The sequence below is a fragment of the Crocodylus siamensis genome, chromosome 2 (genome assembly GCF_052110815.1).
Source record: "Crocodylus siamensis isolate JL-2025a chromosome 2, ASM5211081v1, whole genome shotgun sequence".
Classification (NCBI taxonomy): Eukaryota; Metazoa; Chordata; order Crocodylia; family Crocodylidae; genus Crocodylus; species Crocodylus siamensis.
The window spans coordinates 286,781,721-286,853,809 of record NC_143396.1 but is presented as its reverse complement, the minus strand read 5'-3'; the positions used below and the strand labels follow the sequence as shown (position 1 = coordinate 286,853,809).

The following is a 72,089-nucleotide window of genomic DNA, read 5'->3' as shown; positions in this document are numbered from 1 at the left end:
CCAGCCCAGTATGTAACCTGTCCCTCCCGACAGCTATACTCCTCCTGACAACTCCCTTCTTCCACAGATCCTACGTGCTGTGATCCACCACATGGATGATTTCAGCGGGACCCTCGCTCAGCAGGCTTTGCTTGCAGAACAGTTACGGTGGCCTTCTCTGGTCCTGCCAGCCCTGGTATGAGTTGAAGGCCTCATTCTGGACCCCTTGCCGAAAGCCGATGCCCAGTCGACTCAGTTATAAATGGTATCTGGTCTGTCAGGCTGGGGAGTCAAAAGGGGCTGGATGCGATGCCGATCACATCACTCCCTTCTGCACTGGTGACTGTAGACGCCGGCACGCTCTAACCGTGCTAGTCGTGGGTGGGCATTTGGCTTGATCTTTCTTTTGGGGCTTCCTTAGGACTTCCTTTCTTTGCCATGTTACCCTTCATGTCAAGGCAAATGGCGGGGCTGGACACTTGTCCCCATTAAAGTCAGTGAGTTTACCCAGGGCCAGACGGGTTTGCCTACAGGGATTTGCTGGAAGTAGCACGACTCTTTGTGTCTTTATTTGGTCTTGTGCAAAAATGAACAGATGATGATTTGCAACAATAATATACTATCAGTGCCATTAGCATTGAATTAGCTCTCAGCTCTGCCCTCAGAAACTTTACATGGAGACTGGTGGATTTATAACCCTACCATAAACATTTGCCCTGGGCTTAAATCTGCCGTGTAAAGCCTCTGCTGAAAAATAATTGGACAAAAGCAGACATGAAGTAAGATTGGATTTTACAACCGAATATCTGCACCAGGGACAGAGCACGGTGGGCAAACGACACAGAATGCATGTCCCCGGCAAAGACCACCAAGCACGTAAGAGAAACAATGAGACTGGGCAGAGAAGTCAGCTAGGGTAACCAGCAATTTCTCTCTTTTGAAATGTCAGTAATCTCCTTTTGGTGGAGGAAGGACTGAAATGTAAATGGATATAGTCCATGCGAAATCTAGTTGGTTAAACACAGTCATGGGTAACACTAGCCTGGCAGTTCCTTGCCTTTTTTCTTTTCTTTTTTTGTAGCTTTACATCCTAATTTGTAGTCTTAAAATGATTTTGTCTCCTCTTCAGCTGTTGCTGAACAATCAAAGTAAACACACTGGAACATGTCGGGGAACCACAATTTCTCTCATCCGTCTCAGCTGCACGAACCGTGGGCATTACTTCTAAAACAGTAAGTCAAAATTTGGGCAGAGGTGTCTGGTGTTTGATTTGGGGTTTTTTTTTAAGGAGATGGGGTCCATAAAGTGCCTGCTGAATGGAGATGGTGATTTGGTCGGGCCACTGCTTTGCGGTTCATGAATCCTGTCTGATGCTGGGGCTCTCTGTATGCAGCTGTGTCCGGTCAGACACCCTTTTGAATGTGGAGCTCTTTCCCTCCTCTGCTGTCTTTTTATCCTCGCATCGGCCTGTAATTCCAGTGGCAAAGAGCTACTTGTGCTTTATCTTTTCAGTGAAGAGCAATTGTGTCCAGAAGCCCTGTCCAATGCTGATCTGTGTGCCCGTGGCACACCTAGCACATGCCCTTGACGATGTAAACTGCAGAGCACCCACCTGCCTGGAGTCCTGGAGAAGGATGTATTTAAATGGAGGGGGTATATCTCGGGGGTCAGCAATAGTTTTGGGAGCATAGTGGAGCTCAGCCGCTGGGCTCCATGTCTGTGAAGACGGAGCAGGAAATGTGCCATGGAAATCAAAGGAAAAAACAGCACAGAAGTTTGCTGAGACCCAGGGAAGCAGAGAGGTCTAAGGTTGGCGAGCTGGATAAGTTTACCACAATCGTACACACGAAACATGAACTCTCTTGCATCAATCAAGTCATCACCTGATCAGCACCTGAGCAAGGAAAGGGTTGTTCTTGCTCTCCAATTGAGTAACACAACGCAACTGGACAGGTGCTTTCTAAGCAGGGTGGATAGGCACTTTGCCCTGAAGCATCTGGTATTGTCCGTTGCTGAAGATCAGATGCTGAACCATCAGCGAAGCAGGCAATATGCTGCACAAGAACTGCAGCTAAGGAATTTCATCCCCAACACCAGTCAAGCCAGCAGCTGCCCCGCAGGGCCTGGACTACACCTAACTGTCTCAAAAGGGGTGTTGGATGGTTTAAGGCGAGGATGCACTCTCAGGGCCTCCCCGACAACGCTGGCTGCAGCGGTGGTGTTCAAGCTCAGACAGCCGACCACATCATCTATGAATGAATGCCCTTATGGCCCTCCTTCGGGCGCTCAAGGGCTTACTAGCATCGGCCGTTCTACCTGTTGCTGGCTTTCTGGTCCTCGTGCTTCTAACAAATGAGCGTGGCAACACTCGCTCCATTCAGATACTGAACCGGCCTGAAAAAATGGTTTGATCTTTTCAGGCACATCCTAAATTACAATGCAGCCAATTTGCAAAGAAAATGTGCAGACCTTATTTTCTGGGATGTGTCATCTACTGAAGGGCATCATCCTTGCAAGCTTTAGATCAGCTGTCAGTGATGTTTTCTGCCAGCAGGACAGAGTGATCCAGCTCAGGTCCAAGCTGGGCCAGCACTACCACCCAGTCACTGGCATTGCTGCTTTTCTGTAGCACCACCCAGCCCTGGCGAGGCATGGACAAAGCTCCCAGCTGCACAGCCACCCACCTGTGGCTCAGCATGGGCAAATACCCCTACCACCAAATGCTGCCAAAGCTCCCTGGCTCCATGGGCTGGATCCGTGGCTCCATGGACTGAGTCCAGCCCTCAGGCTGTAGGTTGCTGCCCCCTGCATTAGATGAAGAAGACAACAAAAAGGCTTTGCTGAAGTTCATGATGATCATCAGTTAAAACCAGAACCCTTTTTTGACTACTGGCTGAAAGCCCACTCAGCGATCTCTTAAGATAAGCGTGCCCTGGGACAGTACATTTAGCACGCTGATCCAGAAGGTCAGGGCCATGTACGCCCATATAACCTGAAATGTGCCATTTAAAAATGGTAGGAGACTCACCTGTGAGACAACACAGGCAGAGCTTGTTCATCTTGGTGAGCATGCTTTGGTGGCATGTCCAAACACTGGAGGGCTTCAGCCCACTCCTGGCCTCCTGAGCTGGAAGTTCACCCATGAGGCTGCTCTCGACTCTCCCCCAGCACCCATGCTCAGACCCGCCAGTACCAAAGACTCCCCAGGAGCTGGAAAGGGATGAGCCCAGAACAGCCTCAAGTTTCTGGAGCCCATCAGTGGATCTGGACGGTTTGGGCATGCTCGGGTCATTCTGTGCCCAGTCGTGCCACCACCCTGGCATAGACAAGCCCCATAAAGAGCTGGACTCCTGTTGAGTTCCTCTCCCACCAGCTCCCTCTGGGTCTGGGGAGGGGGGTTGCTTTCCACACAGAGACATGACATCACTTGTTTTGTTTTGTCTTTTTATATCTTCCATATGTAGGAACTCTAATTCACAAACGGAGCCAGTCACGTTACTTTAGACACAAATCGGCACTTGGGCTCGTCAACCCGCCACATGAAACGTGCCACTTGCACAACTCTGGGATTTCGTAATGGGTGAGAAGTTTGGCTCTCCCCTGTTGGGGCAAAAGAAAACGGGGTCTTGTGCCCTCCCAAAACCTGCAGCTGTCGGCACAGATCTACGGACACCTGGAAGGGGCCAGAGCCATCTGCGCCGAGGCACCGTGCACTCACTGAGGCTGCCGTTAGTGGCTGAAATCCGGAAGCGCTGTCAGTTCACTCTGGGATTTATTATTACTCAAAGCCTTTTAGGAAGCAATTCCCTGTCTGGGCTCTGCTGGAAGGGAGGCACTTCTCTTCGAGGGCATTTCCAATCGCAGCTCCAGCAATGTTATGTGGCAGGTCCCAGAATGCATGTTTCTTGCAGGGACAAGGCTTTATAAACTGTTAAGAAATATGGCACATGATTTAAGAGCCCACATCTTGTCTTCCTCCAAATAGCCCTCGTACCATGGATGCTGGAAACTGGCCTGCCCCTGAAACGATAGCCCCATTGAATGCAAATCCACCAGTTTTTTGCTTGCTTGTTTTTAAATGCCTTCCCCCCCTCCCTCCCCAAGCGGACACCCTCAGCTCTTTTACTTGTTCCTCGCCTGCTTCCTCCTGGAGTTGCGGAAGAGAACAGGGCAGGAAGAAACACAATTCTGCACTTAGTGGTTAGGGATGTTTCAAGCTTACTCACTACCTCTCCCTAGAAAAAGATGTTGCAGAAGTCCTAAAACTGGTTGCTTTCTCTCTTGCTCGCTCTCTCTGGCATGTATATGGCTCCTGTTACTGTGCTGTCAGAGCATCTTGCCATTTTTAATCTGTTTTGTCTGGCAAGATGCCTCGGAGGAAGGGAAGTGCCATTTTACCAGTGGGGAACTTAGTTACTTTCAGAAAAGCTGAGGGTATGTCTGCAAAGACCAAGCCACCCACTCCCACTCAGCACATGCCAAGCCCAGAAATGGAGGTGACTTCTCACTGCCACTCACAGACTCTCCCTGGCCCTCGGCGCAGCACCACTGCCTCCCCACTGGTGTTAGCTCGGGAAGAGCGGGAGTGGATGCATAGGTCTTATGTTTTCCTGTTCACAAGCCTGTGTTTCTCAGCCGTGTCTTCCAGGAGTGCTGTGGACACGGTGTAGACCAGTGATTCAGCGCCCTGGGGTGCCTTGAGATCCTTTCAAGGGTGTCGTGGGGTGCCACACTGTGTTAGCCATGCTAGGTGTGCAAACATGATTCACAAGATAAAACCAGGGATTTCAAATAGGAATCCAGAGTGTCAAAAACCATTCTGACCTGTTGTGGACTTTCTGAGCTCATCGCAAAAGAAAACTTGCTCTTTTCTGCAGCATCAAAAAAGAGCGAAAAGTAAGAGTGAGCATTTGCTGAGGGGTGCCTTGAGTCCAATGAAAGGTGCCTTGTGTCTAAACAAGTTGAGACCCACAGATGGATACAGACCCAAACTGACCTGACCGTGATCTGCAGCAGAGCAGGTACTTGAGCCCCAGTGTCCCAACTGATAAGCTAGTGTCCTCACCACTGGCCCATCTGTTGGGAAATGCCAGCTTTTCCCAACGTGTTGCAGATTGTAAGAGGTTTTTGCTGATACCTCTTAACTTTACCTGATAAAACGGGACTGTACAATAAGGGGCCTCCTTTTTTCATAGGTTCATAGATGTTAGAGTTGGAAGGGACTTCAGCAGGTCATCGAGTCCGATCCTCTGCCCCGGGCAGGAAAGAGCGCTGGGGTCAGGCAACGCCAGCCAGGTGCTTGTCCGGTCTCCTCTTGAAGACTCCCAAGGTAGGGGAGAGCACCTTTGTGAAGTCTGTTTTTTTCTTGCTGGAAAAAAAAGGCCCAGTTTAAAGAATACAGATGTAAGGAATGTTTTTTGGATTTTTTTCTTTTTTTTCTTTACCCAAAAAAGGCTCAGTTTAAAGAATACAGATGTAAGGAATGTTTTTTGGGTTTTTTTCTTTTTTTTTCATCCAGTCAGATGGAATCAATCTCTGTGTCTTTAGAAAACCATTCACTTCAGACTTCAAAGACTCCCCTGACTAGCTGACATGCTGAAGAGAGGCTGTTCTTCGGTGCTAGATTACTTTTCCAAATGCCGGTCAGGAGAGAGATCTTGCAGGTTTCCTTCTGTTGAGAAAAATTTTTTAAAAATATCATCCTTTCATATCTGAGCAGGAAGGCACCCTCTCATGGTCAAGAGATCACCCAGTTGGGAGCCACAGTCTATGTCTAGGTTCAAAAGGAACTTTTAGGAATTAAATCAAAGCCACAAAAGTCTTAGACTGGCATTTTCATAGGACTCAGAAATAATATCAGTTATTTCATAGATTTCATAGACATCAGGACTGAAAGGAACCTCAGAGATCATCGCGCCCAGCCCCCTGCCCAAAGGGCAGGAAGTCAGCTGGGGTCATAGGACCCCAGCAAGATAAGCATCCAATTTGCTCTTGAAGGTGTTCAGTGTAGGTGCTTGAACCACCTCCGCTGGCAGACTGTTCCAGACCTCGGGGGCTCGGACAGTAAAGAAATTCTTCCTTATGTCCAGCCTGAAACGGTCTTGCAGGAGTTTGTGACCATTCAACCTCGTCATCCCTTGGGGCGCTCTGGTGAACAGACGTTCCCCCAGATCCTGGTGGTCACCCCGATAAACTTATAGGTGGCCACCAGATCACCCCTGAGCCTGCGCTTTTCCAGGCTGAAGAGTCCCATGGCTCTCAGCCTGTCATCGTAAGATCTGTTTTCCTAACCTCTGATAATGCGCGTGGCTCTCCTCTGGACTCTCTCAAGCTTCTCCACATCCTTTTTGAATTGTGGAGCCCAAAACTGGACGCAGTCCTCCAGCTGCGGCCTCACCAAGGCCGAGTACAAGGGGAGAATGACGTCCCAGGATTTGCTCGAGAAGCATCTATGGATGCACGCCAGCGTTTTGGTCGCTTTACTAGCCGCAGCATCGCATTGCAGGCTCATGTTCATCTTGTGGTCAATGATGACCCCCAAGTCTCTTTCTTCTGTAGTGCTAGCCAGCGTAGCACTGCCGAGCCTATAAGGATGCTGCAGGTTTTTCCCCCCCAAGGTGGAGAACCTTGCATTTTTCGGTGTTAAACACCATCAGGTTCTCGTCTGCCCATTTGCTGAGCTTGTCCAGGTCAGCCTGGATCACCCGCCTATCTTCTGGCGTGGATGCTTTGCCCCAGAGTTTGGTGTCATCAGCTAACCAGTCTTGGGCTGTGGGCTGAGGAGGGAGAGGAGGATCCACGCAGTGAACCAAAGACTGCGGAGCTGGTGTCATCGGGAAGGCTTTGGCTTCCATGACCACAGCCCGCTCTTTGGTGAGAGAGGCAGCGAGCTGCTGGGAAGAGATGGCCTCCACCTCTCCCCCCTGGGGAGGAGGCTCTTCTCAGCCAGGCTGGCTGACCTGCTCCACCAGGCCTTAAACTAAGCCCGCTGGGGGATGGGGGGACTACTGCCACTGCTGGCCCGCTGAGCGACCCTTGCAAAGCCAGCAGACCAAGGCACTTAAGGGAGCCCACCCCTGCCCCAGCCCTGGCACAATCTGCGGGCAAGGCAAGAGCCCCCAAGGGGACACTTGCCTGCCTGTACACTAATGCCAGGAGCCTGGGCAACAAGCAGGAGAAGCTCATCAGTGCAAAGAATTATGACATCATTGGGATAACGGAGACCTGGTGGGACTCCACCCATGACTGGAGCATGGGTATAGAGGGCTATCCCCTGTACAGGAGGGATCGTGTTGACAAAAGGGGAGGGGGTGTAGCTCTCTATGTGAAGGAAACCTACATGTCCCTGCAAGCTGATGTTGGCAACCAGCATGGACAGCTAGAGACCCTCTGGGTAAAAATTCGTGGGGAATACGGCACAGGGGATACAACGGTGGGAGTCTACTACAGACCTCCCACTCAAAGTCCTGAGCTTGACCAGGAGTTCGCTCGGGAACTGACTGAGGCCACTTGCTCCAGGACCTAGGTCGAACGGTCACAAACTCCTGCAAGACTGTTTCAGGCTGGACATAAGGAAGAATTTCTTTACTGTCCGAGCCTCCAAGGTCTGGAACAGTCTGCCAGCAGAGGTGGTTCAAGCACCTACATTGAACACCTTCAAGAGTAAATTGGATGCTTATCTTGCTGGGATCCTATGACCCCAGCTGACTTCCTGTGGGCAGGGGGCTGGACTCGATGATCTCCCGAGGTCCCTTCCAGCCCTGATGTCTATGAAATCTCTGAACTTGGCCAGTCTGCTCCTGACTCCAATGTCCACATCATTAATGAAGATGTTGAACAATATGGGTCCAAGGACAGACCTTGCGGGACCCCACTGGTCACAGGACACCATGATGAGTGACTTCCATCAATTATTACCCTCTGGGTCCAACCATGGAGCCAATTTCCCAGCCAGCGGATCATGGTGGACCCAAGGCCACAATTGGCCAGTTTTGCCAAGAGGTGATCATGGGATACCAGACTGAAGGCTTTTTTGAAGTCAAGATATATGACATCAATCTCTTCTCCCTTGTCCAGGTGATAGGTCGTAGAAGGAAATGAGATTGGTCAAGCAAGACCTACCCGCAACAAACCCGTGCTGGCTATCCCTTAGGATGTTGGCGTCGGCCAGTCCATTAAGGATGGCCTCTTTAATAAATTTTTCTAAGATCTTCCCTGGGATAGAAGTCAGGCTGATGGGCCTATAGTTAGCCAGATCCACTTTCCTCCCTTTCTTGAAGATCGGCACCACATTGGCCTTCTTCCAGTCTTGGGGCACTGCACCAGAGCGCCAGGAGTTTTCAAAGATCCAAAGGACTCTTAGCAATGAGAAGCTTCAAATAAATGAGCTTTCATCACTTCTGTCTTTGTGGTTGCCAATCTAGTGAGATGTGGGGTTGTGACAGGGTATCTTGCTGCAGCCTTTCTGTTGGTGGCTCCGCCTTCCTGTCCTGGGCTAACCACCTGCTTACTGTCCTGCCACACCTTGATCTTAATTGATTGAGTGATGTAATTAGTGGGAGGCAGCCCACTTTGTAAGCCCAGTGTCAGGGGGCACTATCTGTGGTTCCTTTTCCCCCCCTACACTGCAGCCCAAGCCTCGCAGATGGTCCTTGACATGGTTTGCCCTATGCCTTGGCCCTCTTCTTTACTTCTGGGGCTCCTCACTGCCCCCTCTCACTCCAGGGCTGGGGCCAATGCACCCCAAACGATGTTGCACCTTCTTCAGCACCAGGAAACCCCACGCTACCGTGGCGTCCCTATGAGGCCTCCTCCACCCCTAATAGCCTCACCCGGTCCTCCGGTAAAAACAGTAAACACAAAACACAAAGCCCCTGGGCTATAACGCAAACTAAACCATCTAGTCAAAACCATGTTCTATCCCTACCGGGAAAATACTCCAACCCATATTCGCAACCAGGGGACGCTCCTGCAGTCTGTCTTCTCCTTTCTCTCTGCACTAGCCGAGCTCCCCCCTCCTCGGCCGCCAGAGGGGAACTGCTCTCCTAGCCTTATGCTTGGGCTTAAGAAGGGACCAAGCCCTGCCCCTTCCTGTCAGCTGATTCCCTTGGTTCTCCTAGCAACCAGCACCTGTGCTGCCCTGGCGACTGGCAGTTCACAGCCTCCCCCTTCTCACCACTAGGGGTCTCTCCTGAGCCATTTCTGCTTTTAGGCACAGAGCACCCAAGTGCTCTGTCACAGGGGTATATTGACACTTGTATTTAGTTAACCTTCGGGGCCCTTCAGCAGCTTTAGCCACCTGACCTGTTTTTTCCCATCTATATCTTGTCTTGTGGCCCTGGCACATTGTGCTTCCTGTTCTTCAAGTGGAGTCTTTCTGGGAATGAGTCTGCAGAGTACTTGTGTGCTCAGCTCTAACTGTAGGCAGTAAAAAAAGGAAGTGGAGGCAGAAGGGCTGGAAAGTAGGGACAGAGAATGGTGGGACTGCTGCTGGAGGATTTCCCAGTCTTGTAGTCTGCAGACGTGGTGGGAGTTTGCATGACGAGCACCGTCATGGATGGGTACAAACTGCTCAGGAAGGACAGGCAGGGGAGAAGAGGAGGAGGAGGAGTTGCACTTTACGTAAAAGAGGTATACAATTGCCCAGAGCTCCAGTATGAAACTGGAGACAGGCCTGTTGAGAGTCTCTGGATTAGGGTCAGAGGGGAGAGCAACAAGGTTGATGTGGCAGCGGGTGTCTGCTATAGACCACCAGAGGTAGATGGTGGATAAGGCTTTCTTCAAACAGCTAATGGAAGTTTCCTGATCAAAAGCCCTGGTTCTCGTGGGGGACTTCAATCACCCTGACATCTGCTGAGAGGGCAACGTAGCCATGCACAGGCAATCCGGGAAGTTTTTGGGGAGTGTTGGGGACAATTCCCTGGTGCAAGTGCTGGAGCAGCCAACTAGTTAGCCTCTAAGGTGCCACCCTGCCCTACCTTCTGCTTGTTTTCAGACTCACATGGTGAAACACCTCCATTTTGTATATTTTCTTTTTCCAATGACCAAAAATGAAGTTAGATTATTTGTTCATTATATTATGTCACAAATACCGGAAGTTGAATATTCCATTTTAATTCTGCACAGTCTCCCTAGTAAAATGTTTATATACTTCTGTAGGTGTTTTAGACAGGTCAAAAGGGAAGGTCCCAGCCCAGCACTTAGTACAAGGTCTATTAGATTTAATACCTAGGGAATACCAAGGGGCCATCCTCTTCTTGACCTACTGCTCACAAACAGGGAAGAATTGGTGGGGAATGTAGTAGTGGGTGGCAATTTGGGCAGCAGCAACCACAAGATAATTAAGTTCTGGATCCTGAGGAAAGGAAGGATGGAGAGCAGCAGAGTATGGACCCTGGGCTTCAGAAAAGCAGGCTTCAATTCGGTCAGGGAACTCACGGGCAGGATCCCTTGGAAGCCAGACCAAGAGGGAGAGGAGTCCAGGAGAGCTGGCTGTACTTCAAAGAAACCTTACTGAGAGCGCAGGAACAAACCATCCCGATGTGCAGGAAGATGAGCAAGTATGGCAGAAGACCAGCTTGGCTTAGCAGGGAACTCTTCAGTAAACTAAGTTTCATAGTTTCTAGGGTCAGAAGGGACCTAAGTAGATCACCTAGTCCGACCCCCTGCCACGGCAGGAAATAATAATAGTGGGGTCAAATGACCCCAGCAAGACGTTCATCCAACCTCCTCTTAAAAAACCCCAGGGTAGGAGCCAGGACCACCTGTCCTGGAAGTTGGTTCCAGATCCTAGCCGCCCTGACCGTGAAGTAGTGCTTCCTGATATCTAGCCTGAACCTGCCCTCTGCCAGCTTGTGACCGTTATTCCTGGTCACTCCTGGCAGTGCTCGGGGGAACAGGGACTCCCCCAATGCCCGCTGATCCCCCCTGACTAATTTATAACAGGCCACAAGATCCCCCCTCAGCCTTCTCTTTTGGAGGCTGAACAGGTTCAGGTCCCGTAGCCTCTCCTCACAGGGCCTGCCCCGCTGTCCCCGATCATGCGAGTGGCCCTCCTCTGGACCCTCTCCATGCTGTCCACATCCCTCCTGAAGTGCGGCGCCCAGAACTGGATGCAGTACTCCAGCTGTGGCCTGACCAGTGCCGCACAGAGGGGGAGGATCACCTCTTTGGACCTGCTCGAGATGCATCTGTGGATGCATGACAAGGTGCAGTTGGCCTTCCTGACCGCATCCCCACACTGCCGGCCCATGTTCATCTTGGAGTCAATTATGACTCCAAGATCCTTTTCCGCCTCCGTGCTGACAAGAGGGGATTTCCCCAACCTGTAGGTATGGTGCCAGTTGTTCCTCCCCAGGTGCATCACTTTGCACTTGTCTGTGTTGAATCCCATCCTATTCACATCCGCCCATCCTTGTAGCCTGTCTAATTGAAGCCTGATGCTTCCTTCTAGTGTGCCCACATCCCCCCACATCTTAGTGTCATCAGCAAATTTGAACAGGGTGCTTTTTACCCCCTCGTCCAAGTCGCTGATGAAGATGTTGATCAGTGTGGGCCCAAGGACCGAGCCCTGCGGAACCCCGCTGCCCACGTCCTTCCAGGTTGAGAAGGGCCCATCCACTACCACCCTCTGGGTGCGGCCCTCCAGCCAGTTGGCGACCCAATTGACTGTGTGGGCGTCGATTGACTGTGTCACCCCAGTTTCTTAATGAGAACGGGGTGAGAGACAGTGTCGAATGCCTTCCGGAAGTCCAGGAAGACTATGTCCACTGCTACCCCTGCATCTAATGATCTGGTAATCTCATCATAAAAGGCCACCAGGTTGGTCTGACAGGACCTGCCACTGATGAACCTGTGTTGGTTGCCCTTAAGCATGCAGAAAGGAAGCTCACAAGAAGTGGAAACTTAGACAATTAAATAGGAAGGACTACAAGAGCATTGCTCGGACATGCAGGGATGAAGTCAAGGAAGGCCAAAGCACAAGTGGAGCTGCAGCTAGGAAGGGATGTGAAGGGTAATGAGATCAGTTTCTACAAGTTTGTCGGTAGCAAGGGGAGGATCAGGGAAAGTGTGGGTCCCTTGCTGAATGGGGGAGGCAACCTTGTGACAGAGGATGCAGAAAAGGCTGAAGTGCTCAATGCCTTTGTTGCCTCTGTCTACACAGGCACGGTCAACTCCCAGACTACTGCACTGGGCAGCATAGTTTGGGGAGGAGGTGAGAAGCCCTCAGCAGTGAAAGAACAGGTTAGGGACTATTTAGAAAAGCTGGACATGTACAAGTCCATTGGGCTGGATGGGACGCACCCAAGGGTGCTGAGGGAGTTGGCTAATGTGGCAGCAGAGCCATTGGCCATCATCTTTGAAAACTCATGGTGATCAGGAAAAGTCCTGGATGATTGGAAAAGGGCAAACATCGTACCCATATTTAAGAAAGGGAAAAAGGAGGATCCAGGGAACTGCAGACCAGTCAGCCTCACCTCAGTCCCTGGAAAAATCATGGAGCAGATCCTCAAGGAATCCATTTCTAAGCACTTGGAGGAGAAGGAGGTGATTAGGAACAGTCAGCATGGATTCACCAAGAGCAAGTCACACCTGACCAACCTGATTGCCTTCTGTGACAAAGTGACTGCTCTGTGGATATGGGGAGACTGGTGGAAGTGGTACCTTGATTTTAGCAAAGCTTTTGATATGGGCTCTCACAACATTCATGCAGGCAAGCTAAGGAAGTACAGGCTGGATGAATGGACTGTGAGGTAGATAGAAAACTGGCTAGAGCATAGGGCTCCAAGAGTAGCAATCATACAGGGATCCTGGTTTTCTCTGATGAAAAAAAATCACAAATTTTCTGATAAAAACCCCAAAAACCATTATTAAAAACCCCCTGCAGCCCTTCCTAGCCCTGACGGTGCCCTTCAAACCTCCCCGTTGCTTCCTGCAGCCCTGCTGGTGCCCCTCATTCACTCCCCCAGCTGGTGCCCCTCCCTGCCTCCAACACCAGGCAGCTGCAGCAAAAGCAGCATAGAGCCAGCTCCTCAACTGCTGCTGCCTGCTCAGGTGGGACCAGCTGCTGGCTCCTTCCAGCCCTACCGGTGACCCCAGCCATGATTCACAACCTCCCAGCCCTGCCAGAGGGGCCCTCAGCTGCCTGCAAGTCCCACTTGCCTCAGGCTCCAGGAGCAAAGAGTGAAGCTGAGCTGAGCCCAGAGCTGTGGCTGATGGAAAATCTCAGGCCCCACCCTTTCCGCTCCCCCTTCCCCTCTGGGCAGGGCTGGGGGTTTCCCGCCCTGATTGCAAACAGCTCTTGTAGGCTGGAGCTCAACCAGCCTGCAGAGCTCTTTGCAAAAGCAGGGAATCCACGGGTTTCTCTGCTAAAAGGAGAAATCCATGTTTTCTCTGATAAAAAGGGGAAATCCATGGTTTTCTCCGTTTTTCCATGGGAAACGGAAAACCCGGATCCCTGGATCAACGGCTCAATGTCTTGTTGGCAGCCGGTATCAAGTGAAGTGCCCTGGATGTTGGTTCTGGGGCTTGTCTTGTTCAATGTCTTCATCACCAACCCGGAAGATGTCATAGAGAGCGCCCTCGGTAAGTTTGCAGATGACACCAAGCTGGGGGGAGTAGCTGGGGGATACACTGGAGGGCAGGGCTAGGAGTCAGAGTGACCTAGACAAATTGGAAGATTGAGCCAAAAGAAATCTTATGAGGTTCAACAAGGACAAGTGCAAAGTCCTGCACCTATGACAGAACAATCCCATGCACCGGGATAGGCTGGGGGTGACTGGGTGGGCAGCTGCTGTGCAGAAAAGGCCCTGGGGGTGACAGTGAACAATAAGCTGATTATGAACCAGCAGTGTGCCCTTGGTACCAAAAAGGCTAACAGCATCCTGGGCTGCACTGGTAGGAGTGTTGCCAGTAGGTCGAGGAAAGTGATTCTTCCCCTCTATTCAGCACTTGATGAGGCCAAATCTGCAGTACTGTGTCCAGTTTTGGGCCCTTCACTACAGATAGGATGTGGACAAATTGGAGAGAGTCCAGGAGAGGGCAACAAAAATGGTTCAGGGGCTGGAGGGGACATGATTTGTGAGGAAAGACTGAGGGAACTGGGCTTCTAGAGCAATGGTTTCCAAAGTGGGGTGTGTGCACCCCAGGGGGTGGGCAAGATGATCCATTGGGCTGCAGGAAGAAAATATTAGAACTTCTAGTTATATTTATTTTTTATCTAAAAAAATAAGAAAGAAATTAAGCTTTACGAATATTTAATATATGGATTGACACTGGCACCCTCACTCGGTCCGTATGTCAGACAATCACGTCACGTACGGTACGCGAGGTATCCTGAGAGAAGAATGGGAGTTCCACAATGCAGAGGGGTTGACAGTGGCGCCCTCAGTGGTGCCCCCAGTAAATATACATATATTGGGGGTGCGTGCTCAAAAATTTTTTACTGCTAGGGGTGCGCGATCAAAAAAGTTTGGAGACCACTGGTCTAGAGAAGAGACAACTGAGTGGGAATTTAACAGTAGCCTTAAACTCCCTGCAGGGAAACTTAAAAAGAGGATGGAGCTGGACTGTTCTCAGTGGTGGCAGATGACAGAACAAGGAGCAATGGGCTCCAGTTGCAGCAAGGGGAGTTTAGATTGGATATGAGGAAGAACTTTCTCACTAGGAGGGTAGTAAAACACTGGGACAAGTTACCCAGAGAGGTTGTGGACTCTCCATCCTTGGAGGTTTTGAAGACCCAGCTAGACAAAGCCTTGGCTGGGATGATCTAGTTGAGGCTGGTCCTGCTCTGAGCAGGGGATTGGACTAGATGTGGCCTTTGGAAGTCCAACCCTAACTTTCTATGATTGTGTGTGTGCATGTGTGTATGCATATATATATGTACATACACACATACACACGTATAGCACAAGATTTTGTGGGCTGAAGCTCACCACACACACACTTTGGTTAACTTATAAGTTGCAAACCTACCCTGTCTTCCATCTAGTAGTACACACTCATCCTTACCAGTCCAACTTCAAGGTTTCAACAACTGCGTACGGTGGCACCTGTCACCTATTAGCTGTTATGATTCCCTGAGTTTCAATATTGGGATTAAACATAGCATCCGTTCAAAACAGTCTGATACATCTCAAAATGTGGTTCTGCTCTGATAGCCCACTCTAGAAATGGCATCCTGAGAGTCTGTATTAGTTGGGTTTCACAGGGGACAAGTTCTGGCCACTGCAAGCTTTGTTGTTTCCAGTGGGAGGGAAGAACCCAGTGTTTACTGAAATCTCAAGGTCGGACTGCAAGAATGGTCTGTCAGGAAAAACCATCCTGTTATGCATGACTAGGCTAATGAGAAACAGAAGCGGAAGCAGTGATACAAAGAGAGAATTCGACACTGCCCTTATTATTAATAAACAGTCCCTTCAGAGCAGGTCTGCATTTTCTATGCTAGTTAACATTTTAATCAGGTTCTGCAGCTCACCTTTTAATATGTCTATTTGGCTTGAACTCACATTCACAGCTCCCCTGTATTTAATTTATTTTCAAATTATTTTGTCCCTCCATTGGCCAAGTATAGAACAGTGCCTGCAGAGGGACTGCTGTTTTGTCTAGCTAATGTTAAATGATTCAGAAGAAGAGGCTTCCAGCATATCCCAAGGTAGTTTCTGAATCAACTTCTGCCCACGTGGCAGGCGTTCCCTCCCTATAAAGGAAGGTACAGAAGCCAGATGTGGTTTCGTATAGCTAAAAATTTCAACTGGTGACAGCCAACCCAACAGGCAACACGTCCCATGATAATGTCACGGGAGTTTATCATGGGGAACTAATGAAGAATTTATCACAGGGAAATTTCCCTGTTCAGACCCCAGCTGAAAGCATTCTGGACATACAATTTCCTTTGATGCCATTGCCCACAACATTTGGCACTTTGTCTGAAGTTCAAACTAAGATTCGTGCTCTGGGCTGCTATTGCATTTTGTTGACTCTTTTTTCAAGCCTAATATTTTATTTGTGAATCAGTTTTTCATTGTTCGTTTCTGCCAAGAAAGTGGATGCGTTTGTTAGTGGAGAAAATGACTGATTTACTCTAAAATTTTCCAAAGCATTTAAGTGACAAAAGATTTCTCAACACAAGCTCCCAAATGCCTCAGTCACTTTTGGAAGTGTTACGCTTCCATTTGCCACAATATCATGATCGTGTTTTAAACTAAGCCCAGAGGCGATATTTTTAGCCAAATCAGTCCATGGCATTGACAGGGCTAAGTTAATTCTTAGGGCGTTCAATTCAGGTCTTCACCTAAGCCATCATTCTGGGCACTGCCTGCAAATTTTAGTTTATTCAACCCACTTTAAAAAGAAATGCAAAGGATTAACAAGACATGCCTATAACTAGCATCTTACTCTTTCCCTGCTGTTAACTTTTTCTCTCTGCAGCATTTCCCTTTCTCTTTGCTTGTTATAATCTGACGGCATTAAATCTAATTGACATTGTATAAGTGCTGGGCTGGGACCTCCCCTCCTGACCTGTCTAAAACACCTACAGAAGTATATAAACATTTTATCAGGGAGACTGTGCAGAATTAAAATGGACTATTCAATTTCCAGTATTTGTGACATAGTGTAATGGACAAATAATCTAACTTCATTTTTGGTTATTGGAGGAGGAAAATATAAGAAACGGAGGTGGTTCACTATGTGAGTCTGAAATCATGTAGAAGGTAAGGCAGGGTGGCACCTTAGAGGCTAACTGGCTCACAGAGGCATGAGCTTTCATAGGCAACAACCTCTTTTGTCAGATGTGTTGAAACTATGCATCTCTATCTTAGCAAGAAACAAAACATCTTTATTCAGAAAATTTCAACTCTGTTCCTCTTACAAAGGAAGGGTCTGATCTTGTGGCCTCATCAGGGCTCGGATGAATAAGACCCTGCCAAATTGGGCCTTAAAAGAAAGATCAGATCACAGGAAGGCCTCCAATTAACCCTCTGAGCAGTTAAATTTTATCAGAGCTCTGAGTCTGGCAAATGACACGGAAGGTCAGCCAGTGGCAATGCAAGCCTGGCTTGAATGTGTGGACTCTCATGAAATCATACAACAAAGAAATCGAATCTTTGCAGCTGTCTAACATCTTGCAAAGGACAACAGCGCATCACCACGTTATCTCAAAATGTTGTGGGCGGAGGAAAAAAAAAAATCAGGTCAAAGCACACAATGTACAAATCCTTGGGATGCCGGAGGGGGTGGAATGCAATGACCTCAGACTGTTCTGGAAATCGATTACAGAAGGCCTACGGCTAAGGAGAGTCAATGACCCTATCTCTGTGCATCAAGAAGAAAGCATCTAAATCTCCGCTGATTGAGCTAATAACTTCAAGGATTTCAGCCCTGAGATCTCATAAATGTTGGTGGACAGCAAGGAGGAGGGCCTGTGGAAACAGCACTACACAGCAACTAATCTTCTGCATCAGGCACAGAAATGAAACGAGAAGCTTTGTGCTCATCAGGATTGGGTTTTTCGGAGATTGACAGGGAGAGTATGCTTGTATTTGTCTTAATTTCCAGCTGTGCTGTAGGTCGCAATATAATAGGCTGAGCACGTACATACTCGAGATATACAACTGCCCAAAGAAGAATATGTCAAGAGACATCGGTCCAAAAGGGCTGGGATTTTTTGGTATCTTTTACCTTAAGGTCTTCTCCGACTAGGAACGCAGTGTTACCAGTAGTAATACCGATGGAAAGGAAAAGCGTGTGTGGATATATTCATGCGTACATGCCTTCCCCTGATGTGATCGGGCATTATTTTAAGACTGAAAAAAAAAAAAAAAAAAAAAGAAGAAAGATTAGGTGTTCAAAATGATGGGCAAAAAAGTACTACTCATTTGTTATTTATTTTTAAGTAATAAAACTGCCCACTTCTACCCCCCTGAAATCATTAGTGCCCTCTGCCCACTCCCCCACCCCCACAATTGAAATAATTGATTTCAATATATGCTCACAGATTCACAGAAAATTCAGATTCACTGGGAAGCACTTTGGACAGTCATCTAGTCCATTCCCTTGCCTCAAGGCGGGATGAATTATAACTAAAACATCCCTAACACATTTGTCTAACCTGCTTGTAGACCCTTGGCGATGGAGATTCTGCAGCCTCCCTCCGTAGGCTGTCCTCACAATTAGAAAGTCCTTCGTACCGTCTAACTATGGGTGGATCTGCAGTTTTGAGAAGTGGGGGGACACCCATAGCAAGAGGCTTCAGCACCTATAAAACAACACATATTTCTCAAGTTAGAAAAAAGCTGGAAGCTTTACTCATATGCTAGGGGCCTATTCCTCGGTTTAAGCTTGAAGCAAAAACAAATGCAACTTGATTGCAGGCTGGGAAATCGATGCTGCATTACTAGGAGCAGCTCAGGCAGCAGAATTTTGGCAGGAGGGATAGCTTGATTTAAATGGTCTTGATGGTCTATTAAAGGATGGAGGGTCATTAATCTATGGAGCAAAGTTTGGAGTGAATTGTGTGAATTATAATGGAAGTCAATTGACTCCCTTTCTGCTGCCTGACTAGAAGCTGGTTTTAAACTGTGGTTGGGGCAGGAATCAAAAGGGGAGGCAGAGGCGGGGACAACTGCACCACCCAGGGTTCCTCCCTGTGTCCGAGCCAAATCCCTCAATACAATTTAAGCCCATTGCTTCTCAAGCAGAAGGTGGGAAGAGTTTATAACAGTCTCCTCTGCTATATGATCTTTGATATATTAGACTACAGCAACACTGAGAGAGCAGCTCCACTCGCAGGCCCTTGTGGTGGAAGAGCCAACCACTTTTTCGCGCTAACTCCGTGACTGAAGTGCCCAGCAGGTAACACAAGGACCATAAATAGCCTGCCCACATCTTCTGCCAGCTGCTACCACTCCTTTCACAGCTCGGCCTATGCAGACCGCGCTTCATGCTCTGCCCAGCTGAGTGAAGCAGCCAGAAGTTACGGGAACACGCACGTGTAACTAGAGCTGTGCAAAATGGCACCATTTCAACTTGCGTTTCGAGGCTGTTTCAACATTTCACCATGGGGAAGCTTGAAACAGCCTCTCGCATCCGGCAGGCAGATCGGGGCCCAACCCCAGGAGGGCTGCAGGGGCTGTGCCACTCCTCCCGGGGCTACGGGACCCCGGTCTGCCTGCCAGATGAGGGAGGGACTGGGGAGTTGGAGAAGGGAACTGGGCCCCATAGCTTAGTTCCCCTCCCCAGCGCTGGGATCTATCAGGGAAGGGAACCGGGGCTGAGCTAAGCGCTACCATCGAGCTGGGCTGAATTCGTTTTCCCCAGCCCAATGGTTACACTGGGGCTGGGAACTCCGCCTAGGTGGGCTGAGTTGCCTTCCCAGCCCCATCATAGGGCTGGGGAGGGAAACTGAGTGATTGGGCTCAGTTCCCTTCTGCAGCCCGATTGCAGCACCGGGGAGGGGAACTGAGCCAGGGCTCAGTCCCCTTGACCCTGCACGCTGTGACCGGCTTCCTGCAGCCCAGCCATGGGAGGCAGGGAGAGCCAGGGCTGCACTCCCTGCCTGGCTGAGCCCTGAGCCGCTGGGAGCGCAGCCCTGGTTCTCCCGTCTCCCACCATCTGGTTGCTTCGAAACTCAGAACGTGTCGAAACGTTTTGATGAGCTTCGTTTTGTTTTGAGGCTGTTTCGAAGTCCTTCGTTTCGTTTCAATGCCACTGTTTCGAGCTCGAAATGAGTCGAAACAAATTGTCGAGATGAAACAGGCAGTGAAATTTTGCGTAGCCCTAGTGTACACGTGTAGCTGTCCTGTGGCAGCTGCTGCCTGCCACCAGAGCTGCTATCTAGCCAGTTCTTCCCCGCCCTTGTGTGCTACCTACATGTAGTACTCTGACCTTGTGAAATTGGTCTGAAATAAGCAGGATGCATTTCTCCGGTTACCAAGATCCTTTTGAATTCTAACCCTGTCCAAAGTGACTCACAAAACCCCTCACAACACCCCTCACAACCTGCAACGAAATCTGGACATAAGGAGGCACAAGGTAGCATCCCCCCTTTGAGATGAACGGGTCACACCATGCAGAAATATTTCAGCCTGCAGTTTTCCAGTCCAAGGAAGCATGCATTGACTGGCAGTTACCTTCAGAGGGATCTTGCTAACAAGAAAAGTTAAAACAGAAGTTCAATGGTAACCAGCAAAGGAAATTATGTGCTTGGCCCCATTTTACTTCTATTCCATTTATAAAGCCAGTCATACCCCCAGAAAGCAATTATGTAACTGCCCCTCATTCTGCCAGAGCCATGTTCAACCTTTTAGAGTGGGAAGCAGGGTGTTTGCAAACTGGCTACCTCTTGGGCTCCCCTCCATTAGGGTAACGTGGGGGAAAGACTCAGGGAGAGGAAGGGAGGTAGCTGCCAATGGCAGAGGGAGAAAGGAATGGAAGAAAGCTTACCTCTGGCCAGCAGTGACTACCATAAGAGACAGGAGGGGGGAAGAGTAAGCAGTACCTGCTTTAGGAGAGGGGAGAAGGAGAGTGCAGAGGGCTGCAGCGATCAGTGGCATGGCACAAGGCATGGGAGGGGACACGCTAGACCAAACTGCTTGCCCTGCACCACAGGCCAGATTGGCACTATGGAGAACAGCAAGCGCTCTCAACCCTCGAAGGGGACAGGAGGTTGAATCTTTAAGATACCAAGCTTTGCTCTACTTGAAATTAAAAAGGTGGTAGTAAACAAAACCAAAACCCAGTATGATCCATTTTAATTTGCAAAACAATTGATGTCAGAATCCCATCAGGTCTCCAGTTGTTTGTAAAGTCTTTCTGGAAACTCAAGACCTGCACAGCTATAATTAGAAAGTATTTTTTTTCTTTTTTTCTTTTTTCTTTTTTTAATGACAAAAAGACAGAAATGGGTACAAGCTGAAGATACTTTCCACTCCTTCCCCACTGTCTGCAAAATAGCAACAACCCCCTTTTTCTTTCACCCTTTATCTCACAAGTATTTATACATACACTTTAAATTGAACTTTTGTGTGATTTTTTGCAGAATAAAGGGAGTGGGCTGTGAGCTCTTTTGGGGAACGAGTGAATCTCGCTGGCATTTAGCTCTGGATCTCAATTGGAACCTCTACCTCCTACTGATAATAACTTCAAGCCAAGCTAAAATGCAGGAGGATTTCCAGACCACATATTTCTCATTATTATAATGATCAGGGCTGGGATTTTCAAAAGCCTGAAGGAGCTAGGCATCCACATCCACAACTCCTGAAAATCCCAGCCTATGTAGTCTCGAGCACACACTACAGTCAAAACCAAGCACAAACTCTTCTATCCTAAAATTACTGTACACAAAGGTGGTGGAGAAAAGGACAGTAAAGCTGGGGGGGGAGGAGGCAGGTTCAGTATGACCAATGAATAAGCAAATAAATGCACAATATACCATTTTAATCAACAGACTTGATTTGTAACATTTAATGAGGTCTGATGTAGGAGTCTCTTATTTAAACAACAATAAAATAATTGAAGTGAGAATATTTTATACCATAGCAGTCAAATAAACACACAGGATGTAATTGCCTGTTTATTTAGTGGAACCACTTTGCAAAAAAGAAAGATTTCTAATTCCCTTCCCACAAACACAATCTTCCACAGATAACAGGCTTAATGCAATTTGTTCAATTGACTCCAAACAAATTAAAAAAAAAAAAAAAAGGTACAATCTCAAAGTTAGAAACTAAGTCCACACATTTTCTTTGGGACCAGGAATCTGTACATAGTACAAAATATACATTTATTGAACTTTCTGTAAACACAGTTTGAATTGCATAAAACTAAATAGTGGGTGAATTACTGGGAAGAATAATTTATTATATAATGTTATACATTCTACCTAAGGAAAATAATTTTGCTCTTGTATATTACTCTGTTAAATTTATAAATTTCATAATGAAGCTGTGTATTCTGCAAACATGCTTTTCAAGCTAAAATCCCTCCATTCATAACACACTATACAGTTTATCAATGAATAGGTTACACTTCCACAAAATATAAAGAAGAGCTTATGAATTTTCTACAAAGACAGGCACAGCAGGTCACTACAAATGAAGTCTTTTGCTATGACATGGAGTCAGCTGTGTAAGGAGGACAAGTGAAAAACTACTTCAGCGTTTCTAGATGGCCTTCGCACTAAAACAGATGCAATAATAAATTTTGTTCAAAGGATTTCATCAAGCAGCCAGTTCTAGAAACTAAACTAAAGACTCCATACTCTTAAAACTATTCCATTTCCCCTCCATAACAGAGTCCATGCTTTTGAACTTCTCCTCATATTAACCCTTTGGCACTGGTGGTTGGGATTTCCCGGCAACAAGCTATATGGTATTTTTACAGCTAGAATTTGCTTGATTTAGCACTTACAAGTACTAGATTCCTGGCACCAAAGAGTTACAGTTAATCAACAGACCTGGTTAATCCAAACACTTGGTACCCAAGGTTGCAATGAATCCCAAAGCCAGCAACATCATGCACGCTAGGAAATCCTGACTTCCAGAATCAAGTGGTTACACTATGGTAGTAACACTTAGTGTTACGGGATGTTCTGGGATCTGCATAGTAAATGCTGATTTTCTAGTTTAATATTTTGGATGTTTCATGCTGCAGCACTGACACTGTATCAAACTGCCGGCAAGAATACCACCTTCCTCAAAAATACAGGCACGGTTTGTCTCCTTGCCAGACTGCTCAGTAGGGTTTGTCACTGGACACAGAAATTGTATTACCCAAGAAATAGTATTACTCAAGCCTAGCACTTAAAAATGGTTTTATTCAGACATCTTAGTGCCAGAAAAATTCTCTCTGGTTGCATCCGTTTCCTAAGCTTTACCCAGCCATAAGTAGAAAGCTGCATAAGAGAAGAAATTTTTAATTTATGCCTATCTGATGTTTTCAAGGAAAACAGTTCATTTAGATCTTGGAAAGATTAAGCAACCGCTGTTTTCTAGGAAACTAACACCTATTAACATTGCCACCTTGCTCTCCTTAAAAGAACATTGAGTCTGATGATCTAGTAAAAAAACTACTGCATTTTTTTCCTCTTTAAATTCCAGCTAAAACCAACCCAAGGCAGGCTCTAAATCTGCAAAAAACATGGTGCATGTACATCAGTCTCTGTAAAACAGCACGCAGGGCAGAAACCTAAATGTGCCTGCAACATTCAGGATTGGGCCATCAAATTTAAACTTGCCTCAATAATTTGCGTTAAGAACAGCAGTGTTTTCCTAATCTCTAAAACCTAGGAAGTGAAATGGATGATCCTATTTTCAGTGTACAAATAGACATGAAATGCAAAATGTGAAGCCATGAGTGAAATTAGTTGCATTTAAAGCTGGGAATCTTAATCTACAGCTTTTGACACACGTAAGAAAGTTTAATGATTATTTTTGACCCAACTTCCTTTAAATCCAACAGGAAGTTTGTTGTTTGTCCTCTACTATCAATAATGGCACCTTCTTTACTCAGTAGGCCTGCTCCCACTGCGTATGAAGAGTCCCGCTTACTTTGTCAGCTACAGGTAAAATGTACTCCTACTTCCTGCAGCTAGGGGAGATCAGGTTGATTATTAGTGTGGCTCATACTTCAAGAGACTGGAGAATGAAAACCCATTCCCCGTCCCCCCCCTTCCTCCCCTTTCAGAAGGCTTCACCATCCTACACAGTGAGCAGCACAAGCCAGATCTAAAAAGATATATGGATGCATTATGGGATTTCAAAAAAGTGCCTAGGCACAAACCACTGGAAATTAAGGCACATTTGAAAAATCCCACAAAGCACTTATCTGCATTGTAGACACCCACATATATTTTTGAAGTGTGGCCAGCTGTCCTTAGAGGAGTTGGTCTAAAAACCCAAGGCAGAGGAGTTATCATCATTGGTGAAGTATGACACAGAAAGAACCCGGCCTGACTTTTAGCAGCTTCAGAATTAGACCATAGGAAAAAACATTTCCGTGTGAACCAGACAGACACGATTGCTGAAATGCAATCAATATTAACCTTGTTGTTCATTTGTTTTACAGATAACTTTACAGAGAAGAACCATATTTTAACGGGAGTTATTTTTCCATTGCCAGCATAAGAGGAAATGTCGTAAGCCTAACTTCCTTCAATTTTTAGCTTGAGAAGCTAGTAAAGATGAACCAAGTACAGGATGGTCCTTCAAGCTTGAGGGAAATCCTAGAACTGTGACTATGTGCAATGAAAAAGTGCTTTGCAGTGAATCAAAGGTGAACTGCAAAGCCAAGACAAAAATTAACTCAGAAATATACTGAAGATCCACTTCCTTGCAAGTCAACAAGTCATTCAGCTTGCTAAAAGTGAAAAACCCAACTTTCTCCATCACACCATTATTCCATGACATATTAGGGTCATATGAACTATGGTCAAGTTTAAGTATACTTGGTGGCACACGGAAGAAACAGGGGTTGCTTCCCAGGATCTCAGAAACTAGGAGGGCAAAAGAAGGCAGGGCAGTCATTTTGGGGACTTTTAAGAGTAAGCTGACAAATTTTAGAGACTTTGAAGAAAAAAAGTGTGTCGTTAAAAGGGAAGGGTATAACCATGGCACTGTCAGTGCACATCACAAAAATGGTGCAGTTCTGGAATGAATCACTGCATACAAAAGGAGGGGGAATGGAAAGTCTACAAAGTTGTTACTAGGGCTTCCCGAGTTGCCATGCTGACAATTACCATGGTACATGGCACGAGTCTCTCCCCTGCAGCCACTGGCTCTGTTGGCAGCCCAGCAAGGTGATTTTGTATAAGCAGGCAATCCTGCAAGAAGCTTCAGCTTCCTGCGTCTGTGCAGAGACCCACTGGCTTCAAGACGACTCCACGTGGAGGTGGAGAACCGTTCATGCAGAGCACGCTGAAGGATCGGATTCCCAGAGCCGGCACTTCCAGAACCTGCCCAGCTAAGCAAAATACTTAATATGCACTTCTCAGCTTCTTTCCCTTTTCACGTTAGCTTTGTGGCTCACGGCAGAAATGGCATTCATTTTGCTCAGCACAGCACCCTGAACATTCATAGGGTCTGAGTATATTTCAAGAGGCATCAGTTGTTTTTAAAAAGTCCCGTCTCTTGCTGAAGGCAGAAAACTTAATCTGAGCCAGCGACAGGGAGATGCAATGCTGGTTTAAGTTGAATTTTTAGAAAACAGTAGATAAGAAGGGTTATTGAAACATATTTTGACTTGTAAGGAAGTTTAACCCTTGCAGAAAACTGGACCATTACAATTTTCAAGGGTTTTTGTTTCAGAATATGGGGGGCGCAGGTGATAATTGGGGCAGGACTATTGCAGGTGTTCATTTCTCCATGAAACGAATCATGAACAAAAAGAACGTTAGTAAAATTTTCAAATAATGAGCTGCCTGTTACACAACATGCTCTGAACGAGTTTACACTCTACACAAATTTCTAGTATTCAAACATACCAAGCTTTCTCTAACAAAGTCACCATATTTGAGCTCATAAAGTTTTCAAGGTAACAACAAGCATTTGCATGAACCTTTGGAACAAAATTAAAATATGATAGGCATTTTTTTTTTTGAGTCTCTTAATGATGGCAACCATCTTGTTAGCCTTTTGTAATGGAAACTGTACCTTCGTTTGCACAGTCCTACCAGAAATTAATATATTTGTGATGTTTTCACCCTGGACACCTCCAAAAAACTAATGATATTTCAATTCTGTGATTCAATTCTTTTTAAAAATGTTTTAATACTGAAGCAAAACCTTATAGCCAATTCTACAAGAGGATCTTCAAGCAAAGACTGTTACCTTTCCTTAAAAGATTCTACTGAAAGAACCGGTCCCTTTTTTTTTTTTTTTTTTTGAATGATGAACACTAATGTTGAGTAAGAAGCATCTGCCAGTTGGAAGTGTCACGAGTTACCTAAGACAGCACCACCCTCAAAAAAAAAAGATCAGCTGTAGTAAAAACTATGTTCCATGTTTCAGTTTATTTCAATTACCTTACGAATTTTCAAGTTCTTGGACTGAGCAAAATGACTCAAATCTTACAGCTTTTAACCAATTCAGTTGGAAACTATGCAGTAGATCATTTGATAGTCAAGTCAGTTAATACCCATAAATACAAGATGTTAATAACTACCATGCATTACAAAAATAACCATCAAGGAGAATGCTGTAGTTATTTAACTATTGGCTAATATTCTTCAGGCATCTTGTTGTAGTAACACACTGTCCTGGGATTACCACATCTCTTCATGACAATACAGATGAAATTCTTTTCCCCGATTCTAATTTCTGCTGAAGAAAGAAACCGCATGATGGCAAAGGGACAAGTCCTCTCTAGTGCCACTGATTGAGCAGGCCAACTGTAAACCCCGCTGTTTTGCAATCTATGGTGTATGGGAAGCCCCAACATGTCTATGCAGCAAGTCTCTAAATGGGTGCAAGAGTCTTGCAAAACCAGAGCCCACTGAAAAATGCAACTGAATCAAGTTGGATAGTGGTTTTTTAAGTTAATGCATTTTTAAAAACCCTATCTTGAGTGAATTCCGAGTCGCATACAATTATTTGAAAACAGTGTCATCTACAAAAGCAGTACAGGTCACATCCCCCCTCAAAATGATCAGTGAAAACATTTAATCTGGCTACAACAATATTCACAGAAATTGAAACCAGTGAAGCTGTCAAATGTAAAGGAACAACAGAAACTTGAACAGCATGGGAAGCAAAGTTACCTTACAAAATGTCATTGCCTTTTTTTTTTTTAAAATGAGAAAGTTGGGACCATCCTATTTGAATGCATACTCAAAATACATATTTGAACGTAACAAGTGCATTTACGTCACACACAAAATCTTCTTCCAGAGGGAAATAAATAGCACACAATACTTCAAAAATTTTGCTATCTTGCCCCTGAGGTGCTAATGTTTTTAGCATTAAAAGAAAAAAAAAGTTTAACTGGTGCAAAAAGGAAATGCACAAAGGTGCAAAAGTGCCTTTTTAATTTTTCTTTTTGCTGCTTAGTGAAAAGTACAGCTAGTCCCTTGCTAGAATATTTTATGCACTTAATTCATGTACTTCATAATTCTACTCCGTACCTAAAATGGCAGTGTTTATGCGCACATAATTGATTCAGTGCTCTCACCAGATTAAAGCGCTAAACATAAGGCAGAAAAAGAAGGGATGGCAAAAAACATTCCTCCTTTACCTCCGAATCTAGTTGCAGCACTGGTAGCAATAGCAGAATTGTTCTTTATATTCTTTAGAAAGGGCCTCATAAGAAAAGGCTTTAAATATACAGTATGTCACTGACACATTTTAAGTGATTATTGTTTGAAATATGGCTTTCCACCACAATTCTGCAATTTTTAAAGGTTTTATATCTCGAAGTTTCCACAGTCCAGTTCAAGGTTTTGCAGTTTCCAGAACTAAACTTTAGTCTATGTAGAAAAGTAATGAACAGAACTTTATCTGCCTAGTCTAGTCCTAGAATAAGTTTAGCTTCCTGTACTAGTATACTGTGCAGTATTAAATACATATGTTCATTAGGTGCCTGCGAAGCTATGACATTATTATAGTTTTGCACTCTACAACAAAATTAGACATTTTAAGCATTTATTTGTAGGTAGGTAAGGAATTGGTTCTTTAAGCAAAATTGCTATAAATTTATAAATACAAATAGTGCTTATGTTCTCTTCATTCATGCTTGAACAGGTTACAAATTGAATACAATGAAGTAACATTTAAGCACCACACATAAACAAAAGGGATAAAAGAAAAAAAATGCTGGTATATACTATACTTAATTCTGAGACACTATAAGTTACTTTTTCACTGTTCAGTGATCCCTAACTCTGCATTAGTTTTAAGGCTATATATACAAATATGTATATTTCAAAGTTAGGGAGAAGACAAGTTATAGTAAAACGCAACGTACTACATTTTCCTATCAAAAAGTAATTATACACCAAAGTTTTCATTTTTTTTAGTTGCAGTAAAATTTTACAATCTACTTATTCATTTATTTTACTTTTGGGGAATCTGCCTACTGAATGATTAAAGTAAACTATATATTAATAACAAATACAATATCCTCAATCTAAAAAGACAATACAAGGTGCACAAAACAGTAGTTTTGCAAACATGACTGATCTGAAAACTCGTTTTTGAATGTTCAATGGGACAAAGCTACGCTTAAATCAAATTAGTTTATTACTCCTATAAAATTTAAAAATTAGAATTTTAATAACCAACAGTTAAATATTGTCAACATGCTATGTTTCAAATCACAAATACTGTTTAACCACTACTTTCTTATTCCAAATAAATGGGCCAATTAAAACAAAACAAAAAAAACCCACGATAAAAATGTTAAGATTGTCAGGCTCTGACAAAAGTATTTTCATTAAGCAGTAGGCAAATTCAAGCCAATGCACATCTCAGTGAATAAAAAGCCTGAAAGAGAGAGAGAGACACACACATGTAAAAATATAGGCTAAGATTACACCTGCTACATCCTCTAGTGTCTGTCTATGCCTTGGGCAGAAGTCAAGAGTTCTCCCCATTTTAAAAATGGGATACAATTATTAAAATATTTCCCACATGTGAAAACCGCATTTACAATGGCACTGAAATTGTAAAAGGCAGGAAAAAAGGAATTACACGTATATGGTTAAATTTCTTGTTTGTTAAATCAAGCTTTATTGATAAAATGGAATTCAGACTATTTTATTTGGAACAGCAGCCAACCCAGCCACTCAGGATAGTTAAAATGCTGTAGATGCTTACTGGTATGTAGAAAGTTGTTCCTCTGTGCTCAACTGATTAGCAAATTTCATGTAAGAGTTTGTAAGAGGCAGGTGAAGAATCAAGGCTTTCCAACCCCAAAATTGGTATGCCTCTGAACCCACTCTATTATTACAGAGCATGATCTTCTGTTCCACTGAAGTCAAGCCAAATCTCCAATTTATTTCAAATGAGAACAGGAGTGGGATCACTATAAACAGCAACAGAAAACATGAACAAGCGGTATACTGTGTTATTTTTCCACCGCCAAGCAATTCACACGTGATAGTTGGGATAAACTGTCCAAACACTCAGCTTTATATAAATAAGTAATCCTTACAGTTTTGTGCACCTCTTGAGCATCTACCTGGCTAGGCTGCTGCTCCTTGCAATCCAAAACCACAACATGATTTTAAAGGGCTATATATTTGTTGCGTCACACAACAAGCCAAACGTTTCTTCTAACTTTGATAGTGAATTAAAGCAGTTCATAATTAAATATGAGCATTTTGTACAGGACAATTGCACTTTACAAAAACAAAATCATACAACATAAATTGCTGGAGTCTGATTTACAATATGAATTATGGTTTGAGATCACGTTACAGAAGTCTGTTATACAAAAATCATCAGTTCCTGGGCTAGATGTCGTACTGCTGTAGTTTTCTGGTGTAGTCACTCTCCAACACATCATATTCCCTTCATTAAATAAGGTTGAGGGTGGACGTTAAGAAGGGTCACTGAGGTTGGGCCGCACTTTCATTTGAAGGATGAACGTTAACTCCACAGCTAGATGGGCAGTTTTACCACATATCATCAGTTGATGCAGAGTCCTTAAAGAAAAAAGAAGGAACCCTTTAAAGTCTGGAGCGCCCAAAATTACAGCAGTTTCTGGATAATCCAGACTGAAAAGGGTAAAAAAAAAAAAATTGGATAATTTTAGGATTCTGGGGTTGTTTTTTTTCCTTTTCATGAAGAGCTTCTTACTGGGAATAATATTTTACAAGTATTTTATACAAAAGTATAAATTAGAAATATTTACTACTTTAAAAGCTTTATGTGTCATTTTAAAGCCTGCTGTGAAATATAAAACATTAGTTGTTTACAAAGACTTAAGATACCTTGAAACATCTTTAAAACACTGTTGGGCAGCTTAACTGTTACCTGACTTGGCTAGGATAAAAACTAGTTTAGTTTACACCCATTTCAAGTCCCACTTCTCAACTGCAATGTAGACATAAATCGCCATGTTTAAATAGCAACAGCATAAGTATACCCAAGCAATAAAGTTCATTTCAAACCAGTTCAGCCCTATCTTTTAAAATAGAAACTATTTTTCCTTTGTTTTTTGTTTGTTTATTTGCAGGAGCCAAAAGGGAAGAATGATCACGAGGGAAGCATACTGGAATAACCGTTTCACTTGCAAGTTAAACATGAAATAGCAGTTTCCATATAATACCAGATGCATCCAGAACAGGAGAGAAACTAGAATCTGGTGTGGCCTGATTTACTGTGAGCATAAAAAGTAAAACAGGAAGTGCAAAAATCTGCTTACCATTATATACTATGCACACTGCCACACAGAGCTACCAATGGTCCTTAAATTGTAGCAATTTGCATGCTAAACATTTGTAGAGCAATGACACACTACCGTGCACAGTTTTTATATTCAGAATATAAAAGACAATTCTCTTTCAGCTATAGGTATGTCACTTAAAAACAAAAGAGGGCATTAATGAAAGTTGCTTGATAAGAAAAGGTAACAAAACTTTCCAAGCAAGCAGGCAACTTGTTATGCCAAAACATTTAGAGTCCATTTCATTTCTGTAATTGTTAATTAACCTGGTCCATTACAGTAGCTGCAAAATCTTGTACACTAATAGCCCTTACAAAGCAATTATGTTGTCAATGGAGTTAATGCTAATTTTTAAATTGCTTTTATTTTTCCTGGTGTGAAAAAGAATAAATTATGTAAGTCTTAGCATAGGATAATCCAACTATTGGGAACATTATGTTAACTGAAAGGTAAGTGTGAGCAAACCAACTATTATAAACTCGCAAACATGTGATCAACAGAAAGTTGCAATAAGAGTTCTTTTTCATTTATCTAGACAAATTACGACTTCCCAAAGCAATTAGAAATATTTTAGAGGTAGAACTTGCCACTGTTTTGTGGTACCGTAATGCTACAATTTCTCAAATCACGAAGGCATCTGAGATTGTATCGTTTCCCACACACTGGGAAACCAGGTACCACAACCAGACAACAGACTTCTGGATCTTGAATGCAAAGCCTAACAACAAATACTGCATGGAGGTTTTGTGGTTTAAGATGAAGGCAAAATGCAGGAAAAAGGGCACTTCTACAAAACAATGGTGTTGCTTATGGAAAAAACACTCTCTCCATTATCAGGGGAGCTCCACGAAGTTGCACACAAACAGCTAAATGGGTATGTTTAAGGGAAAGGGATGGCAAAAGAAATACTTACAGTATCATCATTCCTATAGGGGTTCAGTCTGTTATAAACAGCTTCAATCACACTCCGTCTAAACCAAACAAAACAAAGTGATCAGTATTGTTTTAAAACCAGGATGCACATTTCTTAAATGCAATCCCTTAGAAATAATGGCTAAAAAGATTCTGAAGATAGGGAACTCAAGTTTGTTACAAGTTTGCTCCTATGCTCTAAGGTTGGCATTAGTTTATGCAGCGCTGTATGACCACTCTAAACCTAAAAAGCTCTTGGGGTTTTGTGGAAAATTACATCTTTGCCTACCATTTTTACTGGTGGATTACCAATGATGTGCTTCAAGGGGAATGTATAATATGTGGGGTGTGGTGGGGGCAGAAGAAAAGTAGTAAACTTTTCTGCATTACTGAAAGCCCTGCATTTTGGGTTTTTTTTCAAACTAGCTTAAAATATACATTTTTAATTGACCATACTTCTTAAAATATAACTTTAAATCTAAAAACGGTCTTTTTTTTTTTTTTTAAATGAAGGAGTAAAAGCTTCCCAAACACATGTCCAGTTTTCTCCTCCTCCAAAAGAGACTCATCTTAAAAAAAAGTGAAAGGTTTTTGTTTTTTGCTTTATTTTAAGCGTATTCCCATCATGGAGAACTCCATAACATGGTGGCAAAAGTGAGCTAGAAGTGTTCTGAAAATTCTTCTTTTGTTCACTTTTAACGTTTTGCTTCATTTAACATCGTCACCAAGGTACAGATTAAACACTCCAAGTCCTCTGGTAAGCACTCAGTTGAAAAGTTACAAAGATATATAGGAGTAGCTCATAATCCATGATTTCCTATTTGTACAGTGAAAGTATTTAGGGGTAGAATCTGAAAAACAGAAGAATCAAGCGGGGTGGAAGGGGGGGGCAAGGACAGGAAAGGTGGTGGTGGGGGGGGGAATGCTTTCCTTACCCAGAGCACAAAGATTACACTGGGGAGGATGCAGGAATATGCACTACTGATTGAGACTCTTTAAAACTCTCCTGGTTAGAGGCTTCTGACCAAGCTGAAAACTGCCATGGTTCCGATTCAATACAACCAGGGTGTAGAAAAGGTCTGCAGAGGTATCTGCACACCCTGACATAGCAGAAGGCGACTATATTAATAATACATGAATTTCTGCAAAGCACCAAGTGTTAAATGCATTTGAATATGAAGTGAGCTGCTAGGACACTAGGAACAGAACAGAGTGATAACAGAAGGGGAAAGAGGAGGAAGATATAATGCTCATTCAGTGAATCCACTCCTCCAAGCATCACCTAGTGGCTGTAGGTTTAATGAGTGATTGTAAGAACTTTGGAAAAAAGGCAGGATCTCGCACATTCTGTTCATTTCTAATCTTTGCATAAGGTGCAAAGATTTTTTGGGGGAAAAAAAAGGTCTCACAACTTTTGAAGTTACTATACTCCACTAAAGTTTCAGACTTGACATTTTCAACCAAGTATACTGCTTGTAAATGATAAAATTAAGCTTTCCACTGCACTTCCAAAATCTCACCTCAGATGGATATCGACCACGAACTTGACATCTGATCAATCTTTATAAACATTTTGCAAGCCGTTACACATACTACTACTGTGTATTCCCAGGAAAGTTTTAGTTTTTCCATATTTCTCTTTTTTAAAAGAAATAACTCATTATTATTGGAAAGTCCCAAATAAACAAGGGAAAAACAGCAAAATGGATAATTGAAAAGTGATGTGCTATACACAAGCTGGAAGGAGGGGGAAAAATAATAAGAGACCTTTCCCCTTAAATTCTCAGCTATACAATTACCGTAAGGTGTTAGAAGTGCATAAAAATGAGGAAAAACTAATTTTCAAGTTGACAGTCTTCTTTTAAGTTACAGTAAGGCTCAGTAAAGGACAAACTGGGTGCTTCTACACAAGTTGTTTACTGCACAATGGACTAATTAGCTGTGCAGTAAATGTCTCAGCATCTACACATGTACCTCTGTTAGGCTGGAGTAAAACAATTTATTCCATAGCAGGATACTTGTAAATACAAGTACTATCCTGTTGCAGAGTAAAGACATCACAGCAGCACATATGCTGGTGGGTCTGGCTGGGGCATAAAGGTGCTTTCATGTGGGGGCTGCCTGCTGGCTAGCCCTGTGCTGAGACACCTTTATGCCGCAGGCAGCCTCTTGCAGCAAGCTGAACAGGGGGAGAGCAGTCGCAGGCCGGCAAACTGACCTCCACAACACCTTGCTAGTCAGGGCTGCTTCACCTCAGCTCAATATGCTATGCATGAATAAACTGCGGAGCTTATTGCTTTAGGGTTAATTGCTCCCAGGTGCACGTTCAAACAGCGTGCCCAGAAGCAATTAACTCCAGAGCAACAAGTTCCGCAGTTTATTCATGTGCCATAATTGCATGGGTAGATATGCCCACTGAAGTCTAGTCCTCTTCAGACTTTTTAAGCTCATGCATAAGTGCTAATCCTAATACATGAGGTTTTTTGAATCAGAGTCTAAGCTATTTATTTGTTCAGACTCCTTTTTATCCAACTATAAGCAAGCTAGCATATGCTCAGTTGCACAATAGATTTTAGATTTCTTTCTTTAAATAAGAAAATTGACAAGCAATGATTAGTTCACATGCACACAACCCTAACGTAAAACATATCAATACAGGATCAAATGTGTAGGAAATAAATCCAAAACTAACTTTTTAAATTACAATCTAATTTACTCAGCCAAACAGTGCAGCCAGAACGTGCCTTTGTCCTATACATTGTTTTTCACGTTAAAAAAAAATAACGGTTCCAACATTTCAGAATGATGCAACTGTGCTGTAGACCAACTGTTTCTCATGAAATGGTGCATTTCCACCCCTTTCACCACGACCCTCAAAGGCCTCTGAAGTCAGGTGCAGCAAGAAAACACTTGCTCACAACTCCATCAGGAAAAATACTGTGAAAGTCAGAGAATGGATATAAAAGAATGATAAAAATTCCAATTTAATGCCGCAAGACTTAGATGTGCCAAATATATCATGAATGCTTCAAAGAAAATTGGAATATACTGTCCAAATGGTATCTATTTATAACTCACACTATATAGCTGGCTTGCTTTTTCTACATTAAAACTATTAGAATGAAAACAAAGTATTTGTTTCTTTTGCAGTTCACTTGTTCTTGTTTATTCCTCATTGGAAGTCACGACTGGCAACAGAATTCTAAGAACAATTTAACAGACACAGAGAATATTTGCTTACTTTGCTAAACTTGGGATCTACAATTTTTGACTCTTTTAAAGTTTTAATGCCAACTTAAAATGGTTAGTCTCTCATTCAAACTTAATTCACTATGGACAATAATCACAGGAAATGTACCTAAAATCAGTACCCTATTTACTGAGGATGATGCCCAGAGCTGACCTGAGCAGGGTGCATGCCACAGGGAAATCAGCCCGTGCAGGGAGGGCCCTACCCACACTCTGATCCCACAGTCCCAGACCTGAAGCTGCTGCTGCCACAGCAGCAGCAGCAGCTGGGGGGAGGGGGGGGGAGGGTTATGCACAGCAGCGGGCAGCTGTACACAGAGCCCCGAAGTGCAGGGCCTGCGCCGGTTGCACCGATTCACCTTGCCCTAAGGACGGACCTGATAATGCCAAATTTCACAAGAGAGAATTTGTATTTAATCTTAGTATATACACCATATTGCAAATAACAATCCATTCTATTTCTTACATTTTTAAAACGTAGTAGTAGTTAATACCCATTATCAAAACAAACAACAGGCGAGGCCACCCTTAAAGAGTCAGATTATATAGTTGCAGGAAGAACAGATTTATTTTTTATTTTAGAAATTAATTATCCACCATCAACCCTAGTCTCTGCATCTCTCTCAGTTTCAAATAAGTCAAGGTACAAAAATAGAAATTGAAAATATACAACCCTTCTCCTCTCCAGATAAGTGCTTTTTGTTTTAAGAGTGGCCTTACCCCCCAAAAAAACTTAATCTAGTTTAAAAGCAAATTTAGACAAATGTAAACTCACTTGCTTGCCAATTCACCCCCTGGCGGGAGGTTTGGGATGCTCTCAGTTGCTAACGTGCGCATCACATGGACTAAGTCTGGTACGCCTTCACCCTGCTTCTTTATGATCTCTGAGAATCAGAAGTACTTTTTGTAAGTGCAGTCTAAATTTAACTTAAAAAGACATGTTTAAACTGACTTTTATCAAAAAAGCAACCTAACATTTTTTTAAAAACATTTATCATGTTCAACATCATAAACTTACTTTTGTGCCACAACAGAAAAATAAATTTATTCTGTAAAAATGTGTCATGCATTTGGGGGGAAAAATACCAACTAGAATTTCTTATCTTGCAGATCAAGTCAATTATGCTTCTGTAAATACACAATATGCTATCAAAATGATAGCTAGACAACAAAGGTCATTTTAACAGGCTCCCCTGGTATATTATGTATTGCACTGTTCCAGTGAAACATACGGAGCAAAAAGCAGGTTTTAAATAATGTCACTTTTTATCATCTGGAATACATTAGAAGATTACTGTCATCGTAGAATGCATGATATTTTAAAGAAACAAGAGAAACACTTTATAACTACTTGAATGTGCAGTATTACAAACATTAAAAAACAATGTTTAAACTAATAAGACCCAAGAATGTCAAAGTTAAGACAACTCCATCGCTGACTCATTTAAAGGATATTTGGACTGTGGGCTGTAAATACCCAATTCAACTTTTACCTAGGTAAATAAGAGAATATCTACTGCAGCAACAGCACAGTTGGCTATGAATGAAGTTATAAAATGCTAAAATCTAACCATGATTTTCTGAAGCAGTGAACATCTACAACTTCTGCTGAATTTAGAGACGCCATTAGAGCTCTTATCAAGCCTTGAAAAAACAAGTCAGGTCTCATCAGTTTTCCGATTTACCTATTTTAAAAAAAAATCTTACAAAATAAGAACTGTTAACTACACCATCATGTGTAAATATGCAAGTCTAAACTAGCAAGTCTTCGAGAAAAATATTTATTGGTTAGACTTGAAACTGCTGATCTTCGAGTGCATATTATAGCATGTATAATATCTGCATATGCAGCATTTTGTATTTAGTAAAAATCTTGACAAAAATGTGAAAAGTAGTTCACTGGAACAAGTGGAACATGCACTTTCCAAAACTAGATATATAGAATAAAGCACCGGTTTCCAAGTTTCATTTTTGTAACCTAAGTGAGAGAGTTAAGACACACTAAAGTTCTGAGATCAATATATTGATACACTGGCAAACTGATTGATGTGCAGAACAGTTTTCCAGGCTGAAATATTCTGTAAAAAACCCAACTTCATAACATTTTGAAGTTGAACCCTTGCAAACAATATACAGTGGAAAGTTATAACCAGTGTCAAAATTCGCAGCACAAACATTAGCTGTTAATTCTAAACCTACATTGTGAGTACAAAAGGAATACAGGTTTTTACATACCACACATTAGGCAAACATCTCAAAACGTGCCATTTTTTTCAAGACCTATGGTTAAAATTCATGCTTTGCCATCTAGCATTTGCTAAAAATAAGTCTAATACTGTTAATCTGAATAAAAAGCAAAGATCTCAGATTTGGTTTGCCAAGTTCCTTTATTGTATAATCTTGAACATCTAGCATATTCTACATTGCTCTAAAACTAAAGTTCTGCTTTACAAAAATAAGGGATTATCGCTTGCCTAAACTACACAGTTTCACAACCTACAACTGTAGTACATGTAACATACAATCTCCACTAAATTAATACATTTATACTTTGATATAGGTACAGTCTGAATGAACACTGATGACATAATAAATGGAGCCAATGTTCTGGCTTTTTTTAAGTTACTGAATTGTTATTTCAATACATCTTGTACTCTCCTTCTCTTTAACCTAGTTTATGCCCTCTACATGGTTTTATCATATAAAATGGAAAAAATATACCTGTAGTCCTAAAATAAAGAATTCCAAACATACCTACTTATTTTCTACTTTGAATGGCGTTTTCATATAAAATTCGAAATAAAATTAAAAATTTCAGAATTTGATTAGAAATAAGGAATTTAAAGCAACTAATTTAAGATTCTGCATTTCAATTAGCTCCTTGGAATACATATTTAATCATCAGATTTGTTATGGCCTTTATTATGTATGTTTAACAAAACTGGTTTTAAAAGTGGAACAAAAACCCCTTTAAGTCATTTTACCTCAAAAAGAAAGAATTAAGACATCTCAGTAAATGGAGTTTTAGTGCAATCAAAAGTACTATATTTTGGAATGACTTCTTAGACAATTCTTCTTAGATTATCATCAAATCCTTAAAACCATTTTAAAGCAACACTAATTTACTAGAACATGACAAAGTGACTTTAGATTTATTTCACCTCCAGACATTTATTTGACCCTCCAGAAGCGAGCCATGGAAAATGTCTCAAAACTGACACAAAAAAAATAGACTGAAGGAGTGAAAAGGAGTCCAGTATAATGGAATGTGGATAATGTTTATATTTATTAGTCCATTAAAAAAATAATTCCTTTTGTTGTTCAAAATGGCCATGGTCAACCAAAAAAAAAAAAAATACACGTTACAGAATGCCTTTAACTTCATTACTTTCTGGACTTCGCTGGTCAAGATACGTATTTCATAATGCAGTTATTATGCACTATATTTCTAGCAAGTAAATATTTAGTGAGCTTAGTTTTCTAAATCACACAGACTAAAATACTTTTAGAATTTCTTTATATTTTATCATTTCTTCAGGTAATTTTGAGAGATTTTTAAAATTTTTAGTAACAGTGGTACTTCATACAGTTTATTATAACAGCTGTAAAATTAATTCACTACAGCTCTGAAAGTTTCAGCAACGGTCATATCAGTCCTACCTCAGTAGATAGTATTACGTTTACAACATGAAACAAACTTAGTTGCATAAGACTGGTTCAGTTTAATATAACAATAAGGTAAATTTGCAGCTTTATCTTGCCATCCTCCCTTGTGAATAGTCCCATTAACTTCACTCACACAAGCGTCATCTCTCTTCACCGCCTACATACGATTTACACAAATCACTCAGGTTGCATTTTTTTTGATAAGCATTTGTAAGTCTAATTAATGCAGCTATGTGCAACATCAGAAGAAAAAAAAATTAAGACCAATGAAGTGTGGACTCTAAAGGGAAGTAGCAATGTATTTTCTAGAACTGTCCACATTTTATCCTATTAAAATTAGGATTAAAGTGCTTTATATCTACATGAAAGTCTTTTTCCACACAAATATGTCGTCTCCCTCATCCCTGAAATGCAGCATTTCTAAAAATGGAAGATCCCATCAATCAAATGCATTGTTTTATATAGGATAATCCCATTCTCTTCCAGCACTTAGGTTCTTCATTTACACATTAGGTTTTCCTTCCATGTATTGTCAGACATCTAGACAAGTTATGTCAGTTAAGAATGACACAGCCTTAACCTGAACCTTGATCTTATAAAAAGCTCATCTACACAGTGGGTTAAGATGAATTAACTGAAAAGTGTGAAGTTAATGCACGTGAGTACATTAGCATGTAGTAGGCTAGGATGTGAATATAGAACACTAGTTACTCTTCACTAACTTCTTCTGAAGCTGGCCCCTTGGGCAGCCAAAAAAGGGAGATACAGGGGCCAGGAAGGAGAGCCACTCCCTGGAATGTCTCCTGATCTCGTTCTACCTTGGGCTCTAACTCCCAGTGAGATAGAACTGTCCACACTCCACTGCTCTCCATCCATTTTATACAATGACTAAGAAATGTTCTGTTGCAGCCTGTACCTTCAGGAGGAGCGGAGAGGGGAAAGGATAATGCCCAACTTGTGATGTGCCAATTAGCAGTGTGCTCAAATCAGAGATGCAGGTTCCAACCACCCTTGGGTGAGGGGTGCCTAGAATCGAGGTCTCATTTCCTGCAAGTGTCCTAACGACTCCACTATTGGAGCTAGGACACCAAAGGCCCCTGTTCCTCCTCATTTTTCTGCCCCCACAACGAGCCAGATATGCACATACGTGCTCAGCATGCTGCACATGCTTGTGTGTCGACAGTGCGTATACTGCCATTACTACCCACTAACACAGCTTTGATATTGTGTCCTGATACTCAAAATGTCCATGAGAGTTAGTGTAGAGCAACCAGCAGGCTAACTACATATTCAGTTCCCCATCATGTAGACACCATGTCAAAGTACACTTACACCATAAGTGGACACACATACAGAAACAGAGCAGCCTCAATCTACTTGACTTTTCAGAATTAAGTAGCAACAAAATTTAAAGCCACTCTGCTTTTGTATGAACATCCATTACAGGAGTTGGTGTACTCTGAACTTGTACACTAACTGCAACTTTAGTTAACACATCTTAACTCCAGCTGTTCCCATATTGGCAAGACTTTTGTGAAATCTCCAAAGTTGAGATTTTTATTGTTAGTGTCACATAGTGAAAAAGGAAAAGTGCACAGAGCATTCATAAAATTCAATCATTGACATGACAGTTCTGCAAGAACTCTGCATATCATGCCAATGCATGCTACTAAGGACTGTTAGCTTGCATAGTAATACAACAGATTCATAATGACAAAATCATTACAAATCCATTTTTTAAATACTGTTTAATCTAGAAGTGAAGCTGAATGTGTATGCTATGTATATTTTTGATATTTTAGAAACCTTAAGCATTTTCATGATATCCACGCTTCAAACCTGATCTCTGCTTGTTTCGATTTTTAATTTGATTATTAAAACCTTTTCAATCATGTCTTAATGCCACCATTGCTAGTAATGGCAATCTCTGTTTCTTCTACAATGTTAACATTCAAAACCAAATCTGATTTTTAAAAAGTTACTGTCAAGTGAGATATTACATGCCCAGCTTCAGTTCAGCATGATTGTTTACCTATAATACTGAAATGCTGCACTTTATAGTTGTATTAGAGGCAATATTACAATTACATTATTCAAAACCATGACCCTTCAGTTACACGATATACTAATTGGGCCAAAGTGTGCAACTGTACATGGCTTTACAGAAACAGAATATTCAAACTGCCATCTTAATATTATACCAGATTTCATTTAACTACATAGGACAGAAACCAGATTTTACCAGCCTGAAGTTATTGCTGCTAAGGGTCCCATGAAGCACAAATGGATTACTTTTTCCTGCCACCCTGAACAGAATTTCCAGGGTCATGAATTGCTGCCTTTTTAGCATCATTTTGTCAGGACATACAGTATACATCCACAGGACTACACAAGGGCATTTTCCGAGATGTACACTAGATGTCCAATGGCACACAAAGGTTTAATAAAAAGCATATATGAGTTTAGTTGCTTGGGGGGGTTGTTTAGAAACAAAGTTACTTATTTTTGTGTAAATGATCCACCTTCTACTCTGCTTTCCAGGTACTTGTCCAACTCTGTCTCTCTCTTCACTGCCTCTGGCAATACCTTTGGTGCATTTGGAAAACAGATCAATATCACGCTCATGTTGTCTCGACTTCCCTAGTGGGGAAGAAAAAACAAAACATTTTTTTAGATAATATGCTGTATTCCAGACACTATGTATGCACATACATTGATTTTATCTCAAGTCCATATCAAATCAGTTTACATATTAAAGTTTATTGTGTAAGCACTTTCGCTCGTCGTGCTATTTAAACATGAAAAAGCTCTCTTGCAAACACTATTCCAGAAATCTGCATGTTGAGAATCATTCAGCACATATTTTTCAAAATGTATACAAAGCCAGAGTTCTAAGGGTGACCTTTATAACAAACCTAGAATTGAGGCTTCGTTTGGCTGAAAACTGACCTTATCTGCAAAACGGATATTGTGGGAAATGTGATGAGACTGCAAAACCAGTTTTCATCTTGCATTAATATCTTATTGTTTAGAGGCTAATATTAAACGTTAATTGTTCAAACATCATCAAATGAATAAACAGGAACAGTAAGGATATTTAAAGCCACTTACAAAACAAACTGCTCACCAACTCTGACACTATTGCTCATCTACAAATGCTGCTATTATCGAATGGGTCTTCCCTAGAAGTGATTGTTTCTTGTGACCAGAGCCAACAAGAGGCTCAAATGATATTATCAAGTGACGCAAACATCATTATCTGAACATGAGAGTGCTTCTCGCCATGCAAATTTTTAGAATACAAGTGAGTAAACTGAAGATAACCTGTAGAAAATATTTGAATACCATACTGCAGGTCCATGATCTGGGCACAAACTATCAAATATTTAATTCAAAGTATTTTAACTGGTGAGGTCCTTGTTCTGCAGATACTTGCATACATGCTTAACTTTACCTGCAAGCAAACTGCTGGTGCCAGTCAGACTGCTCAAGTAAAGTTGAGCATGAACACATACTTGCAAGAATGGTGCCCATATGATGCTCATACTGAGAGAAGCATAAGGTCCCTGCAAATAAGCATGACTTTGAGCAGTGCTTACATTTTCCAGAGCTGAAATTACAAGTGAGCGCATAAAGCTTTACTTTAAGACGTTAGAAACTATTAGCTAGTTAACATGGTTATAGTCAACTTTCTCTCAAGAACATGGTGTCAATGCCAAGGATGTTATCTTGCCTTTACTTGCCACCTCCCCACAAATATAAAAGCTCCATTGTATCAATATATATGATTAACGACTTGTCCAGGGAAAGGATGCTACACCTATAAGAATATCATTTAACACACCCACTTTTCATTTTATTAAAAAGCCTTCAAAACGCTGACACTATACATGGAAAACATTCAAACTTGGCATCTGTTAGTAACTGTACAAGTTAATAATATGCAAAAAGCTCGTTGACAGCTAAAGGCCATAATAAAGAAATGTTAACAGGAGAAAAAAATTCTCTGTGCAGAAATGAAATTTTATAAAGAAGTTTTTTGTTTTTTAAAAATAAAAAAGCTCATAAGAGATTTTGGCCAAATATTTTAAATTTTAAATTTTAGAAAAATCAATCATTTCACAATGATCTTGGTGAAATCAAGCCCGCAGCTGTTTTATTTTCCAATGTCAGAAAATGAAGAAAATCAGGATTTCATGTCTGCCTCTTATCTACTTCCTGTAAGATCTATTTTCCCATTCATCTGAAAAACAATTTCCACTTAGTTACTTCACCTTTGTGATAGTAGCACTGTGATATAAAGTCACTCAGGGCACATCCACACTGCAAAATTATCATGGCAAGTATCACTGTCCTCAAAACACAGTGTTGTTTTGTGATGGCTACCCCATGAACCAAAAACAATGTACAGGCAACCCCCATTTAGCGCTCTTAATTGGTTCCTGAAAAACTGAGCATTAAGTGAAACCAAAAGCTTTTGACAACCCAAAATGGCAACTGCAAGTGTTTTTAAATGACCCAAGATGGCGACCACAAGCGTTATAACAAAACTTGATGAGCGCCAAGTGGAATCAGGCATCAATTTAAAATGAGTGGTATAGCGAAATAGTACCAAGTGAAACAGCATTAAGCAGGGGTTGCCTGTACCTGAATGTGTGTGACACTGCCAGCAATACTAAGAGCCAGGGTCCGTTCACATGACTACAATGCTGCAGGAATGCTGTTATGTTGCTTTCAAAATCAAAAACAGTCTACATAGGGCAGCACAGCATGTTTGTGGCACTGCTGTCTACCATGTAAGCATGCAGCCTCCACGTAAAGCTGTTTGGATCAGACCCATTATTTCCAAAGCATATAAAAACAAGTTTGTTTCATACATCAAAAAATAAATAAAAATTAAAGGGGTATTTATTTTTCCTGAAAGTTACTTCTTAAAACTGTCAGACAGCTTTCAATATGCCAGAGCACACAGCACGTCTTTACATCAGTTTGACTCTAGCCACTCAACAAAACTCAGTATGGAAGCCATGCTGGTCCAAGCTATATGCGCACTGCAATTCTTGGAAGTGACACAACTGTATCACACAGATATTGTCACAACAGAGTATAGGTACCAAACTTCAGATACTCTACAGATTTGAACCCAGATTTATATTCATTTTGCTGATAATAGAGAAACTTCAACTACTGTAGTGAAAATATGCTTCTCCTCTTAAAATTCTGACTACCTTGTACAAGCAGGTGTCGACTATCTCATTGCAAACTTTCTCAAGGTCATCGGTTACTTCAAGTCTGGATCTTACAAAGTCACACAGCTCTTCATTTCCCATAACATCCCAGATACCATCACAAGCCAGTATGATGAACTGATCATCTTCTTCTGATCTCTCAATTTCATAAACTTCAGGCTCTGGCGACACAAGCTGCTCTGTGGGACCCTTCCCATGGACACATTTGTAATCAAAGTCCCCAAGTGCTCTTGACACAGCAAGAGAGCCATTAACACGCTGAATCATTACAGAGCCGCCTGCATTCTGTATACGCTCTTTCTCCAGTGGATTACTTGGTTTGTGATCTTGTGTGAAGAAATGAACCTTCCTGTTTCTACAAAGTAAACCTCTTGAGTCTCCACAGTTGATGAAGTAAGTGTGTTGAGGAGAAATCATGACACCCACAGCTGTTGATCCGCTTCTGTCTGCACCATGTTTCTTCTCAGAAATTACTCTCATATGTTCATCAATTTGCAGAAAACCTGTTCTGATTCCATTCTTTACGCTCTCCACAGAAGGTGGTCCATCAGACCCTTTAAAATCCTGGTTGCTTGTGATGTGATCTAATAAATGCTCGCAGCAATATTTGGCCACTTGGGATCCAGCATGCCCATCATATACAGCAAAAAATGACCATCCGTCAAGTCCATTTGGCAAACCAATCACAGCTGTATGCGCATCCTCCATCTCGACTCGCCAACCCTGCATACTGCTTAGCCCATAACGAAGCCCATTACCCTGCCCTTGGGCATTATGTTTCTCCATCTTTGGCTTGTCTAAAAATGCTCCCATGATGAGTTGTTCTTTTAGCACTAATGGAAAAAAAAAAAAAAGAACATTGTTATTGAGCTATTTCTAGAAAACAAGTACCCATTTAAACGTGTCACTAGAAACTATCAAATACAGAAAGTACAGTTGAAATGTTATGAACAGAAGAAGGAAGAGAAAAAACAGCAAGAGAATTAAGGCTGGTTCCTAGTCCTTTCCACTATATAAAAGAGTGGGCTTATGTTCAAATACAAAAGTCGGCTTTAGCTCTGTACTACCTTCCTTTGCTTGCATTGTTTTAAGAGACCCAGCATTAGCCGGAACAACTCCATATTTTTTGTGACTATTTAGTTGGTACCCTCCATTAAAGGATTGCACTGTACTGACAATTTGTATTTTTTCCATCAAGCATGATGAACTACCGTTCAAGCCATTTAATTAGCACACATCTTAGATTCTTAGTTGTACTAGATGGAAAGCATCTCAGACTCTTATATTGTGGTCCATATTTATTTAAAACTTCAAACTTTTTATGCATTTAAAACTTCTGTGAGGACTACTGCCCTTGACATCTTTGAAGAAATCCGTTTAGAAATAATTACAGGTATCAGACATCCATATTTTATAAAGAAGCAGGGATTTTTTTTCCCATTAGTATTTCCCAATCGTATGTAGGTACAGAGTACTGTATATATAGCATACCAATGTACACACACAGGCCAAGAAACAATGGACTCACACACACAGCTACGTATGCACCCATGCATGTACCCAAACAGAGTATTATACTTTAGACAGTATAAACCGACAGGTTTATTATCTCACACGTTAGGGATCAAAAGGGTGGGATGGATATCTATTAGTTTGTGCAGTCATTCAAACATCCAAATCAGACAAAATTTTACATGGTCAAAAATTCTGCATTTGTTCAGCCTGTGTAAGAAGCCCTTGTTGTATAAATACAAGGTAATAAAAGACCTGCAGACCTATTCTGTTTGTGGACTAACAGACTAGCAATACAACCAACTGTGAGAAGGCCAGAACTATTTTCTGGTCTACTCCCAAACTAGACTGCTACAATGGCAGAATTTCTCACATTCACAAGGGATACATATACATCTATCTAAAGAACTGATCCACTGTGTATAAACAACAGTGCCACTTTGTTAGTGTAGTTCCTGAACTAACTGCAGTGAGAAGGAATAAATTTCTCCCAGTAACCTTGCAAATTCTCTCTCACCTTCTGCCCATTTAAAAGCAAAACATGTACAGTCAAGGGCACACCACACAAGAGTATTTACATTTGATCTAACTGCAGCAGCATATTAAAATATATGCATAGTTGACTGAATATGCAGTATTCTGCTGATAGGCATTCAGTGGGACAGTCAATATTAAAAGTGCAACGTTAACTTGTTCTGTTAATAAAAACAAAGTAAACTGTCAATTTGTAAATTAAATAGATTCTTATAGTAACTAATTATGGTTCACAAAGTGTAGCATACAAATACTGTCATTTGTGTGTTAATGGCATATCCAAAACATGCATTAGGAAAGAATCACATTACAACTGCTGTCGAAAGCATGTCTTCTTTACTTAAATCAACTAAAACCCACTACTGGAATGGGACTGGACCAAGTTCCAGTGATTTACACTGCGGTAGGATAACTCAAGGATAGAATTACTTCAGCGAAGATGTGAGATCATTTATTGCACTATAATGATCTTTGAATATTCTGAAATACAAAACACAGCAAGTGGAATTGAACTGAATAATTATTGCAAAGCTTAATTCCTGACCTGTAACTGATTAATCGATTCATATATTGCCTTTTCAAGTTCTGTAAAATATTTTTCCTTCCCATTTTGAAAAATTCAAACAAAAAGGGGAAAGCTAGAAAAAAAAAACACAGTAAAAATGCTTATATAAAAATGCTGTCAAATGCAAAGTATGCAGACCAAACTTTTCCTCTAGTCATGATCTCGGGAATTAACTTCTAATTGGATGAAGAATGTTTAGGTAGGTGTACCTTTTAAGTCACTGTCTCTTGAAAAGAATTTACATATATCTTAAAAAAAAAAAAAAAAAAGGGATAGTAACTATGCCTTTAAGGTAGTTTGACCATAAAGCAGTCTAACAACGCTCAATGGAAAACTATTTAAGTTTGTTTGTTTGTTTTGGAGGTTGTTTGGGGGGGTGGGGGGGGTGTTAAGTATCTACCCCTCCACGCATACCTCCTCTTTCATTTAGGGGCAGGCTGAAGCTTCTACTGCTTTGTCCAAATTAAGATTTCACAGGTATAATGTTAACAAATGTTACCTCACACATTTAAAGATCTAGTGTAGCACTGAATATATAATTAGACTGGAAGATAACTACAATGTGGCTGTGGAACTTGCATCTAAGAAACGTACTTAAGTAGAGGCCACAGCATACAGTACCATCATTTTGAAGGATGCATCATAAGGCACATGTGGTTTGCAACATTTTTTTGTGAAAGAAAATGCCAACATCCAGTTTGCTTTTTTGGGGTAAGTGGACCAATTCTTTCCCTTCAGATATAATCAGGCCTTTAAAAATAATAATTTATTTGAAGGTAAAAAAACTTCCACTTGGAAGCAAAGATGTTGAGCTTGCTGCTCCTAAAGAATTTCAGCTTTCATTAAACAAAACTAGAAAGGTAAGTTAACAGCAATAGCCTTAAAATTAGGGGCAGGCAGTTATTTCGGGGGGGGGGGGGGGCTGCTTACCCAGTTTTCGCAAGCTGTCAAGGGCCCCATGGGTAGCCCCGCCCCTTGACAGGTGGCCCACCCCCTGGTCACCATGTTGGGACCAATGTCCCAGGGCCACTGCCAGCAGGGCCCAGAGCAGGGCACAGGCTGGCAGTGGTCTGTGGAGCAGAGCTGGGCTGCACCAGCAGGGAGGAGGGAGCTGGCCTGGCACAGAGCCTCTGCTGGCTGGCACCCTGTATTCCCGCAGCCCCAGGACATTGAAGTCGGCCCCACACTCCTGCACCCACTCACTCTCAGTGCCCCCTCCTTCAGCCCCGTGGTACAGGCGGGGGGCAATGTACAGCCCCAACCCCATGCTCATCGGCAGGGAACAAGCTGGTGCTGAGTGCCTGGGGGGGAAAGCGGCCCCTCCCCATGGCCTGTGCTTCCTGCTGCAGCAGCTCACAGTCTGCATGGGGCTGTCCTGAGTGTGCAGACAGCTCCAAGTGGGCTGTGAGCAGCTGCAGGATGGGGCACTGGCCACAGGGCAGGGGAGGGACCGCTTTTCCCCACCCTCAGCACCAGCTTATAACCTGCCCCTGCTGCCAGCCTGGGGCCCATGCCAGCTCCAGGCTCATACATCAGGGCTGCGCCACGGCGGCAGCAGCTCCTCGGTGCGGAGGAAAGCAGCCCCCACACTTGCCACACCAGGCAGCGTTTGCTGCTGCTGCCTGCCCAGAGCTCATACGCTGGGCAGCACAGAGCCAGTGTTGGCAGCCTCACCACAGCCACCAGCATCAAACACTGCCCTGCATGGCAAGTGGGGGGGCCACTTTCCTCTGCACCAAGCAGCTGCCGCCACCACAGTGCAGCCCTGATGGGTAAGCCCAGAGCCAGCGCTGGCAGCGGGGGCAGGTTACAAGCTGGTGCTGAATGTGGGGAAAAGTGGCTCCTCCCCTGCCCTGGGGCCAGCGCCCCGAGCTACAGCCCACGCGGAGCTAACTGTGCCTGCCCAAGACAGCCCCGCACGAGTGATGAGCTGCTGCAGCAGGGAGTGCCAGCCACGGGACGGGGGAGGGGCCTTCTTTTCCTGCACTCAGCACCAGCTCTTTCCCTGGCTGCAGTCCTCCCCTGCCCTCTCCCTCCCCACTTTGTCATCTTTGACAGGAACCAAGGACGGATAAATATTAATTTTCTAAACTATTTCAGGGGCCGCATGGACTGCATTTTGCCCACCCCTGCTTAAAAATACTACTGCTTTTCTGAGTCTGCAGACAAAGCTACACTGCATCTACCATTATTTGTAGCTTCCCCCCAAAGAAAAAAAAATTGCTGATTCTGCTCAAGTGTGACTACTACTATTGATAACCCTGAGAAAACAGTAAAGCAACTGAACCATACCAGTTTACCTCATCAGATTAATGTAATCTTATGAGCAGCAACATACAAATGCACCAGAGCCATTTACCAAGGACAAGGATAAAATAGAAGAACACGGATTTAAAAAAACAAACAAAAAACCCAAACAAGCTTGAGGGGTCAACATAGATGGATACTCTCTCTTCCAACTTGACCCCACGATAGGAGGGCTGAAAGGGGACAGAACTTCTCACTACATTATGAGCCAGACTTTGCTGCTCATTCCACACCTGTAACATCTCCCCAGTAACAATTTTTAGCCAGCAAGTCCTCAGTACATGTCACTTCATAGAGTGAACTAAGGGCTTCTCTATCTACAGAAGTTGCACTGAGTTTAAACAGGTAGCTGTCATAGTTGCAGACAGAAGTCTGCAAATAGATCAGACTTGTGATACAATAGCATGACAGCCTAAGCTAGAGCATGATACTTTTATGCAGAGACAGCAGAGTAAAAGGCACTGTGCACACAGTTTATAAAAACAAAGATATTTTATGAAGCAGAGGTTCAACACCTTTACGAAGAAACGCAGAAAGGTTTCCTGCCGCCAGCATTCAAAGGAACAGACGATTCTGATCTCTTTCAGACTAGATTTAAAGCATAGCTCAAATCAGAAAAGTTCAAGGGGAAGAAGATTCCCTCCAATTCAGTCATCTCAGCAGAAAAGACTCCCCTCATATCTCACGTTGTGTTTATAAAGCCATTTGTGCAATTATTTCCCCCAATTGATCAGCACTGACAGCAGTAGCTTCCTAGCCAATGTGAGATTTTCACCTCTCCTCTACCCTGCATAGGGTTGATAGGGTCCAAAGCTGTTAGTAAAGATTAAAGCATCCTTGTTATTATAGCTGGAGTTAGGTAAGAAATAATGTATTTCCTGGCAATCTCATGACCTACTTTTGCCCTATAGCAGGCAGGTCTTGAGCAGTAAGGCAGGCAAGCACAGCTCTGAGACAAATGGAAAAGTAAAACATGCAGGGAAAGGGCTTTGGTACAAAACACTTTCTAGCAATGTTACCGTAACAAATGCTTACTTTATTGACAAAAAAAACCATAAAGAAACTTCAAACATGAATGGATGACACGGGCATAAACTTTGTAGTTTAAAGAAAGCATTGATTTACCTAGAATACAGACTCCCGTTTCATCACTTTTACCTAGCACCTTATTCAAGCAAGGAAGGAGCTTTCTGCAGTAGTGAAACCTTGTCTTCAAGTCATCTTTCTTCAAGAAAACCGAGGCGTTTTAGCCAAATATAGCATTACTGGGAATATTTCTGAGGAAGACGCAACATGCAGAATACCTTATTCTCTTCTAAAGGATGCAACTATCATGCTCATCCTTGAGGTCCCTTCCAGCCCTTAATTTCTGTGATTCTACAAAACACAAGCCAGGACTTCAGAAATGCTGAGCTTCTGTATACTTTCATGGAACATCAGTGGAAGAACAGTATCTTGCGATTTCGAAAAGGTGTGAAACATTTTGGTTGCAGTCTACAGGCAATACAAACTGCACAATGTCTAGAAAAAGTGGCACCAAAAAAACTCCAACCAGCAGCAAGCACCTGGACAAGGGCTGAAGCACCAAGATTCAACATTAGCAACAAAACCAAAATAGAGTGGAACAAGCCACAGAGGCAGGCTGAGGAGCTGGAATCCTAAAAATAGAAAGCAATGGGCATGAAAACAACACTGATACAGCAAAAGAGGGTTACTCAACTAGACCAGGGATCCTTTGGTGGCATTTGCTACCCAAAGCATGACCAAAAACAGAGGAGCAAACAGGAGAGCAGCAAGCAGAGAGCGAGCTTGCCCAAGAGCTGCTTCTCAAGGAAATCTGCAGATGACAAACCTGGAAAGGACTCTGATCATGCTGGAGGACAGGAGTGCAATTCCAAAGGATCCTGACAAAACTGCAGCAAGTGAGTATGTACGCTCTATTGGAGGGTGCACACAAGAGTAGCCATATGGTCTCTACCTGAACTGCAGTATGTGTTGATCAGCTGAGGTAGAGCACAAATCCTATGAAGTAGTCAGTAGAGGAGTTGGGGGTGGGGGGAAGGAAGGAAGAAATCAAGCCATGTTTCATCCACTGTTTTGTGGCCTTTAGAAGCAAAAAGGCCATAGGTTTTCATTTCTGTGCTGGCTTAAGCGAGATGATCAGGCTGTATGTAAACAGGCAAACAAACAAAAAATCTCTTTCATTAAGCACATGCAATAATGCCCCCCAAAAAGGAAAAGAATGTGGAGCCAGAAGGTTTTGTGGCACATGGTAGGTGGCTGACAGAAGCAGTAAAACAAAACCAAACTATGAAGGAAGTACAGGGAGAAGAAAAAGAGAAAAAAAGTCTAGCAGCGGGGATCACATGAAGCAGGGTTAAGTGTGGGTTAAGCAATGTTGAATAAAGAACGGGGAAAAACAACTATAACAAAAAGCAGGAGAAACAGCATGGGAGAGAGATCCGTTAAGTTCACAACTCACTGCACTCACCCTGAACCAATTAGTCTCCAAAGGTGGGTGTCCTACCTTCTGCCTGACTTCAGGCTAACACAACTAGCAAACTATCTGCATAAGAAAGGACATGTAAGCTAAATGAATGCCTGCCTAATCTATCCAATTCCTATACACAGATAAACAACTGTTACCTTCCCTTCCACCTGCCCCCAATTCAGTAAGTTTTACTCTTCCACAAATAATTAATACTTGCATGCTATTATTTACCCAGCACAGTGGGGAGAGGCCAAATTTATAATCAAGCCTGCCCTAGTAATGAACTTGAGACTGCTACTCCTTTAAATGCACCAAGGTTTTCTGAACACTCAATGGCATGTCCTACAGGCAATTTTTTTGTTCAACTGGCTCTTTAGGAGGTTTCAGGCTACTGAACAAGAATTATCTCCTTGCTTGGTCAAAGTGAGCTTACCCCAATTTGAATTGTATCAGATTAATTAGGTGCAAGACAAGGTGATAGTACTTCTCTACTTAGCACTGGTTAAGCTTCATCTAACAGTAGTGGGGTAGTGTTTACAGTTCTTGACTCCATATTTTTAAAAGAATGTAAGAGAAGTTAGAGAAGGCCCAGAGGCAGGCCCCTAACAAAGCTGATAAAGGACTTGGGAAGCAAATCATATGAGGAGAGGCAGAAAGAGCTGGGCATGTTCAGCTTGCTGAAAAGATGTTTAAAGAGGGGACATGCTAGCAGTCTTCAGATACTTGAAGTGCTACCATAATGAAGAGGGAAAGCACCTTTTCTCTCTTGCTACAAAGAGAAGGACACACACTCTCAAAGTTGCAGCAAAATAAGTTTAGATTGGTTATCCAGAAAAAACTTCTTCACTGTTAGAATAGCAAGGCAGTGGAACAGGCTGCCTAGAGGACCTGTGGACTCCATCGCTGGAGTTATTCAGGAAGAAGTTAGTCGACTACTGGTCAAGGATGATCTAGGCATGCCCATCTTCTATCATGAGTACTTCCCATACTTCTGGCCTTTGCCGATTCCCCTGGCCCCCTTTCTGCTACATATGTCAGGATGTTTTTAAGCCTCCCTCAGAGGTACTGGATGTTGGCTACAGCCAAGGCTGGGAACTCTCATTAGGCTGTGCCAGTGCTCCTGCTGGGACTAAAACCCAGAGGTTCCTGGCCCCTTCTCAGGGTCAGACCAACTGCCATATTTATGATCAGGAAATTTTTTTTACCCTATAGTCAGTTAGTACAGATTGTGGGGGGGTTTGCCTTCCTCTCTAGCACAGGGGCATGGGCCCTCTACCTGAGAACTCGAGTACATATTTTTAACATTTCACAGGAACAGGACATTGGCTGCCATGGTTCCCCTGCTTCAACTCTGGCAGGTTGGGGTATTAAGCCTGCATTGAGTCACAGGTTTATGAAAAGTTTGGATCAGAGGTTGGAAATATTGGGCAGAGTGCCAACAAACTCAACTTGTAAGATGTTGGCACACCAGGGGCAGATGGTAGGGGAGCTGCAAGGGGCCCGATCTTTGTTGTGGCAATGCAGCCCCAGACACTTCCATGCTCTCTGTCCCAAGGCATGCATACCAAGCAAAATGCCTTTGCACGCCACACATTGGCACATGCCAGGGGTTGCCTACCCTTCCTCAGACAGAAGGTTGGACTAGATGACCTCTAGAAGTCCCTTCTAGGCCTATTTCTATACAATTCTTTTTTCAACATATTTTTATTGTACAAAGGATCATTTTAGCCTTTGAAGTTTAAGAACTCTCTTCTAGGATTTAGACAAAGGGGACATTTCTTAGTAAGAATAGAAAGAATATAAAACTTTTTTCTATTTAAAAAAACAAACTTTTGAGACTTGTGACCAACTTGATTTGGGAGACCCCAAGGGTATGGACACATCGTCCTTTTAACTGTTTAACAAGGGAAGAGGGAGCTGTTGTTAAAGAGTACAAAGCAGCTGTTATGATCCAACTGTTCACCTACAAGATCCTGTATCAACATGGGAGAGCTAAAGTGCCCTGGCTGAGACTGAAGCTAGTGAGAATTGCCACTCCTTTGCTACATCTGTATAACTACAGAATCATAGGCTAGAAATAGACGTTGCTGAATAAAGCGGATCAGCTGTGCTGTGTCTCATGGCACAACTGATGCACTTCACTGAGCAAAACACATGTCTCCTTGTCCTGCCCTTGATGGTTCAGGACAAAGGACAATGTGATCTCCCTGCTTAACCAGACCTGCCTCCCCTCCAACTGCAGAAGTCTGCCGAGTCTGCCTCAGTGGAAGAAGCAGGGCTCTTACCCACTTCAGCCAGACTCGCTCCTGCAATCACACGGGACAGGTCTAGCTGAGCAGAGAGCCCTGGCCTCCCTGCTTATAGACAGGCACCCCAAGATTCCCTGGGGTACCTCTCTGTAAACAGGGAAAGCAGGAGGGTGCTCTGAGGGCTTGAGAGACCCTCAAGCCCCAAAAAGTACTTGCCCAGGATGGCTGGAGAGTATTGAGCAGCTCAGGGTGCTCCTACTCTCCCACCACAGAGCTGCAGAGTCTATTACTATCTTTTTGTCATGACACTGGTTTTCCTTTCATGTGGCACAACACAGGTAGCAACATTTATTTGCTCACAATTTGTGCCACCATAAACTTTAAAGTGATACAAACAGGACATCAGGCAATATGTCCATTTCCACCCTTACAGACAAAACTGTTGCGCTGGAACAGTTGAAAAGGGTATTTACATTAACAATGCAATCATTGTATTTGTCCATATCCTTAGAGAGGTTCCTAAGTTAATATCAAGGGAGACAATTTTCTGTACATCAACCTTTAGCAAATGTACTTAAATTTGCTAGTTCATTCTAAACAAAAAAAAGATAAAGGGAGTGAGTGAGCTATATTTCACAAGGACCCTCCCCCTCATTGGATCATTAAAGCTTTAACAAGAGAAGCAACAGTTCAGTTAATTTTGGAAGCATTTACTGATTTGTATTACTTTAGGCTGCTGGAGTTCCAATTGTGGACCAGGTGCCCATGATGACAGACTACGCAAACAGAACAAGACAGCTTCTGCCCCGAAGAGCTTCCAAATTAGGCATAAAACCAGAAACAGAATATAAAGGGAATAATGACAGTATGCTATGTAGTGTTCTTCAAGCACCAATGTCCTACTGTCTTTGGTACGATTAAGAAACGGAAAGGACTGAAAGAACATAAAAACACACCTTTGCAGATGACTGTAGAGGGCTCTTGCCAAGCTGAAGGTGCAAGCATGTTGCACAAGCCTGGGTTACTTGCATTTTTAAACAAATATTTTTTTCCCCGATTTGTGTATTATACTCTTTCAGCTCTCTCCCACAGTTTACCATACTGTTTGACTCAGCACTCTGAGCAGATTTATCATGATTTATGGACTTTTAAAAATGCTATTAAAGGCTGAATAAAATACACACCCTTCAGGTCCCAACCAGGATCAAACTCTATGGTGCCATGTACTGCAGAAATCAGAGCAAGACCCAGAGCACACAACCTAAAGTAAACAAGACAGACAACAGCTGGGAGAAAGTAATGTTCATGCCATTTGATAAGGAATAAAATGAGATACAACAAGGTGAAGACCAGAAATACACTGCAAACTTCTGCAATCTAATTACATCTAACAGTGGGGATGTAAAGTGGTACGAAGTTCCCAGCATGCCTCCATAGTTATGTCAGCAGAACTGCACTTTTACCAGTAAGACCTATTTTGCTAGAGAGAGGTGAAGAGACAAAACAAGTTACACCTGAAAGAGTGCAGTTCTGCCTGTATGAAGTGCTGTCCATACTAGGGGCACCTTGCTAGTCTACCAGAGCAATGCAAGTTATTCAGGAAACTTCCCTTTGCATAGGCTTAGCTTCAGTGATGGGCTCAGGGGTGCGCAGAAGTCTCCAATACAGCCCAAGATTTTATCTCCTAATCCAATACCTTAATCAAGATCATCCTTCTGTTTTCCGTTTACACTTTTCTCCAGTCCCAATCCTAGCTTTCTGAACACTCACCACACAAAGCAAGGAGTCAAAATGTTATGAAAAAACACATCTTGAATGCCCTTGTTGAAAATAGCAAACACCAGTTTCTTGGCCATTTAAAATATTCCTGCAAGTCTCCTGGTTTCTCTTCAGAGAACAAGAGCCCCAATCCTACGAAGGGAAGCAGGACTCAAAAATCTCCACTAACCAAACATTTGTTCCCTGGCCATATTTAGAGCCATCTCTGCTTATTTGGCTGCAAAATATGTTTTATCTATGTTTTACTCTGTAGGAAAATGAGTGGGATTCTTTTATGGCTCATGTGCCACAGTTGTTAATTAGGACCAAATTAATTCTTTTTTTTAAATTAGTCCATGCGCCAGGAAAATACAAACTGAAATTTGTAAACTTCAAAAAAATTGAAATAAAGTAAAAACAGGGATGTGTTACTTTAATAGACCTACCCTTTGGAGTACAACTATTTCTGTATCATAATTTTCCTACTTCCTTTAAGCCATCTTGCTATTGTTGATTTCTTTTCCTCAGCATTTGAATCAAAAAAAGTTACCCTGATATTTGAAACAACATGGATGGCTTGATCCACTGACAACCTTCAAGCTAGAGACAGTTGGTAATTAAAAACAGTAGGACCAATAACATAGCCTCCCCTTCCAGAATCTAACCTTAAGCCAAATCAAACTGTTTTCAGTCTGTAATTAACTGGACAATAAAATGTCATGTTGGACCCTGTTATAATATGGCAACATTCAAAGCAGCTACAATATGGTTTGGCCAAAGGGTGCACCAATAAAGATTTTCTTAGCCGATACCAATAGCCAATTATTAACCAACCATATTGACCAATGCCGATCTAATAACCAATATTTAATAATAACAGTAGGCATTTTAAATTACTGATATAAACCTTTTTTTGGCACACTCTAGCAGTCACCCGCATCTCACGCATTAGTGTCCTGGTGCTTAAAAATGGAGGCAGGGGTGCTTGAGCTATAGCCTGTCGAATGAGATTTATTTGAAGTGCTGCCACCACTGTTTAAGCTCAGGGACACTTAAGCAGAGCCAAACAGGTTGAGGGCAGATGCAGTCTGCCTGCTATGGGTTCAGAGCTCTGTGCCCCACTGCCTTTACCCCTGGAGCTTCATGTCAGCCATGTGCCCCCTGCTCACCGGACAGCAGGGGATACAACTCACTATCCCCCACTGCTGCTGCGCGGGCAGGGGCTATGCAGCCGGTAGGGAACTTCTAATGGAAAGGCAGCAGAGCGGAGAGCCCTGAGCCCAGAGTAGGCAGCCCGCATCTATCCCGCAAACTAATCTGGAGGTCACATGCCACCCCATGCCTCCCTAGGGCAGTACATGCAGTGGTGGGGAGCCACTCAGGCTCTCCCCCATCCCCCCCTGATAAGCCACCCATGGCTCCATGGATTTAATAGATTTCATAGACATTAGGGCTGGAAGGGTCCTCGGGAGATCATCGAGTCCAGCCCCCTGCCCAAAGGGCACAAAGTCAGCTGGGGTCATAGGATCCCAGCAAGATAAGCATCCAATTTACTCTTGAAGGTGTTCAATGTAGGTGCTTGAACCACCTCCGATAGCAGGCTGTTCCAGACCTTGGGGGCTCGGACAGTAAAGAAATTCTTCCTTATGTCCAGCCTGAAACGGTCTTGCAGGAGTTTGTGACCATTCGACCTTGTCATCCCTTGGGGCGCTCTGGTGAACAAACGCTCCCCCAGATCCTGATGGTCACCCCGATAAACTTATAGGTGGCCATCAGATCACCCGAGCCTGCGCTTTTCCAGGCTAAAGTCCCATGGCTCTCAGCCTGTCATCGTAAGATCGGTTTTCCTGACCTCTGATCATGCGTGTGGCTCTCCTCTGGACTCTCTCAAGTTTCTCCACATCCTTTTTGAATTGTGGAGCCCAAAACTGGACGCAGTACTCCAGCTGCGGCCTCACCAAGGCCGAGTACAAGGGGAGAATGATGTCCCGGGATTTGCTCCATCCTACTTCCCGCCCTGGCTGCGCAGCACACCCAGCCCCACTCCTTCCCTCACCATGGGGCCCTCAATCTGCCCATACCTCTTCTCCTCCATAGACTTAGCTGCAGGCAGCTGCTTTCCACACTGCCCAGCTGTATTCCTGGCCAAAGCTGCACACATACATATGGTGTCCCCCACATCTCGCTCCCGACAGCCCCAAGGAGGACCCCTTTGCAGGCTAGAATGCTGTCCACCTGCAAGGGAAAACCTGCCATTTCCCTAGGGAACCCAGGCATCTGGGGGACCTGGCCCCATGGGGGAGAGGGAACCCAGGTGTCCAGGGCCCTAGCCAGAAGGCATAATTATTGGTAAACACTAGCAGCTACAACGGCTAAAAAAAGCTGATAGCCAATAATGTAATCTTCCTTTTATCAGTGCAAATCCAATAGGCAACTGATATATCGGCACCTCTAGTTTGGTCTTCTATCATGGTTGTCAACAGCAGGTTCTGCAGTCTTGCAACACAGCAGCTTTTTGTACTTTAGCAAACCTTGTTTTGAGATAAGCAGCTAACTGTACTGTATAAACAATACTTTCCCCAAAATTTCCTGCCTCTCCATGTTTAAAGAAAAAAAAAAAAAAAAAAAGATTAAGGCTAATAGTGACCCGAGTACCCAGTCAAGCCCTTCACTTTTGGACTGAACAGTTATATCCATTATCTTCCTGATATTAAAGCACCAAAGTTTAATGAAGCACAATAATCAGAAACTAAAAACAGTCTCAGAATATTAGCTCTATAAAAGGTAGAATAATTGGAGCTCTAAAACAATAAAATTCAGCAGATTGTGATTTTACTGAGTTCTGTAACGATAATTTTGCTAAATGTAAAATTACCAAGTTCTATAATGTTATTCATTCTACAAAGTGTCGGTCACTGGGCCCATTCATCTATTTCTCAGAGCTCTCTCAGCGGCTGTGTATAAGTACCCTCCCAAGCTGTTCTGAAACTCAGGTATTCTTTCCTCATGTATATCATTCCAAAACCCTGCATCTTCCTTGATAACCTAAAAACAAAACAAATCACATAACTTAAATCACCTATTCCTCATTCACTTTATGAATGAGCTGCTGCTTTACATAAAAAGAAGAAACAGAATGACCAAGGAAAGAAACTGTATAAAATGGAACTGAAACAGTATGTAGATGGTGGACAGAAAAACAGTGTGCTTAATCAAATGAAAATGCAGCTAAAGTGTGCCTACTAGAACAGAAACTTCGTAGAAGTTACACCCGCTTCCTTCATCTGTCTTTTAAATCAAAAGTATGCACTTAAGTTTGTTTGCAAAGGAAGCTAGCATATGCAAAAAAAATGTGGTACCGCACAGTGATCCTACATGTTACATAACTCGTGTTATACTTGAGCAAGTAAACACTGCAGCAACAGCTGGTGCACAACTAGTTGGAAGACAGTTTGTCAGGTTTCAGTTATAAAATGTTCTCTTTCCGGAGGAGCAAGAAATGCAGCAAAAGATGTTTATTGGACAGAAAGTTTCAAAAAGAGACAGCATTTTAAAGTTAGACATAGGGTAAAATTCTCTCAATTTAAAGTAACTCAGTCATTTGAAAGGTCATCTCTGGACTATAAATCTAAGTTAAAAAAACACTTAAAAGGCACAAAATGTTACAATGGTTCTCAATAGTCTCAATGGTTGACTAAATATAGATTCCTAGTGGATTAAGCAATTTAGTGTAGTTTTACCTAGTTAAATAAGATGTTTTAACAGACTAGGATAATGAATAGAGGAGCAATTTTTTGTATCAGTAGGACTAAACTTGTAGTTCAGTTAATAAGTAAGCTCATTCACAATATATATACAATCAGAGCAGCAATGGGGTTCAGGACCCCAACAGACTATTACACCTACCGGGAACTGGAGGAACACCAGAATCCAAGAAGGACAACGTACCAGAGTATTTAAATCTGGCACATTATGTATTGCAAAATAATGGGAAGAGATGGTACAACTGAACACAACAGAATGTAATTTTGCCTTTTTTGTTTGTTTTTTAAGAACCAAGAAAATACTTTAAAAGAAATGTAATTGTAATATTCTTTTAGCAAAGTGCATCAGCTGGGAGCAAGTTCTGGCATTTCCATTGTAAATATATATGATGCAGCTTTTAATAACACAACCACTTCCCCTTCTCCTCACCCCATGTAATTCAGCGGGCAAAATATATGTTTAATGAGAAAGCTGTTTTGTATTATTTTCATAAAACAGAGCTTTAAGCTCCCTGTGTCTTGACAAGCAGAATCTACCGACCCCAACCCTACCAGGTGCAAGATCTCCTTCAGAAAGATATGCATGTTTTATCCTCTTCCACCTTGAGAGAAGAATGGAAAGGGATGAAGCTCCAAAGCAGCGACACTGTACACCTCCTCTATCCACAGTCACAAATACTGACTTGCTCAGACTGGGAAAGGAGGGTTTGGAATCATTCCCTAACATGGTGATCCTTCTGCATACTGAGTCTAGGTCCAAGCTCTGGAATAAGGAGCCTCTATGAAACCAAATACAAGGGCTTTTTGGGCTTCAATGAAGTGGGAAAGGAACACTTTGGCTTGTACATATTGTTAACTATCACTTTCTGAATTTAAACAGAAGTGATGCTGTCTCCTAGAGACCACTGGAACTGAGGCACTGAATGTAAATTATGTGAGAAATGGCCCCCACTATTTTCAGTAGGATGTTGGCAATGGCCTAAAGACAGTAATTCAATCATTATCATTCAATTATTGCACTGATAATCCCTCAGTTAGTTGAGTTTATGGGCAGAACAAAGTTCATTGTGATCACTGTTTCATTCCCTCCTTAACAACTGGATCCATACTCACTTAAGTATGTTGCTGGAGCAGAAAGAAGCCATGAGAAAGCAGAAAATATACTTGTCTTGCTTAACTTCTTTATATAAAAATGTTTAGTTATTCCATATTGTGGATTAATTCATTTAGCCTAGAGGTAGTGCTGAATATTTTAAATGACACTTTCAGTTGAATGTTTCTCCATTTGTTTTCTACCCAGTCCTAGGTATGGATGCCTGAAATGAATCCATCCAGAAGCTGGTAATGAGATAAAACTAAGGAAGCGTGGGATTAAGGGACCACTATCCACCCCATAGAAAAAAATTATTTAACTGAAATATTTTTGAGCTTTTTCTAAATACTCAGGCTTATAAATACACCCACACATGAGCAGTAGCTACTATACTAAAAAAGCCTAGAGATATATACTGAAATGCTGATTTTTTTAATCAACGTGTGGATCAAAGGACACCGTACTGGGACTGAGAAAGTCATTAGCAAGATCTTGGGAAAGCTTCACTGGCCTCCTTCAATGAATCTGAAAATAAACAATGTCAGCTTTTTGTCTTTTTAAAGTTAACCAATCTTTTTGCTTCTTAATTATGTCTAATGATGCCTTTTGAAGTTTTTTATTTTTTTAAATATTATAAATGCAAGGCTCATCTACTCAAGAAAACATCACATGAAGCAGAAGTGAAGGTTTACCAACTGAGAAATGTAGAGATTTTTATTCACTGTTTTGTTTTTGAGGGAAGTCACTAGTTAATAAAAATAAAGATTCTTGACCACCATCTCTTTAAAGGACAAAAAGCAATATGTATCCTGAAACCCCCCACATTAAACCATTCTTCTAGTAATACTAAGAAACTCACCACTCCTAACATTTTGCTAGTAAAAATAAATAAATAAAACCGTTCAGCCGTTTTCTAATTCATGAGGAAATCAACCCCCACCCCTTTTTAAAGACATACAGCTTCTCTTTAAATATTTACCTTCACATCTTTGAAGTTCAACTCCGTTAAAAAAAATGTAATGTTGTATTTTGTTTACCCCATATGTCTATCTTTAAGAACTGCATCATATATAGAATGGTGCTGTCTACTCTAAGTGCTGCATCTTGCTCTAGCAGGGAAGAGACTTAAAACATTCACATCCAAACTTCTGCTCAGAATGGTAAGGATGACAAGGCTCAGGAATGGGTGTGAAATTACAAACTTCTCTGTCCATTTTCACAGTGTGCTTAACTTACTAACGAAGTACCATATATACCTGAATCCAAGACTACTTCAAATTTAAGATAACCCTCCAACAATTAGATTTTATACATGGAAAATTATACATTTTTCACAATCTTTCATGTACATGATCTTATTATTGGAAGGTTATCTTACATTCATCCCCACAGAGCAGCAACAGGAGGCAAGGGACCAGATGCCTGTCCCTTGCATCCCTCCCCCTGCCACTTGTAGCCCTCACGTGTCTGCCCTCTTGCCATCTGCCCCTGCCACATGCACTCCTGTGCCTGCCCTCCAGCGCTACCTACCGTCTCTCCTGCACCACCCCCTGCCACTTACCTTTCACGCAGCAACTGTGGCCCTGGGGGCTGGCAACAGCAGCAGGTCCAGTCTAACCTAGCCACAGCAAGTCTGCGTTGGTGCTGGGCCAGGGCTGAAGATAAGCAGCTGCAGGGGCAGGACTGTGCCCACCCCCCCACCAGTAACACATAACAAACCTCCCCCATGCCCTCCCCCACTGCACAGTCTCCCCTGAACTCACCATCCCCTGCAACATGAGCTGCCACCTGCCTCGGGCTGGGGTAGCTCATCTCCAGCTTCAGTCCCAAACCTGAAGCGAGCCAAAGCCAAAAGTAAGCTCTTGCCTGCCCAAAGCCAGTACAGGCAACCCCTGCTTAGTGCTCTAAATTGTTCCCGAAAAACTAAGCGTTAACTGGAACAGCATTAAGCAAAACATGCTGCCAGCTGTACAATGCCCGTGAGCATTATAACAAAACTCACCAAGTGGAATCAGGTGTCAATGTAAAACCAGCACTATGGCAAAATAGCACCAATTAAAACAGTGTGTGTGTGTGGGGGGGGGTTATCCTGTACTTGAATCTAAGACGAGGCTTTTTTCCTCTCATGCTGACTAGGGAGAAAAACCCTTGTCCTGGATTCATGTAAATACAGTAGTACTATTCCATTACTGTACAGCCAAGCCAGCTAGGGACCTAGGGACTACTTGTTCTTTTGTCACACAAGTTACCACATTTTAAAGGCCTTATATGCAAATGAAGAGTCATGAAACTTGCCAGAAAACACATGGACTGACCTTCCGATTCTAGTGTAAGTTTGCAAGATCAGCAGTTAGAAAAAGCCATTTTTCATTTCTGAGCAATAAGTCATTCAGACTCAAACATGGAAGGCCAGGTCATTGTCTCCTAGGCCCTAATAAAATGAAATACTTCAGCATGTAAATAGTCCTATAAGGGTGAGCAGGACTTTCAAAATTAAGCATGTACTCAAATGCTCTTTTGAATTGAAACTGTGGTTATCAGAAACTTAATCACACTTTACACTGGAATGGCCCAATTTTTTTTTTTAAACACAAAGATTCACATATTTCATAGACATTAGGGCTGGAAGGGACCTCAGGAGATCATCCAGTCCAGCCCCCTGCCCCAACAGCAAGAAGTCAGCGAGAGAAAGAAGTTGTAGCTTGCAGAACAAAGCCACATTTTAAAAATAAAGTCCGTTACCTAGACCACAAAATTGTTAAAACTGAAAAAATAAATAAATCAAGATTTACTTTTCATTCCATTTGCAAACTTCAGACATTTTTCCATAACAATGAACACGTATTAAAATCTCAGCTTTACTGTGATATTAAGATTTTGTTTAATTTTACTTTCAGGTATTCTTTCATTAATAAGAACACAAACATTATTACATCACTGGAAATGCAAGATATTACTTAACTCATATTTAAATGATTAAAACTATTTCATCTTGTTTCCATCTTCGAAGGAAATATTTCCATCTGATATTTGGTCAAATTTGCCCCAAGTTTATTTTAAAACCTTGTTTTCACAAAATCCTCTCCTACTAAAATAATTAAAGAGCACTTATGTTGTTTTAACCTATATATTTCAACAACTTCTTAAAATAGTCACTGCACTCCCCAAAAATCCAAAAAAGTAAAAATATCCTTTTTTTTAAAAACACGTAAGAAAAGACTAACACCCATCACTGAATTCTGATACACCAACATACTATGAAAACAAAATATGAATAAGCTAATGAAATCATAAATGTTTATGTAATTCCCTCTTACTAATAAGACAATGTTACCTTGACACACAAAAAACACAAAAAGACAAGACCTCCCCAATGGGACATGCATTGTCAAGATATGAAATACAACAACACTTGCTGGATTGCATTTTAGGTACTTTCATCCTATCACAAATATTTTCAGAGCTTCAACAGGCTTTCAAGCAGTATACTCCATGTAAAGTCATTACCTATTACCCTTCTCCTATCTTTATGGTGATGGGAATTTTTTTTTGAAGGGTCATGGCAAATTTGACAGATGGAAGATTTTATGCCACCAAAATTAATATAACTGAAAGATATTAAAGGGGAAAAAAAAAAAATCAGTAGGGACTCAGAATTGTTAAAAATAAAAACTGTTAAGAACAAGGATGGGACCAGTATTTGAAATCACTTTAATTAAAAAAAAAAAAAATAGATAAGATTTCAGGTAGACTCTCTCATTTTAAAGCCCCAACATGATGATTTCACTGATCAGAGGGTTAGCAATTGCGTGCGCCTCAATTCATACAAGAAAAGGCTATGCAAGTTCCCCTATGCTGTTTTGCCAAGCCACTGCCATCTTTGTTATTCCAGTCACTGGTCTTCATAGAATAGCAACTCATGCCAAAATGAGTATTTTATGATGTGGATCAGTCACCAAAAGACTCTAGGACAGAAATAAAGTGTATTTGTGTTTTTGACCAATCAAAACCTGAAATTAGATTTTCACAACCAACATAAACCATCAAATTTACCAATAAGCTTCATTTTATCAAATGGACATTTTCCACAGCTGTTCTATAGTCTGTTGAAAAAACAGTTCAAGATTTTAGAAAATACTTAACTTTGACTTACTTTATGACATACCTTACCCCCCCGCTTGTTTCTATTTAATAAGCACAATTTGTTTTTACTGCTCTTCCTTTTTAAACAATTTTGCTGAGCCAATCATGAGAGAGAGAGAGAAGCTCAAATGCTCAATTTTGACATTCAAAGTTCTACAAATTAATCAAATCACTGTTATCCTGCTTAAATGCAGTTTGTTTAGATCCTCATTAGGAAGCAGATGCTCAAACCGAGTTGTACTAAAATGGCCCAGTGTAATAAGATCTCCCTTTTATTGACAGCTGCATGCTTAAACATACAAGTTGCATAAGTTTTCAAAATGAATTGTGCCAGAATTAAATCTTTCAAATATTTTAGGGACGGTTAATAAGACAGCTGATGTCAACGAGAACACAACTCAATGTAACAGTGTTTAAGGTATCCTCTAGATAAGCAACCAGCTTGATCTGACAGGGGAGGAAGAAGAAAAAATGACAACAACAACAACAAACCCCCCCACTTTGCAGAACGCTATTTGCATCCAGCGATGGAGCCAATCCTGCTTGTTCAGACGAGTTCGCTTCGACCAGCTCTTCCCATTCCCCCGACAGAGGGAGGAGGATGGAGCAAGAGTTGCAATGAAATGTGTCTGACTTACCGACAGAAATTCCCACGTACATATATATTTAAAAAAAAAAAAAAAGCCAACTGAAGAAAAAAAAAACAACTAAAAAAGAAGGCAGAGGGAATCTCCACATCCTGCCTGTCCACAACTAAAACTCGACCCCCCAAACCAGAGCAAGGCCTTGCAGCAAGTCAGCGCAGCGCATACTTATGTAAGGCTCGGCGTGCCCACACCGTGTGTGGCGGCTCTCTGCCCCTCATGGGGGGGGGGGAGGGGGCGCCACCGCCACACAAGAAAGTTGCCCCTCATTAGGGGACCAGGAGCCTGTTCTCATAAATGACTCTGCCTTGGCACGGGGGCAGAAACCAACCGTGGGCACGAGAAAGGCCTGCTCCGCCACACACCACAGGGCAAGTGCGATGCAGAGGCCGAGCCCGGGGGGACCATTTTCCCCTATGCCCGGGGGCGCAGTGGGGGGCTGCCCACCCCACCGCCCAGGGGGACCAAGAGGCGCCTGCTGCAGGCCTGCGGGCCAAGTGTCCCGGGATCCCTCACGACGCACTCCCCCCACACCCCGGGGGCGCTAGGCCGCGGCCTCGCGCCCCCCTCACGCACTCACCCCGCGGCGGCGGCGGTCGGGCCCAGCCTCAGCTCATTCGCGGGCGGCGGAGCGCGGCTGTGTGCCCCGGGGGCCCTCCGCGTTCATGGCTCCTCGCTCCACGCAGCGCCACCGACCCCCGCGCCGCCTCCGCCGCCCTCCGCGCCAGCGCACGCGCCCCCGGCCCGGCCCGGCCCGGCCCTGCCCGGCGCCACTGCGCATGCGCGCGCCGCCCCTCCCCCGCCTTCTCCGGGGGTAAAGCCCCGGCGGGCGCTGGGCGCAGTGCACGGCGAGACCCGGATGTTGGAGCAGGCCGCGGAGCTATTACATCACCCTGGCGCCTCACTGCGTCTGCGCGGTTCGCTCCGCCCCGCCGGGTTGTGGGGGCGCATGCGCGTGCGGCTCTGAGTCTGCAGGGAGTGGGGGAAGGGAAGGGGAAGGGGAAGGGTAGTGGCTGCTTTAGGCTCTGTGGGTGTGGGCAGTCGTAAGCACACCCTGATTTGAATCCTTGCATCAGCCAAAGTAGTAAAAGTGTTCAAAATGCACTAGACGATGCAGACTCGTAGTAGAGATGATCTCTTTTATTAAACCGACCAGATTTTTGCAAAAAAACAAAATAATCTATTGACTCGCCTGTGAAATCCAGTGAAATAGGAACGTTCATGGCTACGTGGGAGAACTTGTACAATCTTTTCTCCCATGCCTGATGCAGGGTGTTTGTGCCGGAAAGCTTGCCATTAACTTCTTTTTCCTTTTTTGCAAAAATCTGGTGGGTCTAATAAACGAGATTATCTCTACTACAAGACCTGGTTGCCTTTTCCTCTAGACCAGGGGCAGGCAATTAAGGGCCACTTACTGAGTTTTGGCAAGCCATCGAGGGCCACATGACATGCAGCCAGGGGCAGATAAATATTTTCTAAATTTCTTAGGGGCCCCGCGGGCTGGATAGACTGGCTTAGTGAGCCGTATCCAGCCTGCGGGCCGCATTTTGACCACCCTTCCTCTAGACTGATACAGCTACAACCTGGATACCTAACAAAATGCACCGCTCACTTGATCTAATAAAAAAGATCACATCTGCTCAAAGAGCCTTGCCTGCCTATGTCCTTTGAGTGACACGGCGACCACCAGAAAACCCAGCAAAATGTAGGATCGTTTTTGAGGCAGTGAATTGAAGCAGCGACACCCGAGTCACTCTCAAGTGTCTTAGCCGATTTCTGGGCTCGCCTAGAAATAAAGAAATGCTTCAATTTGGATGAGCCATTTCTCGCTCGCTGGCTGTTTATATGAGCAATGTAAAATAAATAAGAGTTATTTACGGTGTTGGCCTTAGGGTTGTTGGGCAAGAGAGTCATTTGGGGCCCCTTAGAGGTACTCCGTTAGATATGAACCCGCCACAGTTGTACCGTGGATGTTTTTAATATTTGGGGGGGGGGGGCGGGGATTAGATAAATAGTTGAGTGTTAAAATGCAAATAAAGCTACTTCCTTGCAAAAAACTTAACCACCCCCCCCAAAATTGTTGCAAAATGTTGGGGCCCGCTAAAGTGTGGGACCCTGGGCAGTTTGCCTTCCCCTAAGACTGCTCCTGCTTATTTGCATACTTTATTTGCATCGGTATTCAGGGTTATGATAGCTTTTCAGCAAATACGATCATTTTGAGTTTCCAATGCAATAATTTCACATTTAAGATCTGGCAATGCTATGTGTAGCTCCCTCATACAGTAGTGGGGCTGGAAGGGACCTTCATAGTTGTCTAGGCCCAGGGTTCAAGTTATACTTTGATTCTCAGTGGGGGGGGGTCTGCAAAAAAAAATCGGGCTGCTTGTTGCTAATAAAATCGGAGACCCCCAAGTTATGATTTTCAAATCTTACAGAGGGGCTCTCATCTCTTATGGGGGCGCTCAACCTCCCCCAGTTTCTCTGTAATTCAAACCCTGTTTGGGCCAACCTTCTGCCTGAGGCAGGATCATCCCTCTCCAAACCAAACCAAGCCAAACCATCATCTAAGTCTATGTTAGATTGGTCAACCCTGACACAGTCTGGAGAGCAGCACCCCCATCCCTGCCCACCCTAGGACACACATGGGTAGAGGACCCCTGCCCTGGGACTGTAGGCAGGAGCCCTGCTTTGGAGCTTGCCTGTGTCTGACAGGGCAGGGAATGCCCACTTGCCCCGTTACCCCCAAATGTCACCCTATACATGGCCTAGTAGGGGCCGGCTCAGTGTATGCTCCATCTGCCTGAGTGCCACAGGGGCGGTGCAGTGGCAAGCCATGCAGATATGCACTGCTCCCAGTAATGCTCCTTTCAGCACTCACAGTCCCTGCTGGGTTAATCTATAGCAGTGCTGCTCCACCTTTTGGCCAGGCATGGGGCCGGACTGTGGGCTGAATTAGACCTTGCACTTCAGGATCAGGCCCCACGCTGCCCCTTTCTGATTCCAGGCCAGGCGAGGGTGGGGAGGGACATGCTGCCCTGTGTGCCTGACCTAGCACACAGGGCTATGGCCTGCTGGGCTCCCCACAGATGTGTAGGGATCCCTCTGGGTTACATGACATGGTGCCGGGGCTGGATCCAACCTGTGGGTTGGGCCAAGGCAAGTGTATCCTGTCTCCTCCTTGACTTCAGACTAACATGGCTGACTAATATGTCTCTAAATAAATGGTCTGTAGGCTTCATCCCTGAAAATGCATGGCCTGCAATCAATCTAGTCATGGTTTGTTACTGGTTAATGCAGATTTGATGATAATGTGGCTTGTGATGATTCACTTATTGAAGACAGAGTGTTGTCAAGAGGGAGCTGAGTGAGTTCAGTTTAGCCAGCATCTTCCTCGTGCAGGTAACGTCCATTACTCACTGCAATACTGTGGAAAAGGCCCTGGGAATTACAATGGATCATAAGTTGAATATGAGCCAACCTCATGCTCCTGTTGCAAAAAAAGCCAACAGCATCCTGAGCTGCATCAATATGACTGTCACTTGCAAATCAAGGGAAGAGATTCTTCTACTCTGTTCAGTTCTGGAGGCCTCACCTGGAGCACTGTGTCCAGTTTTGTTCCCCACGCTTCAATAAGGTTATGGACAGTTTGGAAAGAGTATAAAGCAAAGCAACAAAAATGGTTAGGGGCCTGGGAAGCAAGACTTGCACAAGAAGGCTAGAAAAGCTGATTCTGCAAAAGACTGAAGTGGGGGTTGATAACAGTTTTCAAATACCCAAAAGGCAATTATAGAGGGGATGGAAGTAGGCCTTTCTCAGTGGCTGTAGAGGACAGGACTAGGAACAATGGACTCAACTGCAGCAGGAGTTTCAGAGGAGTTTTCTGACTACAAGGGTGAAAAAGCATTGCAACAGGCTATCTACAGAAGCAGGAGAATCTCCACCTTTGGAAGTTTTGAAGAGCAGATTAGACCATGGGTGGGCAAAATGCGGCCCGCGAAAAATTTAGAAAATTAATATTTATCTGCCCCTGGCTGCCTGTTATGTAGCCCTTGATGGCTTGCCAAAACTCACTAAGCAGCCCTCCTCCTGAAATAATTGCCCGCCCCTGGATTTCATGGAATTGTCTGGGATGGTTTAGTCAAGGATGATCCTGCCTTGAGCAAGGGACTAGACTAGATGTTCTTGTGATGTCCCTTCCAGCCTTATTTTCTGATGATAAAGAATCCAAGGAGATCTTCCTCCTTAGGGTCTTCCCCATACACTGGCTGGTGTGACTGTGAAGCCACAATTTGAACTGCTTTGTGCTTTCATGCTCTTCCTAATTTGCCTGGGCTTATGCAAGTTTTTAGGGAAGTTGCCTGGGGGGTTGGGGAAGGGCCAGGGGTGTTACTAGGAAAGATGTGGAGAGGAAAATGTGTAAAGCTTCCTTTACCAATTCACAGGTAGATCAGAGGCTGAGGATTTTCAGGGCTCAGGTGTGTCGAGAATTATGACGTCATTGGGATAATGGAGACCTGGTGGGACTCCACCCATGACTGGACCACGGGTGTAGAGGGCTATACCCTGTACAGGAGGGATCGTGTTGACAAAAGGGGTGGGGGTGTAGCTCTCTATGTGAAGGAAAGCTACATGTCCCTGCAAGCTGATGTTGGCGACCGGCATGGACAGCTAGAGACCCTCTGGGTAAAAATTCGTGGGAAAAACGGCACAGGGGACACAACGGTGGGAGTCTACTACAGACCTCCCACTCAAAGTCCTGAGCTTGACCAGGAGTTCACCCGGGAACTGACTGAGGCCGCTTGCCCCAGGACCTTGGTTGTCATGGGTGACTTCAATTACCTGGACATCTCGTGGGAAGATCACTCAGCAAAATCCGAGCAGTCGCAAAGCTTTCTCTCGTGCGTGGATGACCTCTACCTGACTCAAGAAGTCTATGGGCCAACGAGAGGCAAAGCGCTGCTTGACCTGGTACTGGCTATGAGGGACGACCTAATCAGCGACCTAGTGATCGATGGGAAGCTGGGTGACAGCGACCACGAGCTGATCACCTTCACCATCCGCCGTAAAGCTGGCAAGTCAGTCAGCAACACAGAAGTCCTTGACTTCAGACAAGCCGACTTTGACGAGCTCAAGAGGCTTGTCGGTCAGGCCCTCAGAGACCATGACCCCAGGGAGATGGGAGTTCAAGAAGAGTGGTTGCTTCTCAAGGAAGCGATCCTCAATGCACAAGCTAAATGTATTCCAACACGGAGGAAAGGCAGCAAGAAGGCACAGCAGCCCCCCTGGCTCTCCAGGGACCTAGCGGACCTCCTGCAGCTAAAAAGGAAAGCATACAAAGGATGGAGGATGGGATTCACCTCCAAGGAGGATTATTCTGCACTGGTCCGGTCCTGCAGGGAGCAAACCAGGAAAGCCAAGGCTGCAACTGAACTCCAACTAGCTTCAGGCATCAAGGACAACAAAAAGTCCTTTTTCAGATATGTGGGGAGCCGGAGGAAAAGCAAGGGCAATGTTGGACCCCTGCTAAACCAGATGGGGCAACTGACAACTGAGGCCCAGGAAAAAGACAACCTATTAAATAGGTACTTTGCGTCAGTCTTTCATCGGCCCCATGGGACGCCCATGCCTGCTATGGGACAGGGAGATCCGGGTGAGGGGGATCCCCTACCCTCCATCAATGCCGACCTCGTGAAGGAACACCTTGAGAAGCTGGATACCTTCAAGTCAGCCGGCCCTGACAACCTGCACCCCAGGGTACTCAAGGAGCTGGCGAGCGTCATAGCCCAGCCCCTGGCACGGGTCTTTGAAAACTCCTGGCACTCTCGTGTAGTGCCCGAAGACTGGAAGAAGGCCAATGTGGTGCCGATCTTCAAGAAAGGGAGGAGAGTGGATCTGGCTAACTACAGGCCCATTAGCCTGACTTCTATCCTGGGGAAGATCTTAGAAAAGTTTATTAAGGAGGCCATCCTTGAGCGACTGGCCCAGGCTAACATCCTAAGGGATAGCCAGCACGGGTTTGTTGCGGGTAGGTCTTGTTTGACCAATCTCATTTCCTTCTATGACCAGGTGACCTATCACCTGGACAAGGGAGAAGAGATTGATGTTATATATCTTGACTTCAAAAAAGCCTTTGATCTGGTATCCCACGATCACCTCTTGGCCAAACTGCCCAGTTGTGGCCTTGGCTCCACCACGATCCGCTGGCTGGGAAACTGGCTCCGTGGTCGGACCCAGAGGGTAGTAATCGATGGCAGTCACTCATCGTGGTGCCCTGTGACCAGTGGGGTCCCTCAAGGCTCTGTCCTGGGACCCATACTGTTCAACATCTTCATTAATGATGTGGACATTGGAGTCAGGAGTGGACTGGCCAAGTTCGCCGATGACACCAAACTTTGGGGCAAAGCATCCACACCAGAAGATAGGCGGGTGATCCAGGCTGACCTGGACAAGCTCAGCAAATGGGCGGACGAGAACCTGATGGTGTTTAACACCGAAAAATGCAAGGTTCTCCACCTTGGGAGGAAAAACCTGCAGCATCCTTATAGGCTCGGCAGTGCTACGTTGGTTAGCACTACAGAAGAAAGAGACTTGGGGGTCATCACTGACCACAAGATGAACATGAGCCTGCAATGCGATGCTGCGGCTAGTAAAGCTACCAAAACGCTGGCTTGCATCCATAGATGCTTCTCGAGCAAATCCCGGGATGTCATTCTCCCCTTGTACTCGGCCTTGGTGAGGCCGCAGCTGGAGTACTGCATCCAGTTTTGGGCTCCACAATTCAAAAAGGATGTGGAGAAGCTGGAGAGAGTCCAGAGGAGAGCCACGCGCATGATCAGAGGTCAGGAAAACAGATCTTATGATGACAGGCTGAGAGCTATGGGACTCTTCAGCCTGGAAAAGCGTAGGCTCAGGGGTGATCTGATGGCCACCTATAAGTTTATCGGGGTGACCACCAGGATCTGGGGAAACGTTTGTTCACCAGAGCGCCCCAAGGGATGACGAGGTTGAACGGTCACAAACTCCTGCAAGACCGTTTCAGGCTGGACATAAGGAAGAATTTCTTTACTGGCCGAGCCCCCAAGGTCTGGAACAGTCTGCCAGCGGAGGTGGTTCAAGCACCTACATTGAACACCTTCAAGAGTAAATTGGATGCTTATCTTGCTGGGGTCCTATGACCCCAGCTGACTTCCTGCCCTTTGGGCAGGGGGCTGGACTCGATGATCTCCCGAGGTCCCTTCCAGCCCTGATGTCTATGAAATCTATGAAAGCAGGCTGGAATGGGCTTATTATGGACTCCATTTCCCAGCAGCCCCTGCCTGTGTTGCTGCAGTCAGTTTCCATGGAGACCCAGCAGCAGCAGCACCACACGGCCAGGGTTTCCATGGAGTCTGGCCCCAGCAGCACTAGCAGGGCACAGGGCAGTGCAGGGAGCTGCCCCTGGGTTAGGATCTTGCTGCAGTGACAGCACAAATTGGAGCTGGGGCAGAGCTGTGATCCACTGCCCACACACCCCGGGCAGGGGCATGGCAGCGGATTGCGGCCTGCCCTGGCTCTGGATCACGCTGTCACCACTGCAGGATCTCGGCCCTGACAGTG

General features: G+C 43.5%; 1 protein-coding gene across 1 annotated transcript; it reads right to left on the bottom strand.

Moving 5' to 3' along the window:
* Nucleotides 1-25,965: 25,965 nt before the first annotated feature.
* PPM1A (protein phosphatase, Mg2+/Mn2+ dependent 1A) lies at nt 25,966-65,284 on the bottom strand. Its single transcript, XM_090034311.1, has 6 exons — nt 65,074-65,284; nt 43,413-44,266; nt 40,707-40,824; nt 35,294-35,402; nt 31,271-31,328; nt 25,966-29,614 (listed from the first exon to the last, which is right to left on the bottom strand). Exons 2-6 carry the CDS (start codon nt 44,244-44,246, stop codon nt 29,585-29,587), a joined length of 1,149 nt encoding a protein of 382 aa, XP_089890437.1. The 5' UTR covers nt 44,247-44,266; nt 65,074-65,284; the 3' UTR covers nt 25,966-29,584.
* Nucleotides 65,285-72,089: the final 6,805 nt, after the last annotated feature.

Excerpts from the sequence above, each read along its gene's own strand:
- PPM1A (XM_090034311.1), bottom strand. The coding sequence starts at position 44,246 with ATGGGAGCATTTTTAGACAAGCCAAAGATGGAGAAACATAATGCCCAA. Across the intron at positions 40,825-43,412 it reads TCGACACCTGCTTGTACAAG|GGAAGTCGAGACAACATGAG; the intron begins GTAGTCAGAATT and ends CTTCCCCACTAG. Across the intron at positions 31,329-35,293 it reads GGGGGTGAATTGGCAAGCAA|ACGGAGTGTGATTGAAGCTG; the intron begins GTGAGTTTACAT and ends TGTTTGGTTTAG.